The 72,089-nt window shown below is 44.9% G+C and overlaps 1 protein-coding gene across 1 annotated transcript; it reads left to right on the top strand.

Moving 5' to 3' along the window:
• Window positions 1-27,192: 27,192 nt before the first annotated feature.
• ONECUT2 (one cut homeobox 2) lies at window positions 27,193-68,762 on the top strand. The gene is made up of 2 exons (XM_028168979.2): window positions 27,193-28,429; window positions 66,134-68,762. Exons 1-2 carry the CDS (start codon window positions 27,193-27,195, stop codon window positions 66,418-66,420), a joined length of 1,524 nt encoding a protein of 507 aa, XP_028024780.2. The 3' UTR covers window positions 66,421-68,762.
• Window positions 68,763-72,089: the final 3,327 nt, after the last annotated feature.

The following is a 72,089-nucleotide window of genomic DNA, read 5'->3' as shown; positions in this document are numbered from 1 at the left end:
TTTCTGTACTATCTTGATCCTGTCATTTTTGTACTATCTTGAGATGGATATTTAATTTTTTAATTAAAGTATAGTTGATTTACAATATTATATTAGTTTCAGGTGTACAACATAGTGATTTGATATTTTTATAGATTATACTCCATTTAAAGTTATTATCAAATATTGGCCATATTCCCTATGCTGTACAATATACAGTATAATAGTTTGTATCTCTGAATCCTCTACCCCTGTCTTGCCCCTCCCCCATCCCTCTTCCCACTGGTAAGCACTAGTTTGTTCTCTATATCTGTGAGTCTGTTTCTGTTTTTGCTATTTGCTGTTTTTGCTATATTTACTGGTTTTATTTTTTAGATTCCACATATAAGTGATAACATACACTATTTGTCTTTCTCTGACTTATTTCACTAAACATAATACCCTCCAGCTCCATCCATGTTGTTGCAAATGGCAAAATGCATTCTTTTTTATAGCTGAGTAATATTTCAGTATATATATATATATATATATATATATATATATATTATATATATATATATACACACATACAATTTCTTCTTTATCCATTCTTCTTCTGATGGACACTTAGGTTGCTTCCATACCTTGGCTATTTTACATAATGCTGCTATGACGATAAGAGTGCATATATCTTTTTGAATTAGTGTTTTTCTTCATATACATATACAGGAGTGGAATTGCTGGATCATATGGTAGTTCTATGTTTAGTTTTTTGAGGAACCTCCATACTACTTTACATAATGGCTGCACCAATTTACATTCCCACCAGCAGTGTACTAGGGTTCCCTTTTCTCCACATCCTCACCAACATTTGTTATTTGTAGACTATTTGATGATAGCCATTCTGACAGGTGTGAGGTGATATCTCATTGTAGTCATTGTGATTCTGATTTGTATTTCCTTGGTGATCAGCAACAATGTTGAGCATCTTTTCATGTGCCTATTGGCCACTTGTATGTCTTCTTTGGAAAAAAATGTCTATTCAGGTCTTCTGTCCGGTTTTTAATCAGGTTGCTTGGGGTTTTTTTGATATTGAGTGTATGAGCTATTTATATATTGATAGTTTGGATATTAACCCCTTATTGGTCATATTATTTGCAAACATTTCCTCCCACTCAGTAGGTTGTCTTTTTGTTTTGTCAATGGTTTCTTTGCTATGCAAAGCTTTTAAGTTTAATTAGGTCCCATTTGTTTACTTTTGCTTTTGTTTCCTTTGCCTGAGGGGACCGATCCAAAAAATTATTGCTAAACTATGTCAAAGAGTGTTCTGCCTATGTTTTCTCCTAGGAGTTTTATGGTTTCTGGACTTACATCTAGGTCTTTAATCCATTTGGAGTTTATTTTTGTATGTGTTATGAGAAAATGTTCTTATTTCATTCTCTCATATCTAGCTGTCCAGTTTTCCCAGCACCACTTATTGAATAGGCTTGCCTTTTCCCCACTGTATATTTTTGCCTCTTTGGTCATATATTAATTGAACATAGTTCATTTCTGGTCTCTCTATTCTGGGTTCATTTCTGGTCTCTCTATTCTGTTCCATTGATCTATGTGTCTGTTTTTGTACCAGTACCATACTGTTTTGATGACTATAGCTCTGTAGTATAGTCTGAAGTCAGAAAGTGTGGTACCTCCAAACTTTGTCCTTTTTTCTCAAGATTGCTTTTGCTATTCAGGGTCATTTGTGGTTCCATATAAATTTTAGGATTATTTGTTCTAGTTATTTGAAAAATATCATGGGTATTTTGATAGGATTGCATTAAATCTGTAGATTGCTTTGGGAGGTAGGAATTTTTTAACAATATTAATTCTTCCAATCCATGAACACAGGATATCTTTCCATTTCTTTGTATCATCTTCAATTTCCTTCATCAGTGTTTTATAGTTTTCAGAGTACAGGTCTTTCACCTCCTTGGTTAAGTTTATTCTTAGTTGTTCCATTCTTTTTGATACAATTTTGAACAGGATCATTTTCTTGCTTTCTCTTTCTGATAGTTCATTATTAGTGTATAGGAAAGCAACAGATTTCTGTATATTAATCTTTTTTTTCTAAAACTTTACTGAATTCATTTATTACTTCTAATAGTTTTTTGGTGGAGACTTTATGGTTTCCTATATATAGTATCATGTCACCTGAGAATAGTGATGGTCTTACTTCTTCCCTTCTAATCTGAATGCCTTTTATTTCTTTTTCCTGTCTGGTTGCTGTGGCTAGGACTTCCAATAACTGTGTTAAATAGAAGTGGCAAGACTGGGCATCCTTGTCTTGTTCCTGATTTTAGAGAAAAACTTTTCAGCTTTTCACCATAGAGTATGATGTTAGCTGTGGGTGTGTCATAAATGGCTTTTATTATGTTAAGCTACGTTCCCTCTGTACCAACTTTGATAAGAGTTTTTATCATGAATGGATGTTGAATTTTGTCAGAAGCTTTTCCTGCATCTTTTGAGATGATCATGTGATTTTTATCCTTCATTTTGTTAATGTGGTTTTTCATATTGATTTATTTGCAGATACTGAACCATCTTTGCATTCTTAGAATAAACCCCACTTTATCATGGTGTATGATATACATCATAAATGGTGTATATCATATATGGTTGAATTTCATTTGCTAATATTTTGTTGATTATTTTTGCATCTATATTCATCAGAGATATTAGCCTGTAGTTTTGTTTTGTAGTGTCTTTGTCCACTTTTGGCATCAGAGTTATGGTGGCCTCGTAGAATGAATTTGGGAGGGCTCCCTTCTCTTCAAATTTTTGGAATAGCTTGAGAAGGACAGGTATTAGCTCTACTTTATATTTTTGGTAGAATTCCCTTGTGAAACCATCCAGTCCTGGACTTAGGTTTTTTTTTTGTTTTTTTTTTTTTAAATAATTTATTTTATTATTTATTTATTTAGATTGCGTTGGGTCTTTTGTTGCTGCGCACGGGCTTTCTCTAGTTGCGGTGAGTAAGGGCTACTCTTCGTTGCAGTGCACAGGCTTCTCATTGCGATGGCTTCTCTTGTTGCGGAGCACGGGCTCTAGGCACACGGGCTTCAGTAGTTGTGGCACACGGGCTTAGTTGCTCCGCAGCATGTGGGATCTTCCCGGACCAGGGCTCGAACCCATGTCCCCTGCATTGGCAGGCGGATTCTTAACTACTGCGCCACCAGGGAAGCCCTGGACTTAGGTTTGCTGGGAATTTTTTGATTGCTGATTCAATTTAACTACTAGTGATCAGTCTATTCAGATTACCTATTTCTTCCTGATTCAGTCTTAGAAGACTGTATGTTTTTAGAAATATATCCAAGTCTTCTAAGTTGTCCAATTTGTTGGCATATAACTATTCACAGAGTTCTCTTATGATTTTTTGTATCCCTGTGATATTGGTTGTAATTTCTCCTCTTTCATTTCTTATTTTGTATATTTAGGTCCTCCCTCTCTCTTTCTTAATGAACCTGGCTAAAGGCTTATCAATTTTGTTTGTCCTTTCAAAAAAACAGCTCTTCAGTTCACTGATATTTTCTTTTCTGTGGGGGGGAGGAATCGATTTTATTTATTCCCTTTTTTTTTATAAATTTATTTATTTATTTATTTAGTTTTGGCTGCGTTGGGTCTTTGTTGCTGAGCGCAGACTTTCTCTAGTTGCAGTGAGCAGGGGCTACTCTTCATTGCGTTGCATGGGCTTCTCATTGAGGTGGCTTCTCTTTGCTGCGGAGCACAGGCTCTAGGTGTGTGTGCTTCAGTAGTTGTGGCATGCGGGCTCTAGAGCACAGGCTCAGTAGTTGTGGTGCACAGGCTTAGTTGCTCCATGGCATGTGGGATCTTCCCAGACCAGGGATCGAACCCGTGTCCCCTGCATTGGCAGGTGGATTCTTAACCACTGCACCACCAGGGAAGTCCCTATTTCCTTTCTGATCTTCATTATTTTCTTCCTTCTGCTGACTTTGGGCTTTGTTGTTCTTCTTTTTCTAATTCCTTTGGATGGTATGTTATGTTGTTTGAGATTTTTCTTGTTTCTTGAAGTAGTCCTGTATCTCTATAAACTTCCTTCTTAGAACTGCTTTTGCTGCACTTTACAGATTTTGGAAAGTTGTGTTTTTATGTTTACTTGTCTAGCGGTGTTTTCTGATTTCTTCCTTGAACCACTGATTTTTTTTTTAGTAGCATATTATTTAGTCTCCATGTGTTTTTTTTTCTCCCATTTTTCTTCCTGTAATTGATTTCTAGTTTCATACCATTGTGTTTGGAACAAATGTTTGGTATAATTTCTATCCTCTTAAATTTGTTGAGACTTTTGTGGACTAGCATGTGACCTATCTTGGAGAATGTTCCATGTGCACTTGAAAAGAATGTGTATTCTGCTATTTGGGGATGGAATATAGATATCTTTATTAAGTCTAACTGGTCTAATGTGTCACTTAAGGTCACTGTTTCCTTATTGACTTTCTGTCAGGATGATCTGTCCATTGACTTAAGTGGTGTATTAAAGTCCCCTACTATTATTGTATTGTTGTCAATTTCTCCCTTTATGTCTGTTAATATTTTCTTTTTTAAATTAAAAAAAATTTTTTTACAGTAAATCTTTCTTAGTTATCTATTTTATTTATTTATTTTTGGCTGTGTTGGGTCTGCATTGCTGCACATCGGCTTTCTCTAGTTGCGGCGAGTGAGGGCTACTCTTCATTGTGGTGTGTGGGCTTCTCATTACATTGGCTTCTCTTGTTGCGCAGCACGGGCTCTAGGCACACGGGCTTCAATAGTTGTGGTATGCAGGCTCAGTAGTTGTGGTGCACGGGCTTAGTTGCTTTGCAGCATGTGAGATCTTCCCAGACCAGAGCTCAAACCCGTGTCCCCTGCATTGGCAGGCAGATTCCCAGCCACTGCGCCACCAGGGAAGTCCTGGTTATCTATTTTAAATATAGCAGTGTGTATATGTCAATCCCAAACTCCCAATCTATTTTCTTTATATATTTAGGTGCTCCCATATTAGGTGAATATGTGTTAATGTTATATCCTCTTCTTGTATTGATCCCTTTATCACTGTAAAATGCCCTTCTTTGTCTTTTGTCACAGACTTGTTTTAAAGTCTACTTTGTCTGATGTGTTATTGCTACTCCAGCTTTCTTTTCATTTCCCTTTGCATGAAATATCTTTTTTCCATCCCCTCATTTTCAGTCTGTGTCTTTTGCTCTGAAGTGAGTCTCTTGTAGGCAGCAAATAGATGGGTCTTTTTTAAATCCAATCCCTATGTCTTTGATTTGAGCATTTAGTCCATTGACATTTAAAGTGATTATTGATAGGTATGTACTTATTCCCATTTTGTTATTTGCTTTCTGATTGCTTTTGTAGTTCTCTGTTCTTTTCTTCTTCATTTAGTTTCTTCCCTTGTGGTTTGATGATTTTCTTTAGTGGTACGCTTGTGTTCTTTTCTCTATCGTTTTTGTGTATATTGTAGGGTTTTGATTTGTGGTTACCATGGAGTTTACATATGTTGATCTACAACTACTCTACTTATTTTAAACTGATAGTCATTTAACAAACACACTCTAAAAGATCTAAATTCTTTGCTCCTCTCCCCCACGTTTTGTGCTTTTGATGTCATATTTTATATCTTCATGTCTATCCCTTAACTATTTACTGTAATTATAGTTGTTTTTACAATTTTTGTCTTTTAGTCTTTGTACTCACTTATGTAAGTGGTTGATCCACAGCTTTTCTTACACATTTGCCTTTACTAGAGGAATTTTTCCTTTCCTATAGATTCTTACTTCTTATTGTTGCTTTTAATTCCACTTAGAGAAGACCCTTTAACAGTTCTTGTCTGGTCAGTTTAGTATTGATGAACTCTTAGTTTTTGTTTGTCTAAGAAGTTCTTTATCTCTCCTTCAATTCTGAATGATAATGCTGCTGAGTTGAATATCCTAGGTGTAGGTTTTTCCCTTTCAGAACTTTAAATATATCATGCAACTCACTTCTGGCCTGCAAAGTCTGCTGAAAAATTAGCTGATAGCCTTATGGGGGTTCCATAATATGCAACACCTTTTTTCTTGCTGCCTTTAACATTCTCTCTTTAAACTCTGGCCATTTTAATTATGATATGTCTTGGCTTGGGCCTCTTGGGTTCATCTCGTCTGGGACTCTCTTTGATTCCTGTACCTGGAAGTCTGTTCCCTTCTTCAGCTTTGGGAAGTTTTCAGCCATAACTTCATCAAATTCATTTTCTACCCCCCTTTTCTCTCTCTCTTCTCCTTCTGGGACCCCTATAAGGCAAATGTTCATATGCTTGATGTTGTCCAAGAGCCCCTTAAACGGTCCTCATTTTTTTTAATTTGTTTTTCTTTTTGCTGTTCTGATTGGGTGATTGCCATTATTCTACCTTGCAGATTGCTTATACATTCTTCTGTATCACATAGCTCCTTCTAGTGCATTTTTCATTTCAGTTACTGTATTCTTCAGCGCTAATGGGTTCTTTTTATATTTTCTAGTTCCTTGTTAAATATATACCAACATAAACCATATCCTGAGCCATAAAGCAAATCTCAATGAATTTAAAACAATTGAAATTATAGAATGTGTTGTTTGTCCACAATGGAATCAAACTAGAAATCAATAACAGAATGATAACCGAAAATCTCAAAAATCTTGGAAACTAAACAACATACTTAAAAATACTCCATCAGAAAGTTTCAAAGGAAATTTTTTAATACATAGAACTGAATGAAAATGAAAACCCAGCATATCAAAACATGTAGGATGCAGCTAAAGCAGTGCTGAAAGGGAAATGCATAGCATTAAATACACTAAAAAAGAGGAAAAGTTTCAAATCAATAATCTAAGCTCCTACCTCAAGAACCCAGAAAAAGATCAAAAATAAACTCAGAACAAGGAGAAGGAAGGAAATAAAGAGCAGAAATCAATGAAATTGAAAACAGAAATGCAACAGAGAAAATCACTGAAACAAAAGCTAGTTCTTCAAAAACAGATCAATAGGGACTTCCCTGGTGGCACAGTGGTTAAGAATCCGCCTGCCAATGCAGGGGACATGGGTTCGATCCCTGGTCCGGGAAGATCCCACATGCTGCAGAGCAACTAAGCCCGTGCGCCACGACTACTGAGCCTGCACTCTAGAGTCCATGAGCCACAACTACTGAGCCTGTGCACCTAGAGCCCATGCTCCACAACAAGAGAAGCCACCACAATGAGAAGCCCGTGCACCACAATGAAGAGTAGCCCCTGCTCGCCGCAACTAGAGAAAGCCTGCGCACAGCAACGAAGACCCAACGCAGCCAAAAATAAAATGAAATAAATAAATTTAAAAAAAAAAGATCAGTAAAATTGACAAGTGCCTAACAGACTGAAGAGAGAGAGAGAAGACACAAATTACTGATATCAGGAATAAAATAAGGGACCCTGCAGATATCAAAAGGATAATAAGTGAATACTATGAAAAATTCTACATATATAAATTTGACAACTTAGATGAAATGTACCAATTCCCCAAAAAGCAGAAACTAACACCCAACATGAAATAGATAGAGCAGTGTTATAACTATTAAGGAGATTGAATTTGCAATTTAAAAACTCCCAAAAGAGAACTCCCCAGGTCCAGATGGATTAACTAGAGAATTCTACCACAATTAACACCAAGTCTATACAATCTCTTCCAGAATGAGGGAAAGCTTCCCAATTCATTATATGAGGCAAGTATTATCCTGATACCAAAACCAGACAAAGACAATATGAAGAAAGAACTATGAACCAATATTCCTCCTGAATATAGATGCAAAATTCCCTAGCAAAATATTAGTAAATAAAATTCAACAGTCTATGCAAAGAATTATACACATGACTGTACTAGTCAGAGTTCTCCAGAGTAAAAGAACCAATAGGATATATATATGGAGATGTATTATAGGAACTGGCTCACGTGGTTATGATGGTTGAAATGTCCCACAATCTACTATCTGTAAGCTGGAGAAACAGGAAAGCTGTAATTCAGTCTGAATTCAAAGGCCTGAGAATTACAATGCGGAGGCTGATGGTGTAAGTCCCAATATGAGTCTGAAAGCCCAAGAACCAGGAGCACCAACGTCTGAAAGCAGGAGAAGATGGATATCTCAGCTCAAACACAGAGAGACAGCACATTTACTATTCCTCTGCCTTTTTGTTCTATATGGGCCCTCAGTGGATTGGATGATACCTACTGACATTGGGGAGAACTATCTACTTTATTCAGTTCATCAATTCAAATGCAAATCTCTTCCAGAAACACTCTTACAGACACACCCAGAAATAGTGTTTTATCAGCTGTCTGGACAGCCCTTAGCCCAGTCAAGTTGACACATAAAACTAATCACCACAATGACTAAATGATGTTTATTCCAGGGACTCACAGTAAGTCCAGTATTAGAAAATCAATCAAAATAACCCACCACATTAACAAAAGAAGAAAAATTATATGATCATATATATCAATCAAAGCATAAAAATTATTTGACAAAATTCAACACCCATTCATGATAAAACTCATAAAATTAGGAAGATAGGAAACTTCCTCAACTTTATAAAGAGCATCTATGACTAACATTATACTAAATGGTGAAAGACTGAATGTGTCCCCCATTAAGGTCGGGAACAAGGCAAGGATATCTACTCTCACCACTCTTATTCAACACAGTACTAGAAGTTTTCTAGGCAGTGCCATAAGGCAAGAAGAGAAATAAAATTTATACAGATAATAAAGGAAGACATAAAACTGTTCCTATTTGCAGATGACAATGAATGTCTATATAGAAGAATCCCAAGAAGCTCACCAAAAAAAAAAAAAAAAAACTAATAAGTGAGTTAAGCAAGGTTGCAAGAGATAAGATAAACATAAAAATTAACTGTATTTCTATATATAGCAATGAACACATGGATACCAATATTTTTAATAAAATATCATTTGAAATCAAAATGAAACTCTTAGGGAAAGCATAACAAAATTTGTATAGGATTTGTATGCTGAAAACTACACATCAGGATAAAATAAATTAAAGAAGACGTAAATGAATTGAGTGACATACCATGTTCATGGACTGGAAGACAAAATATAGTAAAGATGTCAATTATTCCCAAATGTATATTCAAGTTTAACACAATTCTTATCGAAATCCAATCAAGATTTTTTGTAGATATAGATAAAATTATCCTAAAATGTATATGGAAAAGCAAAAGAACTAAAATATCTAAAATATTGTTTAAAAGAAAGACAAAGGAGAAGGAATTAGTCTGATTTCCAGACTTATTATATAGTTACAGTAACCAAGACTATGTGATATTAGTGGAAAGACAGACACACAACTCAATGGAATAGAATAGAGAACTCAGAAGTAGACCCACATGTGTATGCCCAACTGATTTTTGACAAAGGCACAAACATAATTCAATGGAGGAAAAATAGCATTTCAATGAATGAAGCTGAACTGATTGGATATACACAGGCAAATAAAAAAATAAATAAAAATAAAAAGAACTTTGTTCTAAACCTCACCCTTTTACAAAAATTAACACAAAATGGATCTTGGATTTAAATGTTAAATGTAAAACTATAAAACTTTAGAAAAAATAAGTATGTGAAACAATAGATCTAGGGCTAGGCAAAGCATTCTTAGCCTTGAAATCAAAAGCATGGTCCACAAAAAGAAAAATTTACAAATTGGACTTCACCAAAATTAATATTTGCTCTGTGAAAGGTCCTACTTAAGAGAGGGAAAAGGTAAGGTCCAGACTGGGAGAAACTATTTGCAGAACACCTATCTGACAAAGGACTACTATCTAGAATATAAAAGGAACTCTCAAAACTCAACAGTAAAAGACAAACAATCCAATTAAAAAATGGGCAAAACATATGAAAAGACATTTCATTGAAGTGTATATACAGATGGCAAATAATCATATGAAAAGATCTTCTACATCACTAGCCGCTAAGGAAACGCAAACTAAAACTGTAATGAAACATTACTACACAAATATTGACAATACTTAAGCTGCTGAAGAGGTAAAGAAGTTCAATCACTCACACATTGTTAGTAGGAAAGCAAAATGGTACAGTCACTATGGGAAAAAGTTTGCAGTTTCTTAAAAAAAAAAAAAAGGAAACATGCAACTACCAGACAACCCAGTAACTGCACTATTGGACATCTATTTCAGAAAAATGAAGACATATGTTCACACAAAACCTGTGCATTAATGTTCATGACAGTTTTATTCATAAAATAACCAAAAACTGGAAAAAAAAAACCCTTCAACAGCTGCATAGTTAAATAAACTGGGGTACAACCACACCATGGAATACTACTCAGCAATAAAAAGGAGTAAATTATTAATATACACAACAACCTAGATGGATCTCCAGAGAATTAAGCTGAGCGAACAGCCAATTCTCAAAAGGTTGCCTACCATATGATTCCACTTACATAACATTCTTGAGATGACAAAATTAGAGAAATAGAGACTAGATTAGTGGTTTCCAGGGGTTAAGAAGGGGACTGGGACTTTTTTTTAAATGGAGGGCAGCAAGATGGCAGAATAGGACATCTCCAGCCCTCATTCTTCCACAGAAACACATTGTCCAGAATAGATCACATGCTAGGTCACAAAATAAACCTAAACAAATTTAAGAATACTGAGATAATTCCATGTATCTTTTCCAATCACAATGGAATGAAACTAGATATCAATCATAGAAAAAATGGAAAAATTAACAAATACATGTAAATTAAACAACACACTCTTTAAAAAAAACTATTGGGTCTAAAAAGAAATCAAAAGAAAATGAGAAAATATCTCAAAGCAAATGAAAATAAAAATACAACAATACAACATAACAAAATTAATGAGATGCCGAAGAAAACAGTACAGAAAGGGAAGTTTATAGCAATGAATACCTACATTGAAAAAAAGAAAGATCTCAAATAAACCACCTAAATTTATACCTCAAGGAACTAGAAAAAGAGAAGAAACTAAGCCCAAAATTAGCAGAAAGAAGGAACTAATAAATATTAGAGCATAAATAAATGAAATGGAGAATAGCAAAACATTTTCTAAACTCATGAAACTAGAAGCTGCTTTTTGAAAAGTAAAACAAAATCAACAAACCCTTAGCTAGACAAGGGAATAAAAGAGAGAAGACTCAATAAATAAAATCAGAAATGAAAGAGGAGACATTACAACTAATCTCACAGAAATAAAGAGGATCATATGAGACTATTATGAACAAGCATATGCCAACAAATTGGAGAAGGTAGAGGAATTTTTTAGACACATACAACCTACCAAGACTGAATCAAGAAGAAACAGAAACTCTGCACATACCAAATAAAAAGACTGAAGGGGTAATTTTAAAACTTCCAACATAGAAAAGCCCAGGACCAGATGGCTTCATGGGTGAATTTTACCAAACATTTAAAAAGAATACCAATCCTTCTTAAACTCTTCCAAAAATTAGAAGAAGAAACACTTTCAAACTAATTCTATGAGGCCAGTCTGAAACCAAAGCAGACAAAGATATCACAAGAAAAAAAACTACAGGTCAATATCCTGCTGAACAGAGATGCAAAAATCCTAAAAAAAAAATACCAGCAAACCAAATACAACAGCATATTCTAAAAATCATATACTATGACTAAGTAGAATTTATCCCTGTGATACAAGGATGGTTCAACACACATAAATCAATTAACATGATACACCACATTAACAGGATGAAGGATTAAAATCACATGATCATCACAATGGATGCATAAAAAGCATTTCACAATATTCAATATCTTTTCATGATTAAAAACTCTCAACAAATTAGGTATAGCAGGAACTTACTTCAATACAATAAAAGCCATTTATGAAAAGCCCACAGCAAACATCATGCTCAACAATGAAAAGCCAAAAGCTTTCCTTCTAAGATCCAGAACAAGGCAAGGATGCCCACTCTTACCTCTCCTATTCAACATAGCACTGGGAGTCCTAGCCAGAAAAATTAGGCAAGAAAAAGAAATAAAAGCCATTCAAATCAGAAAGGAAGAAGCAGAACTACCTCTGTTTGAAGATGACATGATCTTCATATGTAGAAAGCTCTAAAGACTCTACAAAAACTGTGGAACTAATAACCAAATTCAGTAAAGCCACAAGATGCAAAATCAACATACAAAAGTCAATTGTGTTTCTATACACTAACAACAACCTACCTGAAAAGGAAATTAAAATAATTCCACTTACAATAGCATCAAAAATAAGAAAAAACTTAGGAATAAGCTTAACAAAAGAAGTGAAAGACTTGTAGACTGAAAACTTCAAAACAATGACAAAAGAAAATTTAAAGGACACAAATAAATGGAAGGACATCTCATGTTCATGCATTGGAAGAATTAACATTGTCAAATTGTCCACATTTTCCAAAGTGATCTGAGGATTCAGCACAGTTTCTATCAAAACCTCAATGGCACTTTTTACCAAAATAGAAAAACAATCCTAAAGTTCATTTAGAACCACAAAAGACCCCAAATGGCCAAAGCAATTTTGAGCAAGAATGACAAAGCTGGAGGTATCACACTCCCTGACTTCAAAATATATTATAAGGCTACATCTCTAGATGATCTATCTCAACCAGTCCCATGGCTTTACACACCAGGTACACACATACAACTCTTAAATTTATATCTTTAGGGACTTCCCTGGTGGTCCAGTGGTTAAGACTCCATGCTTCCACTGCAGGGGGCATGGGTTCGATCCCTGGTCAGGGAACTAAGATCCCACATGCCGAACAGTGTGTCCAATAAAATAAATAAACAAAACTATAGAAAAAAATACAAGAATATTTTTTAAAATTTATATCTTTAGCCTCAACTTCTCACCTGAACACCTGACTCATAACCCAATTGCCTACCCACTATCTCTTCTTGATTGCCTAACAGACATCTACACTTAACAAGTCCAAACACACGATATCCCCCCTCAACTTGTTCCTCTCCCAGTCTTCCCCACCTTTCTTAGAGTTCCCTAATAAATGTTGCAAAACATAGGTCCAAATTCTTTGTTGTTCCAGAGTCCCCTCCTCTTTGAATCTGGATGAGCCTGTGAATAATTCTAGCCATAGAATACGGGGGGAAGTGACACAATGTGAGTTCTGAGACTAGGTCATAAAAGACCATGCAGCTTCTTCCAGGTTCTCTTGGAATGTCCATCCTCAGGGACTGCTCCCTCTCAAAACTCAGCCATTATGCTGTGAGAGGCCCAAGTCAACGGAGAGAAAATAAAAATGGTTGCTGTTTTAGTCCACTATTTTGGGGGCGATTTGCGGTAACAGAGAACTGGAACTGATGGTAACTTTATTCTTTCATTATTCAGAACAAAAATTTTGAAGACATCCTTGACTTCTTTCTTTCTCTCACATTCCATATCCAATGCCTCAACACATGCTGTCAGGTCTCTCTTCAAAATTTGTCCACAATCTGACCAATTCTCACTACCTAGTCTATAAAATGGTTCTCTAAAGTTCCTGCTTGAAAACAACAGAAACTGACTCAGGCTGACTTTTGCAAACAAATTTAGTGAAAGGAAATCAGATGGCTCACAGAATAGCCCAAAAGGGATGAGAACCAAGTACAGCAAATGGTCTGAAACCAATTAAGTTTAGGCATAAGGAATCATAGCCAAAGAATCAGCTGACACTGCTGGACACAGAATACACCAGCTTCACCAGCATGAATTCCAGGCTGTTCCCACTCCTTTGTTCTTTGGTGTTCGACCTTGAGGGAGGCATATCTTATTGACTGAGCTTGGTTGATGTTCCTGAGTCCCAACTGCCAGGGGATGGAAAAGGGAGAGTTTGGGCATTTGGGCTTTCATAGTAAGAAGTTGGAAGCCAATCTCCCATAAAAACTCATTTCACAATGCTTTCTCCAAACATAAAAAGTGGCTACAAATTCTGAGCAGCCAAGTAAAACTAAAGTTGATGATAAGTTTTGGGTGAGGAGAAGATACATTTTGTATGGTGAACAACAGGTCCTTAATATATGTTAATACGATGGAAAATTAAGTAGATTCTGAACTAAAGCCTTGGATTCAAGTCCTGTTCTACCACTTACTGGATGTGTGACCCTAAGAAAGTCACTTAATTTCCCTGAGACTCCATTTTTTCATCTTTAATGGGAACAATAATGTCTGCCTTGCTTACCTTACAGGTTGTTTTGAGGATCAAATTAGTATGTGGGCATATTAAGGATACTATTTTCATCTCATTCATCTTGTCTGTTGCCTAGTTGAGGGCCAGCCTGGAGTAGGTGTTCCATATATGTCTACAGAATGAGTAATAGTTACAGCAATGATTGGTAAAATGAAAGCCATTAATTAAGTGATCCTACTAAATCTTCCACCTAGGCCAGAAAAGTGTGATATTGTCACCCAGAGCCAGCCTTAAGGAATATCAGATATGCTTGGGAGAAGACCTTTGACATTGATCATTTTTGCCACTAACCTCTTCATAAAATAAATATGGAAACAGCAGAGCAACTTATCGTTTCATTATCTAGTATAAATTTGGCTTATAAAGCAAATTCCTTCTGTGACAAGGTTTAGGGACTCAGTAATAGTTCTTGAGAATCATTCTAGCATAGGTTAGTAATGTAGCTTATTGTCTAGACTTCTGGCCAATGGATTCAAGTTACTCTGAAAAAACAAGAACTATCTAATTATTATTTAAGTATGGATAATAATAACAATCCTTTAACCAAATCCTTTGGAGATAGATGGTTTAGAATTGAGAATTTTTCAGATATTTGAAACGTGTTAGCAGCAAAAAATCACATACTACATACCCCCAACAGGGTCTGGGAAAGCACCTTGTAATTAAACACAATTATATTTCTGCAGAGGTATGTACAAATGTTCATTCTAAGTGGGATAAAGACTGAAATAGTCTCACATCAGTTCAGTTAAGGCTATTTCAACATGAGATTAGAAAAACTTTTGATTTTCAGAGCTTTTTTGGATTTTAAAAACGCAGACAAGAAATAATGAAGTTGTGTTTTTCATAAATAAGGGATTGGTTTTACAGCACTTTGAGACAGAAAATGCTCTACCATGTACATTTAAAGTTCCTACAAGCATATTAATATTAATCTATCTCTTAAAATCATCTATATAAAATCACTTGCACAATATTTTTAAATAATTAATTCAGAAAATTCTGGAATTCAGCCAGAAAGATCACTTATTTCAACCTGCTGCCTAATTCAGCGGATCCCTATTAACAGCATCCTAGCCAGATGTTCACTCAGCCTGTGCAGAATACTCCTGTGGATGAAGAATTCACTTTTCATGTGGTAACTTGCTGTACTCTTGGACAACCTTAATTATTAGAATCAAAGTCAACTCCCCTGTCACTTTTACCCTTTGGTCCTAACTCTGCCCTGAGGATCAGGAAAAAATACTCTACCCCCTCTGCCACATGACAGCTAGGCAAATATTTGAAGTGGCAATCATGTACCACACCATTTGCCTCTTCTCCAGCCTAAACATGTGCTCTAACTCTTCCACGTAAAGCATGGTTTCCTCTTCCCTCACACCCTGAGAGCCCACGGTAATCTTTAACTTATCAATAGCTATATTAAAATGAGGTAGCTAGAGCTAGATAAGCCTCCAGCCCAGAATACAGGGAACCTGTTACCTTCTTTGTAAGCTATATGCCGTATTTCTATTAGTTTAGCCTAAAATTACATTAGCTTTTTATGCAGCATAATATTTTTGTATCATTTTGCATTTAGAGTAAACTAATACCTCCATTTTTGCACATGCATTGTTGTGACAATCCAGGAACCTCCTTTGATTTATATTTTCAGCCTCAATAAAGGGCTTTCATACTGGTCTTTGTTCGATTAAATCATGTTGGTTTTCATTCCAACATTCATTTTGAATCTTGATTTTGTCTTTCAATATATTAGCTATGAGTGCTAGCTCTGTGTCACCTACAAATTTGATGAGTAGACCTTCTAACCTTCAGTAAAGACTTCAAAAAAAATATTGAACAAGATAGGGTCAAGAGCCCTGTGGCATACCACTAGAGACTTACCTCCAGGAAGGCATCCTCAAGTGCTCACTATCTAAAACAGCCAATGAACCTCATACACAAATAACAATACCAAGCTTTAGATGATATGTACTGAACGAGCAGCAAGAAAAACACACGGTATACAGAGAAGAAAATGACACCTCTCAGAAGAATCAGACAAGGTTCTAAAATTTAGTAATTAATTTCAAATACAAGTTTGGCTACAAAAGGGCACTTTAAAAGATGTCTCTCCTTCCTGAAATGTGCATATATATGTACTAGGGTTGTAATGTAAAATCCATTTCCTAGTGTGGATATCACCCAGAAAGTTTACAAACACAGTATTAAAGGTTGGTAGGATTTGAAGTGTCATAAAGGGGAGAATAAACCAAGGGAAAAATTTTACCCCGTTATGGATAAACTACTATAGATGTAACTTCTTCCACTGCCTGCTTCACCCCACCCACCCCACCCTAACTACTCACTACTGTAAGCAACCCCAACTTACAGAAATCTATATTTTAAGCATATATATATATATATATATGATTAATTGGTTTTCCAAGGGATTATTCACTTTTAAAATGGGTACATACAGAGGTTCATTTACAAGGTAAGTGACCCTGGTTTAATATATGTTCATTTGATTGACACCCCATTTTTTTTTCAGAATATCAAGAATACAAAATATCCAGGGTTGCTACTGTTTGCTTATATTGTGTAACAAACCTGATGTTAAACATGACCCTTGAAACTTCCCACATCTCTCCAGCCAGGACACTTTGATGATATAGTAAATATTGCTATGGTTCCCCTTTGAAAAAACAGGACTTAAACAAGCAATTTTTCCACATATAACTTAAAATTCCCTTCAGAAGAAATCCCTTAATCAAAAATTTGTAACAGTTTCCAAAAAATGACGTAACTCTGAAGCAATTGTGGTCTCATGAATCATTTTAAACCATGACAGTTTCTGTTCTCTCATTCTGTTTTCTGTTCCTTCTGTCTTTCTTGGTCTGTAAATTAGTTACAGATAGGAACCAAAAAACCCAGAACCCACTCACTGAATTACGTCACTTGGAATTAGAACTAAAAGAAAATTCATTTTTGAAAAGGAGAAGCCTGAAAGCTTTTGGAATATGAAGCTAATCATTACAAAGTTACCCCCATTTATGTCCCAATATTTAAATTACAATATTTAACAAAGGCAAGTTCTTCTTGATGAAAGAGTCAAGTAAAAAAAAAAATTTAACTAAACTAAGGTTAGTCATCATTTCCCCAAGTATGCCACGATATCTCATAGCATTAGTTACCACTATGAGTGGTATCACTCAAGTAATGAGTAATTAAGTAATAACTCTAAAAAGAGAAGTGTAGAATAAGAGGAGAAAAACTAAAGTATGAGAAAAAAAGAAAGTAAAAAAAATTCCAAAGAAAATCAGATATGCAAATAGCTTCAAAAAAGAAGTATAAAAATGGCAACTGAAGCTTCAGATATGAGTTGATATTAGCCAAGTTCACTGGGGATGAACATAGTTCGTCACTGGGAACAGCATCTGCAAAGGCAAAAACTCTGTCCTCCCAAAACACAAAATCCTTGCCTTAATCATATGAATCTAGGTAACCTTAGCTGGTTTGTGAATTCCTAAAAATATTTCCACTCACCCCACCTCTGTTTTACTGGAGGTTGAAATTCACCCTAATTCACTCCCTCCCGGACAAAGTCTCCTACTTAAAAAAAAAAAAAAAGTGGGAAGGGAGAGACCTACTAAAAACTGCAACCAGATCAAACATCATAGTTTTGTAGCAGATGTATATTGAATATTATTGAAAGGATTCCCAGAACTTTCACCAAGCCCAGGATCAACTTAATGGAAAATTTTAAGGATTTTCCACATTTAAAATTACAAAGCATGTTTGAAACCTGGTGTTTCAAAACGTGATGTTTCAAAATTATCCCAGGAAATTCCATTATCTTGTCACCGATTTATATTGATAAGGTAAAGAATTTGACATAATGCACTGCATTTGGTTGATGTGAAAACAATGCCCCCAAACCAGGTTTCCCCAGTCTGATAGTTGGAAAACCATTACAAAATCCATTAAACCATCTCAGTAAGCAAGAGAGGAAAGGCCATTTTGTGTTCAGTGACCTATACTCAGCCCACGGCTTATGAAGCAGGCAATGCAGTGAGAGGGCCCTTTTTGACTCTATATCTGATCTCCAGGGAGCCAGTGCTCAACTCTTTCCAGGATAAAGTCTGAAGCACACATTCCTCCAACAAAAGGAAGACAGTAAAATACTTAAGAGCAGTTTTAGAAGGAAATAGAAAAGTGAAACATCGGGAATGAGGAGCTTTATACCTGTAATACTTTTGCTCTACATAGCCTACATATTTCTTGTATAATTTGATTCCTATAAAATGTCGTATAAGAAAATAATTTCAAATTGTAATGGAAAACCACATGGTTTTAAGACGCCCAACGAAGCGGGCATAAAATGTATACGTCAAAGGACTACTCTCCGGTTGCCAGTGTTTTTCCGGTACAGATACAAGGGCGAGGCGGGGAGAGGGGGGGATTCTCACACGCTATGTATATACACCAAATCTTTCTACCTTTTTGGGTCAGTGAGAACCGGAACGGCTTCTTTAGCATGTATTCTCCACACAGTTGTGTCAACTCCTTGTTCTGAGGACACACAGACACTCCTCCTCAGGACACACGTTTCTGACTCAGTTTGGTACAAAGGAGAGGGAAATGGCATCCACTGCCTGCCCTCGGGGTGCCGCCGCCTCGAGCCCGCCTGGACTTGTTGCTCTGGCGGCGGCGGCGCGAAGTCCCCACTCTCGGCCGAACGTGGCCCGCCCTGCCCACGACGAGGGCGGCCTCCGCGGGGAACCGGCGTTACGGGGCATCCTGGAGCCGGGCGGCGGCGGCCGCCGCACGAGGCCCCCCAGCCGGGCGTGCGGGGACCGGAAGCGCCGCGGGTGCGCCCTTCCGCCTCCAGGACGCGGGGGCCGGCCCGGGAGCCGCGGCGAGCCTGAGGCCCCCGCCGCCCCCCGCGAGCCCTGAGGGAGCGTCCCTCCCCCGGTCCTGCCCTTTGTCTTCAGTTCTCCTCCTTCTCCTCCGCAGGAGGCCAGCGCAGGCTCGAGGCGGGTGGACCAGGCCTGTCGGCCCCACGCGCACACAGGCGGGCCGCGGCGGGCCTCGCGCGAGGAGGGGAGCCTGAGGCTTGGAGGCCCTGCGAAGCCGCGTGCTCGGCGGGGGGCCGGGGTGCCCGGTGAGGCCGCCCGGTCGAGGGCACCCGAGGGCCGGAGCCGACTCCCCGCCCTCCCCCTGCGCCCCGCGGCCTCCCCACCCCCTACTCGTTCCGGGAATCAGTAGTGGCCGCTGATTTTTCACAATTGCAGCTGTCTAATTCATCAGTGAATAATTAAATCAGAAGCAGCCAGGCCGGCCTGAGCAGGGCCGGGTTTGGCGTCGGAGACTAGGAGTCTCCCCTTCCGGATCCCGTCAAATTGGGGGTCCAGTTGGGAGATAGAAGGGCGGTCGGGGGCAGGCCTCGCCAAGTGCCACCGCTGGGAGAGCGGCCCGAGCCGGGGCGCCATTCAGAGTGGGCGAGGGAAGCAGGAGCTCAGGTGTAGGGAACAATGGGAGAGGGGGGGCAGCCTGAGGAAGAAAGGAGGATGAGGAGGGACGAGCGGCTCCCAGGCCCGCAGTTTCCCTCCATGTGGGTGCTTATGCCGGATCCCCCCCACCTCTCAGGGACCTCGCGTGGCGCTGAGGTTTCAGTTAAGTGCGGACGCTCTCCTCTCCCCGACTTCGCGAAGGGAGAAGAAATCCACCCTCGGGAGGCGATATGCCTTTGAGAAAGATGGAGAGAAGTAGAGAGAAGCGCCTAGAAACGGCATTGATTTAGACATCAATCCTGGCCGGCTCCCTCCGCCTCCCGAGCCGCGGGGCCGCGCAGCCCCCTCCCCGAGAAGCTGCTGGGCGCGGGCCCCGGGGCCTCCGAGCTCCGCGGGGCCGGGAGGGCAGGACCCGGGCAGCTGGAGGGCACGGTCCGACAGGGGAGCCGCTCGCAGCCTCCCGCGCGGCCACCCCGCGCCCGCGGCCTCGACGCCGGTCTCCGCGCCGAGCCGGCCGGTCGGCGCAAACACCGCTTCCTCGAGGCCAACAGGTCTCCCCGGAGTCAGGAGCGCCGCGGGCATCGCTCTCCCAACCCCGGCGGCAGGACGCTCTCGGAGCCCGGCATCTTTAGAAGCAGCCAAACCACCTGTGCCCGGCCCGGCCAGGCCCGGCCCGGCGCTGGATGGAGTGGCCCGCGGGGACCGTGGCCCGCTCCTCGAACGACCACGGCCGACCCTGAACCCTACGGTTGGCCAGAGTTGCTTTTTTTTTTACACATGTGGAAGCGAAACAATTAAGAATTTCTCAAAAGTGGCATCGAAGCGATTTTCCAAAGATTAAATGCTCCTAAAACAATCCGAGTGTGTTTTCTATTATACTTTTGATTGTATCACCTTGAAAAATCAGCTCGGACTCCTTGGTTATTTAATATCCTTGGAAGCTGATATCCCAGGAATCTAAAAAGTATATATCATGCGATTTTTTTAAAAAAAAAGAAATGGTCTGATTCGCATAAATGTTTTATACCCCTGGGTTGGTTTTCAGTTTTCCAACAGAAATATTATCTTTGAAATCGGAAATAATATTTTTCAAGTTTAAAATCTGACCAACTCTTTTTTTTAACTCTTTTTTTTAATACTCTGTACTTTAAAAAAAATCAACTGTAGTTAGACGATTGAAATTATACGAAAAAAATTTTAAACCCTCCCATTTTCATAGAGAGGGGAAGTGCTAGGTATCTGTATTAATGTCTAAACAATATTGAATCCTCAATCAAAAATTATGTCCAGAGCAAATAAATGATCGTTTTAAGACGGTAATAAATAAAAGCGACGCCCGTGCTTAGTGTCTCAGAGCAACTTGAAAACAGCTCCACTTTCAAAGAGTTAAATTCGTCCTTTTTAAAATCAACTGCAACTTTTGCCTTCCCTTTGAAAGGACAACAAAAAGATTTCACGCACAAGTTGACCTGAACAAAAGGACCTCAAGCCAGTTATTCTTTTGTGGGGTGACAACTGGAGGAAAGGAAAACTTCAAGTATACTTGGATGGTACTTTTGGAAACCCACTGTAAAAAGAAAATGCGACCGCAGCTCCACACGGTTTAAAACCGAGACTTCGGGGCTGTGGGGGAGAGAGAAATCATGGGACAGGACCTGAAGGTCGGTAGGAGAAAATTCGTCATGGTTTTCAGATTAACAAGTTGCTTTCTTAAAGCTCAACGTTCTTTTAGGGGGAAAAAAAGCCTACGTAGTTGTGAGTCAGGTTTCCGGCTCCCCGCCCCCCCCTCCTCCCACTAAATATATAAATAAGTAAATCAGCCTTTTGATCTTCGCAGCTTTGAATCCTCAAATTCCCCTTCACTTTTTAAATTTCCCCCAAGAGTCAAATTATTTCTCCCACCAGCTTCCAGAGCGGTAGCAGCCTCTAAAACAGAACCGGAAGGGGGGCCCCCAGAGGACAGTCTGTTGTGAGCCCCGAATTCGAAGGAAGGAAAGTGCCCTGGCAGGGACTGCAGTCCCGGCACCCAGCCCTGGCGACAGTCATCTCGGGTCCAGATCAGAGGCCCGGGCACCCACCCCGCGCAAACTCCTCCCGCGAGGGGGCCGGGGAACCCAGAGAGGGCAGGGAGGAAGGAGGACAGAAACGTGTGTGTGTGTGTGTGTGTGTGTGTGTGTGTGTGTGTGTGTGTCCTCGAGGACACAAAACTCCAGCAGTCCCCTCTCTGAGGGAGTGGAGGGTGGCGATCAAGGTCGGCCGACCTAGTCCCAAGCCTTCTTTAAAACTAGGCCGGCGGACGCGCAAGAAGCTTTGCTCTGCGGAGGCCGGGATTCCGGCTGCCGCTGCCAGTCCGGAGTCGCCGCCCCGAGCAGGTGCCAAAGCTCCTTGGGGTGGGGTCTCCTCCACCCCTCCCCTCCCCCAAGCTCGCCCACTCCCCGCGCCTGGACTACTGAGGCTAGGTGGGTTAAGCCCAGGCCCCGACACCCCGCTGGGTTCGCCCCGCGACCCTACTCCCCACCTTCGAATCCAGGCACCGGGGCTTAGGGCTCCGAGAGAACGCTCCCCCGGCAGGGAGGGCTCCGGGAGCTTCGTTTTTCTTTTCCTAAGAGGCTAGCTGAGGGTGGGAAGAACACTAACAAACACCAACTCTCCCCCGACCCTGGCGCAAAGTGTCTGTCCGTCCACCCAAAAGTCCAGGGCAGTCCCCCGCCAGCTCTTCTAACTAACTTGGCCTTTTCGATTTTAACAATATCCACGCAGAGCCAGAAGCAGACGAAAAAAGACCGGTTCGGCCTCAACACCTAGAAAACTTTTTTTCAGACTTTCCTAGATTCACCTGGAAACTGAGAAGTATCAGTGAATTTCTGAGCTCAGAGGCCGAAGGGAGTTAGTGGGGCTAGGCTTCGGTTTTGGTTTTCTTCTCCCTGTGCTCAACCAGCCCGAGCTTTCAGGCAGAAGAAAACTGCAGCTAATGGAGATATCAAACACAGCCACAATTCCGAAGACGCCTTTTCCGCCACTAGCACCCACCGTCCATCTGCAAGTGTAATCACAGAATTGCGGCGTCTTCATCACCAGGGGCTGCGAGAAAAGGGGAGAAAATCCTCCGTCATTAAAAGGAACCCTCTATTATCACTATTATTGTTTGTGTACAGTAACATAAGAATGTCCCCCTCCTCTTAAAATTCCCCCACAATATTAAAACAGTATTTGTCGTTAGATTCCTACAAACGCTTGAGGCCTTTCTGGAAAACCATTACCATTCAATGGCTAGAAAATTGCTCTCCTTCCTTTAAAAAAAAAAAAAAAGGCACAGCAGCAGATACAACAGACAACAAAAACTTTCTCCTGCATAATCCCTGCTCGTGGAATGACAAAGAAATGATATTGACTTACCCCTGAACGGATGATGTGTTTGATAAGTGGGGGACTTTTTCGAAGGTTTCTGTTCGGGAGCTGCACAGACAGCTGCAATTCATGGGCGACGCTGATTGCCAGAAACGCTATGGATTGGCATGGGGTCTGCAGCTCACAGATCCTGATCAATACCCCTACACTCACACGCCAGATGGTTTGGGGAAGGACAAAAATAAAATAGTCCAAGTCAGCCCACCATTATGTCTTTTTGTATTGCTCTGATAAACCTAGTTGTAGCGCAAATGCGTTCCGCCCAACACAAAACCTTCTTCAGGATTTTGAACATTTGGGTGGAAATAAGCAGCCCCCGTTCTACCCAGGGTTTGGACTGTGGTTACAGTTGTTTAGTAAAAACAGAGCTGTTAGACCCCTTATCCAGATTGGGTTTACTTGTGGTGTGTTTATTTTTTTTTTCGTGAATAATTTATAGGGTCTCTGTATTAATTGAATGTTCACGTCTCTCTCCCTCTCAGACCCTTAATATTTTTTAATGTGAAAAAACATATGAAAAGTCCAGTAAAATTTTCCAGTCTTTTTCTGCACTTGCTCAAATTCAATTTTTTTTTCTTTTACGGTACAATAGCTTATCTTTGTTGTCAAAGCTGCATTTTATTTACAGGCTTCTTTTGAATCATTTAAGTGTTTGGTCTTGAAGAAAATCGGCCCTGCGAATGGGGTATTCTAAGTAATGGATATCCTGCTCCTGATATAATGGCTGGTGCAACTGTTTTTCCAGATTCTAACAGTCGTGAAGTAGCACTTCTGCTGCCACATTTCTATACGGTCAGGGGGAACAGGAGTGTAACTTCAAATTAAAAGAAAAAATTTTGAGTCGTAGAACTTCCGAAGGTTAGAGCATGTGTGCTTAACAAGGGGTGGTTAGAAAGCAACTCTTCCTTTTTATTTTCTCGAAGAACTATAGAGAAAAAAATCAAAGATATTTCAAAACATATTTGAAAATTGTATTAGTACTGATATTCTTAAAATTATCTTCAAGTAGATACTATTTTTCCGGTTTAAAAAGAAAGGGAGAAAACATGCAAACTTAATTCAGTAAAAATTAGGATGCTGAGTAAACAAGCACATTAATTTTTCTTTTAAATGGGTTTTGGGTTGAAATATAAAACCTCAAACGACTATCAGAAAAACAACGTGAAAAGTCTGCTTTAATCTAGTCCAATGAAATTATACACAAAGAAGCCAATACGATTTCATGATTTCCCTGAGATCGCCAATATTGATCGAGGGAAGGGGAGGGGAGGAGGGAGGGAGGAAGGAGCGAGGCAGCGAGAATATGCAACTCACCTTTCAACTCCCCAGCACGTGACTGCTCCCAGGCACACCGAGGTGGAATACCCAGCAGCAGATTTATCCTGGTAGCCTGGTAAATGAGTTTATAATTTTGAAATTTTATTTAAATGGCAATTTATATGCCTTGGTTTCTGAACGGAGGCAGTGCCTACCAGATGTCCCAGCCTGGGGTCACTGGCCACTGCTTGAGCCTGAAGCCAGGGCAGAGGAGGCTGCCTTCGGCACTGGGGCACATCAGACAGATTTTTCCCCTGTCTTGCTCCTCTCCTGCCTTATTTCAGTGTCTGAGCACTCCTGGACCAACGGGATTGCATTCTTATGAACTTTTGTTCAACTCGGTGTGTATTTCAAACATTAACTTTCAAATTATCCCAAATGTCCAGCTGCCATATATAAGGTGGGGAGGGGGAAGAGAGATGGTAGGAGAGGTGAGGGAGAGAGGAAAGTCAGAGAAACAGAAAACTGAGTGATTTTACCTGTCTAGTACTGTGACATTAAAAGATGTGAGCATCTAGAAAAGTATGCCTAGCAAAGCAGGGGATCATCCACTTTCTTACCCAGGCTTTGATATCACAAGAAGAGGCTATTTGAAAGAATAATTGGCACGGTATTGGCCAGAACTCAATAAAGTTGATCTAGAAATAGTGTCACTGTACGTTCATGTGACAGCATGATGTGGGATGGGGTGGATTTTTTTTGCTCTGTAGCTAGAAGAGAGAGGAGGGCAGCCGTAAAAGGTCACCAAGACTAAGAACTGTTTTCCAAATGAATAAAACCTTTCTCTAGCGCCAGGGAGGCATATACAGTATTCCAGACTGTGTCCTTGTTTTCTTATCAAGTTTTCTCTAACAGCTGGAAGTTGTTGGAGGGGGCTGTCTTAAGGAGACCCCCTGCTCTTCTTTTGACAGCTGATCAAAAGAAAATAGGTCACGCTTCTCCAACTTATGTCCACCCTGTCCTTAATTACTGTCTCTTTAAACAAAGGCAACATCTGCGCAACCTCAGCTAGCTTGAATCTTCGCAGGCAAACAGAACGCAACCTGCTTCGGAAGAATCTGTTTCTTGTAAGGTTTTCAATGCCGAGTGGCTCTCTGCCTTCAACTACCCCCTCCACCCCAACCCGGGCCGCAGAAACCTCCACCTTCTCTCTACACCCCCGCTCCACTCCCAGTCGCCGACCAGGGGTTACTAAACAACGGCAATCCTGGGTAGATGAAGGTACACTTTTCAAAGCTGCGGCTTGCGAGCGTTCTAGAACTCACCAGGGCTCTGGTCTTTTCAGAAACAAGGTTTGGATATACAGATATGGGCTCCATGTCATCTATCCACAGCCGTAACCCAGGGCGTTCCTCTCCCGGGATTCGAGAGACGTGTGTGTGTCTGTGTGTGTGTGTGTGTGTGTGTGTGTGTGTGTGTGTGTGTGTGTGTTAGGGGAAAGATCCGCGAGTAACGTCCCGGACGTTTACATACTCCCTACCCCCAGGAGAAGTTTGCTAACTAAGGCATCGGCAACAACCCTGCTGTACACTACCCCCCTCCAGCCCCCGCCCCCTCCCACCACTCCTTTCCAACTCGCTCGCGCAGCAAGCATTTGGTCACCTTGAAACCGTAGCTCCTGGTGTTCTAGTTTTGTTCTGCAATCTAGCAGGGGCCCTTCTGAAGGCTCATAACTGAGAGATTTATGGGCTCGCCGGGTAATTAAATGATGTTATTGTGTTAACTTTGCAGGCATTACTGCGGCCCGCGCCGCGGGTGGGCTTGCGTCCGCCGGCCGCAGCTCGCAGGCAGCGAGGGCGCTGGAGTTCCTTCGCCCCGCAGATTCCGCACTCCCCAGTCTCGGGAATTTACCCTACATTCGAATACATTAGCGACCGCATTTTAAAAGGCTAAACTACTGGCTCCCAGCTAGGGACGCTTAGGAAGTGGCTTGTTAGGAGACGTGGGATTGTTTTTACACCAGCACGTAGCTGGAGTCTTTCCCTCCTGGCTTGCCTCGATAAAAGCTTTGGGGTGAAGCAAGGGGAACTGAAGCAAAGCCCTTTAGCCCAGGTCGCAGCAGCTCCGGAGAGACACAGAGCGGCATCTTTAACGTAATTTCTCTCCCTCACTCGCTCTCTCGCCTCTCTCTCCCCACTACCCTCTCTTCCCCTCCCTCTCTCCCTCTCCTTGACGTTTGATTCCAGTGGCAAAGGAGGAAAAAAAAAAAGGCACAGAGCCGTCAGCCAAACATGAAACGCGCGGCCCCGCCCCCTCCTCAGCCATTGGCAGCTGTGCGCAGAAGGCCCGCCCCCCGGGGCAGTCGCGGCCACGCAGTGGCTGCTCGCGGCGCCCATCGGGCACTGCCCCGCCCCGGGTCCGGGAAGGTAGGTTGGCTGCCCCGGCGAGCGGCAGAGCCCTTCTGGACAGCTCCCGCTCACCCAAACAGAAGACGTCGGCGCCGGAGCGGGCTCGGACATGGCGAGGCAGCGCGCCGCCCCGAGCGGCGGGACTCGGTGATCCCTCCCTCCTTCCCCGCCCCCTCCCGTCTCCCGCACACACGCCCCGTCCGCCCCCACCCCACCCCCACCCCGGACGCGCCCGCCCGCCCGCAGCCCGGGGCGCACACCCGCACGCACGCTCCCCCTCCACACGCTCACGCACTCCCGCGCCCTCCCTTGCTCCCGCGGCAGAGCTCCGCCACGCGCGCCTTGCCAGCCCGCCGGCCGCCCCCGCCGCCCCCGCCGCCCCCGGGCCCCGATGGACTGAATGAAGGCTGCCTACACCGCCTATCGATGCCTCACCAAAGACCTAGAAGGCTGCGCCATGAACCCGGAGCTGACAATGGAAAGTCTGGGCACTTTGCACGGGCCGGCCGGCGGCGGCAGCGGCGGGGGCGGCGGCGGGGGCGGCGGGGGCGGCGGCGGGGGCCCGGGCCATGAGCAGGAGCTGCTGGCCAGCACCAGCCCTCACCACGCGGGCCGCGGCGCCGCTGGCTCGCTGCGGGGCCCGCCGCCGCCGCCGCCGCCGCCAACGGCGCACCAGGAGCTGGGCACGGCGGCAGCGGCTGCAGCGGCGGCGTCGCGCTCGGCCATGGTCACTAGCATGGCCTCGATCCTGGACGGCGGCGACTACCGGCCCGAGCTCTCCATCCCGCTCCATCATGCCATGAGCATGTCCTGCGACTCGTCCCCGCCCGGCATGGGCATGAGCAACACCTACACCACACTGACGCCGCTCCAGCCGCTGCCGCCCATCTCCACCGTGTCGGACAAGTTCCACCACCCGCACCCGCACCCCCACCACCACCACCACCACCACCACCACCACCAGCGCCTGTCGGGCAACGTCAGCGGCAGCTTCACCCTCATGCGCGACGAGCGCGGGCTCCCGACCATGAACAACCTCTACAGCCCCTACAAGGAGATGCCCGGCATGAGCCAGAGCCTGTCCCCGCTGGCGGCCACACCGCTGGGCAACGGGCTGGGCGGCCTCCACAACGCGCAGCAGAGCCTGCCCAGCTACGGGCCCCCGGGCCACGACAAAATGCTCAGCCCCAACTTCGACGCGCACCACACTGCCATGCTGACCCGCGGTGAGCAACACCTATCCCGCGGTCTGGGCACCCCGCCCGCGGCCATGATGTCGCACCTCAACGGCCTACACCACCCGGGCCACGCTCAGTCCCATGGGCCGGTGCTGGCGCCTAGCCGTGAGAGGCCACCCTCGTCCTCTTCGGGATCGCAGGTGGCCACATCAGGCCAGCTGGAGGAGATCAACACCAAAGAGGTGGCCCAGCGCATCACCGCCGAGCTGAAGCGCTACAGCATCCCACAGGCGATCTTCGCGCAGAGGGTGTTGTGCCGGTCTCAGGGGACTCTCTCCGACCTGCTCCGGAACCCCAAACCGTGGAGTAAACTCAAATCTGGCAGGGAGACCTTCCGCAGGATGTGGAAGTGGCTGCAGGAGCCCGAGTTCCAGCGCATGTCTGCCTTACGCCTGGCAGGTAAGCCCAGAGGGTCTCCTGGAGCCAGGGTGCTGGGAGAGGGCAACGGGGTGCCTGTGGCCCCGGGTGAGGGCGCTTAGCCACATCTCTGGGTTCTCGGCTCCTCTCCTCTCCACACTTCCTATTTCTTCGCTATTTCTTATTCTGTTTCTTCTTTCTCCTCTCCTCTTCTTTCTGTTCTCCCTTTCTCTTCTCTTCCTTCCTTCCTCCTTGTCTCCCGGGCTTCCTGACCGACCCCCACCCGCATTTTATTCGCACTTTGCTCAATGTGCCAACTCTGCCCTCTTCTTCCGACCTTACCCAGCTGTGGGAGTCGCGATGGGGGTGCGCCGTGTCCGCTAGGAGCCCTCTCTTTCCAGGACTCACAGGGAAGGGGGATTGCCTTTATTGGAAACCCTGTGCACTTGAACTCTTGCTTAGACAATACATTTCCGAGCTTGCTTAGGCAATACATTTCAGTTTTCCAAGCTGCCTGGTCTCCCTATATGGAGGCAGTTGGTGGTCGGGGGAGGGAGGGGGGAACGGGAGGCAAACTTGTTTGGTCACTGACAAGAGTCACAGCCTTGCCCACGCGGAGAACGGGTGACCAGGATACAACAGCGCTTCCCGAGCCCGTTTCCGGCCTTGACATTGGCACGGGGACTTTATGATCGAAAGAGCGGGCTGGGGCCAGCTCCCTTGTCTCTGCCCACAGTGAGGGGAGGGTGCAAGGACGAAGGTTGGGACTGCCACATCCACCTCTCTGGGAGGACGGGAGAGGAGCAACTAAGAGTAGAGAGTGTCCTGCCTCACTCGCCGGCCGCCCTTGCCCGGCTCCCAGCGTCTGCCAGGATTTGCCGAGGTTTGGGGCCTCCGGGAGAGGCTGGGAGCTCGCGGGAAGAGGTGCAGAAAAATTAAGATGCAGGTTAGTTAACGCATCTTGGCCGCGGGCTACAGGCTCCACCTTTGCATTAAGCGGACGCTGATTGTGCGCGTAGCTCGGCGACGGGGAGGGCTGGCGTCCGGCGGGAGAGGACGGGTCGACGCACTGGTTACATTGTTCTGTAGCCGGCTTAGCTCTTTGTGCCTCCTCTAGCGGCAGAGCCGCGAGGTACAGCCCTCTATTGTTCTAGGAGCGCAGAAACCTCCTGTGTGGGCGGCGGGAACCAGAGAGAAAGGCGCAGCCGTGGCTGCGACTAGCACACAGTTGCGCGCACAGTTGCGCGCTTTAGTGCGCACAGACACAGCGCGGTGCACGTGGCAATTGCGCTGCCCCCAGGACCCTGCCACGGGCCAAGAGGGGCAAAGTGTCCAGGCGGCCCACTGGGGAGGACGCACGGTACCCGACTGCAGGCCGAGATGGGCAGCTTCTTTTGGACTGAGACTGTCCCTCCCGATCTTCGGATTATCTGGGGGACAATTCGTGGTGGCAGTGATTTACATAGGTGCGGGTAGTGGGTAGCGCGCGGTTCCGAGCCGCACACAACGCGCTTCCGGAGCTGTGAGCTCAGGCTTCCTCTCCGGCTCCCCGGGGCTTTCCTCGCACCGCTGAGCCTGGCTTATAGGGTGCACTCTACCTACGCCGGACAGGGCTGGGGGATGTGACAGGCAGCGTGTTCGCCCAGGCTTGGGGAGGGGGCGTTTCCACTCTGAGAGCCTCCGTCTTTGCCCGCTGTTGGAGGATTCGGATCTCCAGTCAGTAATCTCCCCGCCGTGTTGATCTGAAAAGGTAAAGAAACTAGCCCCCCGCCCAAGGGCTTCCCCACATCGGTGGACTCCAAATAGTTCTGCATGGATTTAGAAACCTACTTTATCTTTCTCCTCATTTAGCTTACTCTTCATCCTCTCCTACAATTTTCTCTGATTGCTCTTGGTTCCTCGCAAAGAGTAAGCAGTGAATAGAGAATATCAGTGAAAAACTGGAAGCTTACTGACAATTCCAAACAGTGTGGTACCCCTTTGTCTTAGGCCCCTGAAAATGCCTTTAGTCCCTCACGGGTGAGTTTTAGCAAGGGCTGGCTTCTTGGGCACAGGCAGCCAGAAGAAACTTGGCAGCTGGTCTTGGGGAGGGGGGACCAGGGTAAGGTAAAGGCAGGATGACAGCTATTCTACTCCGGCTGATCTCAGAGCGCTGCCGCCCCCTCACGCCTGTCCCGAAAAAGACAGAGATTTTAAAAACACGTGCCTTCTGCCAATGTATGTCTGAAAGTGATTTGGAAAGTAATGCTTTGCTTGTTAGCCGGTCTCAAGCATTTTTGCAACAGCACTGCTGGGATGAGGGAGAGTGTGGCATCCCTGGGGGACCCCAGTCCCACCACCCACCACGGGAGAGTCCCGGGGCCACTCCTCAGGGGCTGGCCTCGGGCAGCATCGGGGATTTTCAGAGTAGGAGCAAGAAAGCCCCTTCAGTGGGAGTCTGAAAGCCTCCTTCAGCGACTGGGAATTTCCTGCGAGGGACCCCGCTTTGCTCAAGCATTCAAATGTGTGTGTGTTTTATTACCCAGAGTTGAAAAGGGACAAGAGCTTTAGCCTTTTTATCTGGCCATTTGATCAGCAACTACAAGTGTGTTGAGTGGTTATTATTACATAGGAGGCTTTTCAGTTTGGGGTCAGTAGATCAGTCTCTTCAGACACTGATGCAGAAGCTGGGACTGGTATTATGTGCTTGGAGCACTAGGGGACGGGAGCAAATGGAGAAGAAAAGCTGAGGCCTTCTCCTCCAGGAGTATGGATCGGAATCTCGCCAGGACGCTGCCGAGGGCCCACACCATTGAGCTCTGGGGGTTAAACAATCCCAGTGACTCTACAGGGCAGCTCTGCCTGACTCCCAGGCCCGAACCTCTCCAGCCCCCCATCTCATCAAGACCAGTTCTCTCTCTCAGTCTCTCTCTCTCTCTCTCTCTCTCCCTCCTTTTAATTTCCCTTTCTCTTTCTCATTTTGGGTCTTGCCAGAGGTAAGCAGATAGGGGTTTGAGGGACCACAGAGTTAAGATGTCTGATTTCGGCCAGTGTCGGCAACCTCACCCTTAGGTGAAGTACACCCCCGTCACAACAGAAGCGCCGGCCGCCTCGGTGTATCCACAGCCCGGGATAGCATTTCAAAAGGGAAGGGAGAAGATGAGGGAACTCAGATTGCCTCAACAGTAGATTTCAGAGAAATGGGCTCCAAGTGCACGACTTCCGTTCATAAAGGGTGGCGAGGGCCGAAACTGCAACCATGCGGCCTTGGGTCTCTTCCGCGGTCCCCGGGGCTGGCTTCCGAAGAGCAGTTTTTATTAACCCGGCAAGAGGCGGCGAGGACAAACTCCAGCGTGTTCAAGCACAAACCCTCACTGGCTTTGAGCCCAGGAGGCCTCTGAACTAAGCACACACGAACCAGGAGGGACGGAGAGAACCCAGGCAAGAAAGTGGATGGGCGCCTCGCGGAGGACGATCGAGTCCCCGGTGGCGGGAGTGGTTTCCTCCAACAACTGGAAGACAGAGCAGAGACCCTCCGACGACACACCCTGCCGAGGTTTCCGCCTTCTGTGAGCCGGGCTCCCGGGGCGGCCCGCCCCGAGCCTGCCTCGCGTCCCCGCGGCGAGCGGACGCCCGGCCCTCCCCAGGCAGCAGCTCCCAGCGGCCACTCTGGAGCCAACTCTGTTGAGGCAGAGGAGGGCCCTTAACCAACCCAACGGGATGTCGCCTGGGCCACCTGACGCCCGCGGCAGCGGAGCGTGGCCAGGGCAGAACGCTGCGGCGCCTGCCAGGGGCACCACGTGCGTGCGCGGCTCATTTTGGCGCCAGGGGACGTCCTCAGGCCACCCTAAGCCTAGGGACGGGGGCGGGGACTTCATCCGCAGAGACCCGCATCCCGACTCCCACCCCTCCCTTTGGTCAGCCTCTCGGCCGGGCTCAGCCGGTCTCTCCCGAAGGTTTAGTTCGGGGTCCGAGCCGGAGAGGCCGAATGTAGCCCACGTCGGTACGGAACACAAGATGTTTTCTCCTGCTGGCTGGTCGGATGAATAATTGAAAAGCTCGCTACCATCCTTGCTTGGTCGAGTCCCCGGTGCCTCGAGAACACCTTCCCAACTCGCATTAAGGTGGGCGGGAGCTGGGCCGAGCCGGCGGGACGCGAGGGAGGGTAGTGAACCCGCGGGCGAGAAGTAGCCCGGGTCGCCGGGCACCCTCGATGCGAGAGGCTGCGCATTTATTTTTATTCCAGGCTTTCCACCATGTGGTTATGTCACTTTCTCAAACAAATGTGTATATGGAGGGAGATCGATGCTGATAATGTTTAGAAGATTAAAAGAGCATTAATGCTGGCAACAGTAACGTAAACGTGTGGACCCAGATTTCATTGATCTGGAACTTGATCCGGCGCGTTTCCAGTAAGCCCGACGGCGCCCTCTTCCCAGCAGAGCGTTCGCCAGCGGACTGGCTCCCCGGCGCTCCCGCCGCGCTGCTTCCCCAGCTCCAGGCGGGTTCTCGGGTCTGGCGGCTGCTTCACCCCGCGCGGCCCCAGCCCGCCGCTTCCTACTCGAGGTTTCCTGCTGTCGCCCGGCTGCCTGCCCTCTCCCCCAGTCCCCGCGCGCGCAACGCCGCTTTCTGCGCTCCCTGCCGCGGGCTCTGCGGGTGGTTGGTATACCGAAGGCGTCGCACGGGACGGCGCCCGAGTCCTCCCAGTCCTCTCGTGTAAGCAGGTTGCCTTCGCCTCTGCCCCGCGCGGCCCGCATCTGGTCCAGCAGGGCCGGGGGCAACTTCTTTCCTCCATGGAAAGCATCCGGGAAATTTGGTCTCCTCTCCATATGCGGGAACGTCCAAGCCGAACTTTAGAAACGACGTCTCTAAAGAGAAAAACAAATATCCTATATTAACGCATATATGTGGGAACCTAGAAAAAATGGTACAGATGAACTTAACTTGCAAAGCAGAGATAGAGACACAGACGTATAGAAACGACGTCTCTAAAGCTGCCTGCTAACCTCGCAGCTTCCTGATCCGCGGATCCGCTCCATCCTTGTTTTCATTAAGAAAGAACATTCTCATTAAATGTTCCCTTTCGCAGACTTTCTACACTGGTGCATTAGTTGGACAGTTAAACGAGGCCCCAGTGACAATGGCCTGGGCTTCATCCCTCAGAATGGTCTGCTCTGGGCTAATTGGGTCAACCAGAGAAGAATCTTGTTTCTTGCCCCGGCTGGTAAGAAACACCAGACAGGGGAACCGCCCCGCCCCAGCTCCCCTTCCCACCAGCTGGAGAGATCTTCCCCTCTGAGGCTCGGGACTCAGGCCTGGCCCTGGTAGAGAGGTTTTCTCTGAGACACCTGCCTTGACGGGAAAAGAAGGAACTTCAAAGCTGTCCCTTCCCTCTGGCAGGAAGACCTCCACATCCTGCCAACCGTTCCTTTTGCCAAATGGCTTATTCTTCCAGAAGGAACACTAAGGTGAATGAAGGAAAGAAAGAGCTGGGACGGTAGTGGGGGTGAGATAAGAACTAAATTGTTCGGGTTTTTTGAAATTATAAATTCTCCAGTTTTAGAAATACTAAGCTTTTCCTTCAAGAGAAGGTTTCAACCTGGACGAAAAGGAGTGGTTTCCTTCCTTCTCCAAGAACAAAATGAGAAAAAGGAGGAAGGAAAGGAGAGAGAAAAAACCAAATCTTGCGTTATTCTGCTTTGCCGTGTGGCAAAGGGGAAGCAGTCATTTCTTTCTGTCCTCCCCAGAGATAGGGGGCATCTTCCTTCCAGTGGGTTTCCTTAGAGAAGGGAGCTTTGATACAGCTCCTTGATTCCTAGTCAGAATGAGCCCTACCCTCTTCTGAAAACCTACAGTGAACTAGGTCAGGTGATCAGATACAGAAACCAAAAAGGGTGCGCTGTTTCCTTTTGGTGCAGAAGACAGCGGGCCCCTCCCCTCAAGCTCCTGGTGAAGGGCTCTTAGGTTCTGGGAGGGGCGAGTGGGCTTTTGGAGGGTGGAATCTTAGACTCTTCCCCCAACCCCATCTTAGAACCCCAAAACAGGGCTGGATTCCTGGTGAATGGTGAGGGTGGGGCAGAGGGGAAACAGCCCGCCCAGATTCTCTGTGTCTCTGAGAGCAGCCCCACTTCTCTCTAGAGACACATATCTGCCCAGAAGTAATAGGGGACCCTGGGCAGGGTTTACCTTCTTGAGCTCCAGGCCTGACCCCTGAGGGGGAAAGAGGCTGCCTCTGCAGCTTTCTTCAATCCAAAATTTCACTTCAGGGTCGCCTCTTGGTTTTCTGGGCTTTAGAACCTGTTTCTAAAGGAAGATCGGAGGAAGGGGGTTGAAGAGTTCTCAGGAAGAAAGCACTGGACACCACCACACTATTGCTGGTGACTGGTGTTGGTAGAAACTGTCTTGAGGGAACGTGGTATCATGTCGGGGTATCCCTGGAGGAATGGAAACCTCAGAGGAGAAGCAGAGGGATTTCGTTTCTGGGCTCTTGCCAAAGGAAGGAAAATGAGGAGGGAATAAATAGAAATAATTGTCTGGATAAAGGGCCCTGGGGAAAAGGGTGAATATTGAGGAACCCTGGGCCTTAAACTTCATCTACAGCTTCTGCGTTATCCTCGTCCCCAGCCCTCTCAGAGACTTGTTTTACCTGACCTGGGGAAAATTGCTTCCTCTGAGGGGATACTTTTCTTGGTGGGGGGAGACCATTATGAGGGAACCCAACAGGGATATTTATACTGTCAGGTACAGAGCCTGCTCAGGGTGGGCTGGGGGCCCCTCAGCACCCCCTTTCATCACCCAGTCTGTCCCCCTAATGCACTTCAGTGCCTTTGGGTAAAGCTTGATTTTTGATTTCCAAGTCTCACTCCAGGTGAAGACTCTGAGAAATGTACACAGGTTCTTGTAGGGGCAGGGAGGAGGAGCTGGGGAGGTTGACTGGGTAACTCAGCCCCTCTGATGCGTGGCAGGGTACAGATGGGCAAGGCGTGGAGGCGGGCTGTGGGCTGTGCGGACAGAGCTAGTCTCACTGGGGGAGAAGTGGACATTGTGGACATTGTTGTGAAAAACCGTCCTACACAAATTGTCCCAGAGGGAAGGGAGGCTCTGCGTTCCACCTTGGCGCCTCTCTCGCCATTTGAAGATCCATTACTCTTCTGTAGAAAGCAGACTTTGTTTGGGTTGGAAGCACACCTCCAACGTAATTTAATCAGCATTGGACTTTGGCTCATGTAATCAAATATACATATACTTTCTCCTGCAGGAAGAAAAATAATTTCTCTGTAACTGGTATTGACTTGAAGTCATGTAATCTCTGGAAAGCATCACGTTTTTAAAGGGCAAGGTAAAATTAAGGGGGAAAGAACACACAGTTTCAGTGGTTTGCCTTGTAATAGCTAAGAGAGCCAGTTACCGCCTAAGAAAGGACAGAAGGAGAATTCTAGAGCTGAAATACATGGGCTGCTCCAATTGTAGGTATCCCACTCCAGCTTCCTCTGTGTAGTCAACCTCCCAGATCTATACTGGTAGGAAACAAGGTTGACTGGCTCACCAGATCCTAGGAATTTGGGCTTTATGTTTATGTTGGGTTGAGGCATCTTCGGAAGAGTCTGGAACTCCGTTGCTCCATTTTTTTCTGTCCTCTTTGGAGAGACCACAGGCGGCAGCAGCAGGGTCCCAGTGGGCAGCAAGCCCACTCCACCCCCAGGGCCTTGAGCCTTAAGCTCTGCCCTAGAGCATCCCCCTAGAGCAAGCTTGGACTCCCCACCCCCAGGGCGAGGCTCTGGGCTTTACCCAGGTTGGGTCTGTTAGGGAATCTGTTGTAAACACAGATCCATTGATTTGCATTTGTCAGAGAGTAAAGTTAAACCAGTGAAAAGAGAAGCCCTTACCCTTTTATGCAGGGCCAGGGAAACCTTTCATATTGATCCTATTGATCCAACCTTTCCCTTTAAGGAAACCACATAGTTAAAGACCCTCATTCAATAGATTTACCCTTTGTGCTTGTGATATTCCTTTAAGTGTTCTCATCTAGGATAGCTGGGCATTAAGCCCACACTCCAAACCAAACAAAAATGAAAAGGAGGTAGGAGGGGAGGAGTCAAGAGGCAGAATTGTGGGAAGTGAAACTGAATCAAACTGAAATGTGTAATGACTTGATTGGGGAATGTTTTCTCATTCTTCTAAGATGACATGCAGGGATAAGGACAAAATAGATGGCATTTAGCGATCTCCTCTTGTCTCTTCTCTTCTCTCTCTTTCCCTCCCCCCAAAACAAAATCTGTTTAGAGTAACAACATCACAGGAACATCATTTTCTACTGTAAAATTATTTCAGTCAAGCCACTAGCTTGGTTCGTTTACACTGGTTCACTTAATGGCAGTGATACTTCCACAAAAATTATTTTGGTTCATTTGTAGCAAATTGGGAATAAAATTGTCCCCAGAAATGCAATATTTTGGACTCTGTATATGAGCATGAACACTGAAGTCACTTTCGAAGAGAAGGGCTTGGAGTCGTGTGTTCTGATGGAAGTAAGTAGAAATCAGACCAGGAGTAGGGTACAACTTTTTCTTATTGAGCAGCGTAGATGGAACAGGAATTGCTAAATATTGCTCAGTACCCTTTGTGTTTGCGGAAATGAAAATGAAAGTCCCCTTTGTTTCCAGAACTGTTGGCATGATCCGTTTTTATTTCTTCCTTGACCCTTTTTGTTCTGTAAATAACATCCTTTTGTGATTTTTTTTCAATATGTTCCATGTGCTGTTCCTAATTGGCTATCTCTTGGGTTGTGTTCAGACATTCATGTTTGTTTTATGTGATTAAAAAATATTAATGATTCCTTAGGTGAGCTAATGTATTTATCTGCTGAGTGAGTTCAAAGGGCAGAGTTCAGCTGTGGTTCAGGTTAATTGAACAGGAAGCAGTGAGCTTTCCAGTCTGTGTTGAACAAGGGACCAGTTCCTTAAAATATCACACTCAGCAAACACACAATTTCAGTGTCTTCATCCTGGAGTCTGATGTAAGAGGCTCAGATCAACTTGGATTGCTTGTTTAAAAACCCAAAGCAAAGCACAGCAACTGCAACAAAGCCCCCGAGTCCCCCTCAGGGAAGAAGAGTTTTCTCATTGGCTAATTGCTTTATTGGTAGCACTGACCTGCAGAGCAGCTGCAGGGGCCTGGATGAAGGCTTAGGCCTCAGAATAATGTGCTCCATTAGAACAGGGCAAGGCATTTTTTGTTTACTCAATTGGAGCTCCCTGCAAAGTGCCATTAACGCCGGCCCAAGCGCATGTGTGTTGCAAAAGGCAAAGGTCACGCTAGTCAGGCTGTAGGCACAGCCAGCTCTGCCCTGGTGGGAGGGAGGGCATCCTGTTGGCATTGCCCTCTTCAAGCTTGGCCCAGCCCCATGAGCCCCTCCAGGGCTTTGACCAAAGCAAGCACTTGCACAACTTGTTTACATTTCCCAATTGCTGAATCATGTTATTGATGATTACACAGTTTTGATCTGAGCTCCATCAATCATACATGAGAAAAAAATCCTCCCACTGACCCTCTCTTTCTTATTTATGTTCCCTTCATCATTGTCTATTACAGTAAATAGAATTGTGCGAACGGTGCTTTTTAGCAAAGTGCTTGGATCAAGAGGAAGACAGACCTCCAAACCTGGCTAGCGGGTTGTTTAGCAGAAAGGAAGTTTGAGGTGGAACCAGGAGCACAGTCAAGGCTTCTACCAAAAGCACCTTGAGCTAGAGTGCCACCTGCCGGAAGTCTTCTAACTGCAACAAGCCTTGCACCTCTAAGGCCCAGGCTCTTTTCTTCACTTTGTTCCTAGTGTCTGTCTCTCCATTCCCCACCCTACTGACCACTACCCGTATTTTCCTAGAAATTTCTTAGGGGACTTTCTCCTGGTCCTTTGGAACTCTAACCTCTGCCTCTCCGAATTCGTTGCCAAGGAGAAATCAGAGGTTTTGCTGTGATGGGTAAAGGTGTTTCGCCCACCCTGCATACTGAGATAATAGTCTCCTGCTTGAGAGATGAGGGGCAGAGAAGGCAAAAAATATCTGTGGGAGAGAAGAGGAATGGTTATGTGTGTAAGAGAAATGGCTCAGTTGATGGTGCCAGTGAGGGCTGTACCAACTGTAAGGTGCTCTGCAAAGGCAAAGTATTGTACGAAGGAGAGGGGGTGAGGGAATTAGTATGGGCAGGGAGGACATCAGGAAAGAGATATGCCAGATCGGTGAGCCAGAGGTGGGCTCTGTGAAACCCCCTGGGAAGAGAAAAAGTGAACCAGCCATTTTGCAGTTGCAAAGAAGTAAGCCAGTGAGCTACACTTGGAGCCAAACTGTGGCGCTGGCTGTAGCTCTGTGGGCGGCAGCTGTTTCCAGACTTGCCTCACGTGGATCTGGGCCCGGAGCCCCTGACAGCCGGTCGCCTGTGCGTGGGTTGCTGCCTCCACGCCTTGATGCAGGCTTCAGCACCACGAACAGCGCCACGGAGAGCCCTGGCAGCGAGCGCGCCCAGGCCGGGGTCTGAGCAAGTTTGCATCTCACCCCAGAGAAGGGAGATGGGTCCTCTACCGGGTTAAATCCGGGCAGGACCCCGATCAGTAGCTCCAGCTCTCTAGATCTCGGAGCCCCAGACAGAACAGGGCCTCAGATTTTCCTCCCTGGGCCCGTGGCTTCGTTTCTCTGTGGGAGGTCAGCGATAATAAAGGGAGAGGAGGCGATGGCGGTGAGAGGACAAAAGATGCTAAAGGACCCTTTCCTTTCCAAGAGGAAGAACATTACCTCTGTCGGGGGCGGAGGGATTGAACTGTTTTTCTCCATGTTCCTGGCTTCTGCAGGTGCTGACTGCTACTCTCAGCACGGTATTTCAGATTGAGGGTTTCCTTTCAAGGTTTACGGTCTGGCTGCCCTACACACAAATATGCAAAAATGGATTTCCCCTCCCCCCCCCCCACCCCTGCCTCCGCGTGAGTTTTGCAAACATGGTTTTCATTATATGAAGCAAGATTCTCACATTATATCAGCAGTAATGTTGCCAGGCTACCTCCAATAAATCTAGAAAGTGGGTTTGATTTCTTGAGAGTTTTCCTTGATGGGGCTCTCTTTAAGAGGAACCTCTCCACCGCTTCTGTGGGCCAAGGGTTGTGTCACTTCCTCGAGGCCACACAACAGAGTCACATGGCCCTGGCCACGGTGAGAGCTGACATTAGGCACTGACCCCTTACTCTGGCTGTTTTCAATCAGTAGCTCTGCTTTATTTGTGTTTTTATTACAGAGAAAGGAGGCAGGTGGGTCCTTTTGGTCTGTGATTATGCACAACTCCCATCTCTTTAGGTTTCTAGTGAAATGGCCCTTGACTTCCCAAAGCTAATTAAAATGTAAAACTTTTGCTTGATATCAAGAAACTTTAGTTCAAGCCTAATTTATTGTTAAAGTGGTTCTCGGGGAGGTGGAGCATAGGAACAGACAAGTGTATCCCCTTTAAACAGAAAGTCAAGGGCATGATAAATGAGATTTTCTTCCCTGTGACAATTCATCTTTAAATTCCAAGTGGCTCTTGGATGAAAGGAAGAAAATCCAGCCCCAAACAAAACAAATCTGGTAGAGCATTCACTCTCAATGTTGAAAAAAATCATTTTCTGTGTCTAAATACCTAAACTCTTGCTCTATAAATGAGCAGGAACATATTTGAATTAGATCTAAGAACTGGTTTTAAATCTATTTGATAAACACTGATTAAAGCAGTTTCTTCAAGTCATATGATCTTTGAATTTGCAGGCATGCATTTCCTAGTAGTTGTTGGGTTACACTATCAAAACCTTTTCCGGTAAAACATGGATTTGACAGTAAGCAAAGCCTTTTTATTTTAAGTCTATTTTATATGCATCACTGCATCTTATTAAAATAAGGCCGTGCACTCTGCCAGGCCTTATACTAAATGCATTTCCTTTCTAGTGAACTCAATGTGGTTTTTAAAAGATATTTTGACAAGACTGCAATGTAAACAGTACCTCCCCAATAGTCTTCTTTGACTCCAAATACTAAAAAAAAAAAAAAGTGTGGATTAAAAGAACTTTTTGTGTTTCTGAAACAGAGCGACAGATTTCCAAATCTAAAGGTTTTTTTTTTTTTTTAAGTCTTGGATTCAGATGCCTCCTAACATATACCAGAGTTTATATCAGTTCATGTTCAAGGCATGAGAGTGAATTCTTTAGTCACTCTCGATGTTTAACCCTTCTCATCCTTTTTTTTTTTATTATTGTTCTGAAAAGAAAGAGACACTCTTCCTGTTGAAAACCAATTCTTTGACGGCATTCTGGGCCCCTGCCTCTCCTACCTTCTCAGGACCCAATCCCTTCCTGTGTTTATAACCTCTTCTTAGCATTTTCCCATCCGAATTTTTGTGCTCCAGACTCTCCTATATGTTTTTAATGCTCCCCCCAACACCTGTTCCAACTTTAGCTCTTCCCTCCCTTCACTTCTAGAAAGAGTTGCTATAACTCAGTATCTGTTTTTCACCTCCCCTTTCAGTCCCAGCCCTTTGCTGTCTCGTTCTGGCCACTCCTGTTTGCTAAATCTGCTCTTACCAATGTCACTGTTGAGGTCTTTGTAGCTAAATCCAATGGATGCTTCTCAGTTCTTACCTTAACTTGGCCTCTCCAGGGCATGTGACACACTCCTGACCACGCTTTCTGAAATACTGTACTCTCTTATTTTCCTTTTTGGAATTCTGGCTATTGCTTCTCGGTCTCCCTTCTGGGCTCTCTCCATCTAGCTCAGCATTCAGGCCTAGGCTATTCTATTTATTCGTTCATCATACTCACACCGGAAGATTGCATTTGTTTGGTTGTCATCTTGCTATGCTGAGGACTTCTAGGTCTCTCTCCAGCCCTGATATCTCTCCTGAGTTCCAGGTCCCTATTTCCTTCTGCATCTGGACATCTTTGCCTGGGTGTCCTCAAACTCAGTCCATCTCAAAGTGAACTCATTTTTCTTAACCCCCAGCCCCCATCACCACCACTACCAAATATGAGTCTCTTCTTTTATTCTCTCTCTCTTTCAGTAATATCATCTTGTACACAGAATCTCAAGCCAAAAACCAGGAAGTCAACTCAAACTCTTTCCTTTTCCCCCAAGTCAGCCATCCTAGCCATGTGGATTATACCTCCTAAATATCTGTCTCCATCCCCTCCACTGCTGCCCTCGCTGGAGGCATCACCAATCTCAACAGCCTCCTGACTGGTCTCCCTATCTCCAGCCTTGCCTTTTCCCATCCATTTTCCAGCCTTAAGCCACAGCGATTTTTCTGGAATCCAAATCTGACCACAGTACACTGTTGTTTAAAACTCTTTGTTAGCTCCCTTTGACCATTGGTGAAGGTACAGATCCCTGAGCAGGATAGACTAACCCCTGCTCACCTCCAGCCTCATCTCCCATCACTCCACCCATTTACTCTGCGCGCAAGACATGCTGCACTCCTAGCTCCTCAAACACACCAAGCCATTCCTTTAGCCTAGAACACTTTTCCCCTCACTCAACTAACCTCACCTCAAAATCTTGGCTTAAAGTTCCTTGTCTTTAAGCGAAATCTTGGCTTAAAAGTCTAGGAAGTTTTCTCTGGTCTCCTAAATTGGGATCTCCCTGGACTACCTATCCCATTTCACATAGAACACAGATAGGACTACCTATCCCATTTCACACAGAACACAGATAGGACTACCTATCCCATTTCACATAGAACACAGATAGGTATCACCTGCTTACTTGTCAGTGTCCTCTCCCCGCCCCAGATTGTAGGTTCTATGAGACCAAAGATTGGATAGAGCATGTGATAGGCAGCCAGTAAATATCCATGAATAAATTAATGAAGACCTTCACATGACATTGTTTCTGCCCATTTTTACTCCCCCAAGTTAGTGGATGGCATTCGAAAAAGAATCATCAGTGTTGGTGCATCATTTGGAGATAGTATTTCATATTTGATGATATCGAGTTCTCATTGATGTCATTTTCCTTCTAAGCTAAGGTACTACAGGTACGTATGAGTTTTAAAGGGAATCTTGAAGTGGGGTTAAACCTCCTATCCAAAGTTTCAGACTGGTATCTCCAGTAAGGTGAGGGATGTGAAACGATCACTAAACACTAGACTAGGGTGTTACCAGTTGACTCCAGTCTGCCAAGGTAACCTGCTCGAACGGGTGGTTCTTGCTATCCTGCTCATACACTGCCCTCTTCACCACATCGGCGTCCCTGCACACTCTCTTCCTGCTGCCCGAAGTGCCTTATCTCGTCTGTCCCTCTCCAGATCCTCCCCGGCCACCACCTCAGGTCCTCCATCTCTGAACGTTCCCAGCAAACTCTAGCCCATTCTTTTTCCTCCCTTTGCTCAACTCTGGTTGCAGTCATCTGTTCCAAACTGCATAGCAGCTTCTTAGCTGGGGTCTTACACCCCTCTCCAGATCTCTCCTGTATCCCTTCCCTGTGGCTCTGGAGGGGAGATGCCGTAGCCCTGTGCCTCCCACAGCTGCTGTCCATGGCTGAGCACAGAATAGGCATTTTTTTTCAACTGAGTCATTTGGTGCATTCCTGCCTATTTTTATGGACTCCCCTAATTTCAGTCACTCGGTTGGGGAGGTGGGGGAGTTAGGTTTTGTATGTCTCCTTATAGCTGGCATTCTTTTCTAGCCTCTACTCTTTTTTTTTTTTTTTACATCTTTAGCCTCTGCTCTTCAAATAGGAGTATTCTTTTTTGTAAATATTTTGATCGTTGACAGAAATACTTGCTTACACAGTCAAAAATAGATTCCTGAGTTAACCTGAAATGACACTTAAGCTTAATATGGGGAAAACAGTGCTCATGATGGCTTGGTAAATACCAAAGGTGGTTCTGCTTCCACACACAGCTGAAAATGTTACCCATTTTAGAATATTTGAGGCTGCAAACACATCAGCAAATCATAGGGACTATTTTCCTCTTTTAAGTCATTTTAATTATCAACAAACCAAATTTGTATTTAAATGGCAGTAACTTGATACGCTACAAATTCCTAGATTTTTATTGACTTAAATTTACCTGTAAGGAAAAAAGCCAGAGGTCAACATTTTTGTAAGTTTACCCTTTTTCTTTCTTATTTCCTTTTATTTTGGCAAATGAGTACGTAAAGTTATTTGAGGTCTTTGAAACCCAGTAGTTCAAAGGTTTTCAGGGATATACACAGTTCTGCCTACATAGTACTGAACTAAGTAATTACACATGGACAAAAATTAACTAGCTTTTTTCACCTTTGATTTTATTGGAATTTTAAGATTTGAGTGGATAAATCTCACTTATCTTTATAATATCCATACAGGATTGAGTGAAAAGAGGTTTTACCATTATCTCAACTTTAGTGGGAAACTGAAACTAAGATAATTTGCTGTACTTCTTAGGTGGAAATTATACATTGCCTGGAGATTTTTTTTTTACAGTTACGTTTTGACATTCCTATTACATGAGTAACAAACTATGAAGACCAGGCATATATGAACAGAATGTTTAAATTAAAATATTCCAGACCTTTTTTTTTTTAAATGCCTTTAATTGAGTGCTTTGCTGTGCTGCATGATAATTAGGTATGCTTGGTAAGCAGTTGGCTTCAGTGACTGTCATCTGTGTGCCTTGCGTAGCCAAACCAAGTTTCCACTGACACAGAGGCAGAGACAGGCAGGGGTGGGCAGAGCAGGAGGCAGCTCTGAGGCCTCTCTGAAGAGCCTTGAGCCCTTATTCAGAGGCTGCCCTCTTCTCTGGCTAGGGTACCATGGCCTGGACATGCCTGGCACCAAAGAAAGACCACACACTCCTTTTTTCCCTTCTTCCTGGTGCCTCATCTTCTTCCTCTGCCATCCTCCCAAGGAATTAGTTGGGACCTGGAAGAGAACTGCTGAGTTCACCCTCCCTGACCAGTTCTCCACCTAGAGCCTCGGACTTGGGCTTCCATAGACAGATTTTGGAAAGTCAATTAAAAGGGCAGAGTTGGGGGTAGGTAGGGATTGGATTGGAGGGGAGAGGGAGGAAAATCTACAGTAGAGATAGGTGGGCTTTTCTACTGGAAGCCACACCATCTCAGGAGCCCAAGTGTTCTGCCTCCTTAGAGCTCCAGAAGCCCCTGGGGTATGAGCATCCCTATCTGAGACGGGGAAGGAGCCCCAAGCTAAGAAGAGAGGGAGTCTATGACAGGTCCTGGGGATAGTGTCTGTAGGACCCAGATCCTTCTATCCTAGGCTGTTGGGAAGGGATTGGAGGCACCAAGCATTCCTTTCTCCCTGCCTCTTTCAGAGCTGATCTTATAGAAGTAGCAGCAGGGTAGCACAGCAGAACAAATGATCTTTGGCTTTGGAGTCAGACAGGCTTGGGTATTAATTATAACTCTTCCATTTACTAGCTCTGATTTAACCTCTCTGAGTCTCAGTTTCCTCCTTTGTAAAATGGGAATATTATGTCCATCTCGGAGAACGATGTAGGTATGAGAGATGATCTGTATAAAGTCATTGTTAGGTAACAGGCTGATCAGCTCTCTTCAGGACTTTCCCACAGAATTCCTTGCCTAGAGTGATGACCTGAGGGATAAGACGGCCTTGGATGTTGGGGAGGAGGAGAGAAAGGAAATAAGGTACAGATTTTATTGAACATCTATTATGTGCTATGTATCAATTGCCTATTGCCATAATAATACTAAGTAGCAAACCACCCCAAAACTCATGGCGTTTAACAATAAACATTTTCCCTACCCCCCTTCCCCCTTGGTAACCATAAGTTTGTTTTCTACATCTGTGACTCTATTTCTGTTTTGTAAATAAGTTCATTTGTACCATTTTTTAAGATTCCTTATATAAGCGATATCATATGATATTTGGGGGGAGAGGAATAAATTGGGAGATTGGGATTGACATATACACACCACTATATATAAAACAGATAACTAACAAGAACCTACTGTATAGCACAGGGAACTCTACTCAATACTGTGTAATGACCTATATGGGAAAAGAATCTAAAAAAGAGTGGCTATTTGTATATGTATAACTGATTCACTTTGCTATACAGCAGAAACTACCACAACATTGTAAATCAACTATACTCCAATAAAAATTAATTTTAAAAAAAATAAACATTTTTTTCTCACATATCTGCAGGATTCAGCTGATCTAGGCTGATCCCAGCTGGGTTTCCCTTTGTGGTTTGGCTGGCTTGATCATGTGTCTGTGGGTGACTTTGTTCCATGTTTCCTATCCTGGGACCACTGGGGTAGCCTAGGTATGTCCTCACGACGATGGCAAAGGGGAAAGCACAAGCAATAACATACTCCGTAACATTCCATTGGTGAAAGCAAGTCACATAGCTGAGCCTAGAGACAGAGTGGGGGGCACTTCCAGATTCCATGGCAAGGAGCCTTGTACAGGAAAGGGTGAATTGGAGTTTGAGGGGTTTTGTTTTTTTGTTTGGTTTTTTTGCCATCTACCTCTTACCACATATTTTAGCTCACTTCCATTCTTGCAGGAAGCCATTCCTATGGTTGGGATAGGATAAGGACAGCAGATTTGGCAACAAATAGGAAATAAGTGTGGAAGTATTTCACAACCCTTTATTACTTTATACAAGTAACAAACTATGCCCAGCTTGTTAGAAGCCATGTTTCTTTGTACTAGGCTGATCTGTGGCCATGCCTGACCTGCCCTCTAGATGGTAGCAGGCAGGGAGCCCGGCTTTGCTCTCCTTCATCTTCCCTCTAATGCTGGCCATAGTTGGCACTCAGTAAGTGCAGGTGATCCCCAGGGTCATACAGCTTTGGTGTCCTAACAGGAGGTCCCTTCTAGCCCCACCAGATGACCACATGTACCTCTACGTGTATTTTAAAATAAGACTTGATTTTAAACTTTTCTGTATTTTTTCACTGAAATAACCACCAACCATCTGAGGAACAAAAGTCTAAATCTGTTGCCTATAGAAGTTAAGCCATCCAATCCAGATCTCCATTATTCTGTGCAGACAAAATCCAAACAATGCCAGCACTTTATTCATTTTACCAGTGAATACAGAAGCAATTTGGAGGTGATATCAAAAAGATCAAGAGATTTACTCATTTGTGACTCTGACAATGACTAAGCCTTGTTGAGGGTTGTTTTTGTTTTTTGTTTTTTTAACCTTAGGTTCTATTTCTGGCATGCTTTTATTTTTTTAACTCATAAGCAGTGTTAAAAATACTTGACGGGTTTTGTCTTGGTTCTTCATGCGGGTGTTAAGAGATGCCTTCCATTAGTGAGTATGCCTCAGATAATGTGTTTATTTGCGTCTTCCTCCTTCTCTGCCTGTCCCCTAATGGTCTGGTACACAGAGGGCTACTTGAGCCGATTTATATAGATCTCAGTTGCTCTCATTTGCGCATACTTAATTCAGAGAGGTGATCATATTGATTTCCCAGGCCCACTTTTAAAGACATTGTACTAACACAGATATCTTAGCAGCTCTAACTACATTGTCTGAAAAGGAAAACATTTTAAACCTTTGGAAGCAATTTTGATGGACATTTCATTGTGTTCTATATTACTTACCTAATTAAATTTCCTTCACATCGAGGTCTGTTTAAAATTCAATTGAGAAATATTTTCGAGTTCCATTGGGCAGATAACTTTGTTTATTAGCTGGATTTGTTCTGCATGCATATGAAATGGCATCCTATGAATCAATAGCCAGTGCTTATACTTCCCATGGATGTGAAGAAATGACACCGTTGTAGGCAAAGGTAGTCTCCTGTTATTCATAACAAGCTGTCCCTGGTTACTGAACTTGTTCACCCTGTAATTCCAAAAAGTCCTTGTGTTTTTGTGCCTGTGGTTTGGCAGGCTGATTTGTTCGAATTCTGAGCATTGTGAACGAAATCTGTAACTTCTTTCATGGATTAGCTGGAGTCCCGGAATTCCTGTTTACAAGTTCAGAGTCCAGCTCAGGGCCACTTGCCCCCTTTAGGGCACACAGAAGTCTTATTTGCATAGCGGAGGCGGGTAGAATTCCAGATTGAGTTTGAAAGCAAATAAGGTAAGCCGTCTGAGGAGTCACCCCCAGTGGAAGAGGTGTGATTCCTGATGTTTTGTATCTTTGGAAGCAAAACCCAGGAGAAAGGCCTTATCTCTCAGTTCCACCCACCCTGCCACTGAAGACAAGAAAAACAGACCCTCCTCATCTTTTATCCTGGCTAGCCACCCCATTCAGTTCTGTGGCAAAGGACCCTGCGGTAACAGAGCTGTAATTGGAGAGTTGGCATTCCATAAGCACTTCTTTAATATTTAAAAAAAAAAAAAAAATTCCAAAGATGTACTTTTTGTTGCATTGTTAATTAGCCTTTAAACATTTCAGAATTAATTAGAATCTTCAAAGTCTTCAAGGTTTATCTTGTTTATCTCTGTCTTAGTCTACTGTACCAAAATACCACAGACAGCTTATCAACAACAGAAATCTATTGCTCATGGTTCTGGAGTCTGGAAGAGCAAGATCAGGATGCCAGCCTGGTTGGGTGAAGGCCCTCTTCAAGGCTGCAGACTTCTCATTGTATCTTCACATGGTGGAAGGGGTTAGGGAGCTCTTTGGAACCTCTTTTATAAGGGCACTAATCATATTCAAAAGGGTTTTCTACCCTCATGACTTAAGCACCTCCCGAAGGCCCCACCTACTACTGTCATCATCTTTGGAAGTTAGAATTTCAACATATGAATTTGGACGTGGCACACATATTCAGTCTATAGCAATCTCTGTGCCTCAGATAATAGTGGGTATATCATAAGGTTACTGTGAGCCTTAGATAAGCTAATGCATATAGATGCTCAGAACAACTGGTCGATTGTGAATGCTTGCTAATTTAGTCGAATCATTATTATTACTATTAATTGATTAATATTACCTTTGTAATTTCTCTGTACATAAGCAGGAGACTTGGCCTGAGTCACCAACTCTTCCATATTTTTTACATATCAAGAGTATTGCTTGGGACTTCCCTGGTGGCGCAGTGGTTAAGACTCCAAGCTCCCAATGCAGGGGGCCCAGGTTCAATACCTGGTCGGGGAACTAGATCCCACATGCATGCCGCAACTAAGTTAACATGCTGCAACTAAGGAGCCCGCCTGCTGCAACTAAGACCCGGCACAACCAAATACATAAATTAAAAAAATATTTAAAAAAAAAAAAAGAGTATTGCTTGGCGTTGTCATCAAGAGCGTGAGCTTCGGGGTTAGACAGATCCAGTTTAGGTCCCAGCTATGCCACTTACTAGCTCTGTGACCTCATGCAAGTCATTAACCTCAGAGAGCCTCAGTTGCTTCCTCTGTAGAATGGGGATAAGGTTGGTGCCGACTAGATAGTTGGTGTGCGGGTTACATGAGATACCATAGTGTTTAGCACTGCACCTGGCACTTTTACATCTTATCTCCTTCATACCCAGGATAATCCCCTATTTCACATGGACAGGTCTATCCTTCAGCATAATTTTTGTCACTTTCCCCAGTGGCATTTGTGACGAGAGAGATTGCCAGACACAACATTGGTCTTTGGATGCTCTCCTTGCAAACTGGTCAAACATGCAGCAGTGTTATTCACTCCTGCCACCACTTCCTCTCTCCCCCACCCCCATGTCCTTTTTTTTTTTTTTTTTTTTCAGCTTACCCTTCCCCCTCCCCACATCCTCAAGTCCATTCTCTAGTAGGTCTGTGTCTTTTTTTTTTTTTAATTTATTTTATTTATTTACTTATTTATTTATTTATTCTTGGCTGTACTGGGTCTTCGGTTCGTGCGAGGGCTTTCTCCAGTTGTGGCAAGTGGGGGCCACTCTTCATCGCGGTGCGGGGACCGCTCTTCATCGCGGTGCGCGGGCCTTTCACTATCGCGGCCCCTCCCGCTGCGGGGCACAGGCTCCAGACGCGCAGGCTCAGCAGCCGTGGCTCACGGGCCCAGCTGCTCCGTGGCATGCGGGATCTTCCCAGACCAGGGCTCGAACCCGTGTCTCCTGCATTAGCAGGCAGATTCTCAACCACTGCGCCACCAGGGAACCCCCCCCGCCCCTCCATGTCCTTTTAAGACTCTTAACAGTTACAGGCATTTTGCTAAGCTCGTGCTTAGAACGCGGAAGTCTGCTGTGCTCACGGTAGGTTCTGACTGCATCCTAACTGACTTATGTTGGGATAACGTCCATTTGGAGAGTGTGGTATGTGTTGAGCACAAACTCTACATTTGCTAGAATTGTACAGCTGTACATAGAAAAATTACAGCTCCGCCAGCAAGGCTCAGCTTATCTTATATCTGCATCATGATCGCGGGTTTGGGAGTCATTTCAGAAAGCTGTTTTCTCCCACATCCAGGTAGCGATGAGGCGAAAAGTGCTGAGTACTGTTCCCTCTTTTCTGGTTTCAGTATGGCTGGACCCTGCCTCTTTCTCCTGTTCCCCAGATCCACCACTCACTGTGCATTCACTTGGTTCTCATCTCACTCCCTGAAGGCTCCTGTTTTGGTTCATGCTATCATCTTTATTCCCAAAACCAGGAGACTTAACATGGAAAGGAAGGAAGGAAAGAAGGGAGGGAGGGAGGGAGGAAAGAAAACCCACAGACACCTCGCTGTTGCTTTTCCTGAAGTAGCAACTTACCTGCTAAGAGAAGATTTTGAAGCCGTGGGCTTCCTCTGAATTCTCAACACACGATTGTTGAGACTATTTAAACAGTCTCTAGAATCCTTTTCTGACCCCAAATTACTCCGAAGCATTAATTGTCTTAGTGGTTTCATGGCCACATTATTTCATATTCATTAGTGTTTTCATGAAAAATGATAACGCTAATTAGAGCGGCTACCGGTTAATTCACTTGGTGATTCATTACTCTCTCCCCTCTTGGTGTTCTGCATGTGGTCATCTTGGAGAAGGCATCCAAGGAGTAATTGCAGCTCTATTCCCTGAGTGATCGCCTAATGCCATTAGTTCTGATCCACAGGCACATCTTCAGCGGCTCTGATGGGGTCTGGTTACAGCTGCACCCTCGCCCCTGCCCTTTGGATGCAGGGAGAGAGGGGAGCCTGCACTCAGGTCTGGTCCTCTGGAGGGGGTCCAGGGCAGCAGAGGGGGCCGAGTTCCCGGTGGGAGGTGAGCACCACTTTAGCCTCTTCTGGACCCTGAGGTCAGGACAGGATAGTACTCAGAGAAATCTGCCCTGAGAACTTGTACTTGGGAAGGAATAAGGAAAACAAATTTTCTTCAGTTTTAGCAGACGTGTGGCTAGGCACGGGCTAGACTCTGGAAGTCTGGTTCTCTCTCAGACCTCTGCCGGCCAGTTCTCTTCTTAAAACGTTTCTTTGTCCTCACATCCATTGGGATGGCAGCTATCAAAAAGCCCAGGGAGTGTGCCAGCCTATGATAGCATCTGCAGCGAGGCAGTCTATCCAGGAGCAGAATTTCTGGGTCATAGCGCATGCATATATTCAACTATATCAGATACTGCCAAACCGTTTTCTAACCTGTTATGCGAATTTACACTCCCACTGGCAGCCGGGGAGAGTTCCCATATCTTTGCCAGCAGTTGGTATTGAGAGATTTTTACATTTAAGCCACTTAGGTGGAGGTATAATGTTGTTGTTTTAAGTTTATAATTCCTGGATTACTAGTAACTTTGAGGGTCTTTTTATATAATTGTTGGAAATTTGGATTTCTTCTCCTGTAAAGTGCCTGTTCAAGTCTTTGCCTGTTTTCCTATTGGGATGTCTTGACATCTTGTTGATTTCCAAAAGATTATATATATTCTGAGTTCAGGCCCTTTATCAAACATATGTGCTGCAAATATCCATGGCTCTCCTCTCTCTCTCTCTCCCTCTCTCCACTCTCTTATTTGTGTCCTTTGATATACAGAAATTCTTAATTGTAATGTGCTCTAATATTTCAGTCTTTTTCGAGTTAGTATTTTTTTTAGTCTTGTTTAAAAAATCTTTCTTGAGATTATGAAGATATTACCCTATATTATTTTCTAAAAGCTTAATTGTTTTGCCATTTACCCTAAGGTCTGTGATCCATACAGAACTTATTTTTTGTGTATGACATGAAGTAATGGGCCAAGAATTAAGCCCTGCCCCAATGCCTATCTAATTACCCTAGCTCCATTATTAGAAAGAATACCTTTCCTCATGTTCTGACGTGCGAATCTTCTCATTAAATCCCATATCCATAGGTGTATGGATCTGTTTGTAGGCTTTCTGTTCTGTTACACTGGTCTAGTTGTATATCCTTGTCCCAATACTACACAATTAGAGTCTTATTAGAGGTCTTGATAGTTAATACAGCAAGTCCTTCCATCTGCTCTTCTTCATCAAGAATAGCTTGACTAGGGAATTCCCTGGCGGTCCAGGGGTCAGGACTCTGCACTTCCACTGCAGGAAACCCAGGTTCCATCCCTCGTTGGGGAACTAGAATCCCACAAGCCATGCGGTGTGGCCAAAACAAACAAAACCCCAAAAAGAATAGCTTGACTGTTCTTTGATTTTTTGCATCCTCACATGGATTTTTTTTTTTTTTTTTAATTTACTTATGGCTGCTTTGAGTCTCTGTTGCTGCACTCTGGCTTTCTCTAGTTGTGGCGAGCGGGGGTTACTCTTCATTGCGGTGCGTGGGCTTCTCACTGTGGTGGCTTCTCTTGTTGTGGAGCACGGGCTCTTGGCGCACAGGCTTCAGTAGTTGTGGCACACGGGCTCAGTAGTTGTGGCTTGCAGGCTCTAGAGCGCAGGCTCAGTAGTTGTGGCGCACGGGCTTAGTTGCTCTGTGGCATGTGGAGTCTTCCCGGACCAGGGCTCGAACCTGTTTCCCCTGCATTGGCAGGCAGATTCTTAACCACTGTGCCACCAGGGAAGTCCTCACATAGATTTTAGAAGCAGCTTGTCAAATCCCAAAAACTGAAAGGAAAGAAAGAAGAAAGAAAGGGAAGGAGAGAAATCTGCTGAGATTTTTATTAAAGATTTGGTTGGATCTATAGATCAACGTGGAGAGAATTAAACTTTTTACAATATTGAGTCTTCCAATCCATTTATTTAGTACTTTTTAATTTCTCTAACAAAGTTTATAGGTTTCTTTGTCAAAGTTTTACATACCTATTGTTAGATTTATTTCTATGTACTTGATGTTTTAATCCTATTATAAATGGTATCGTCTTCGTTTTCTGTTTGTTGTGTTATATAGAAATACAGTTGATTTTTGTCTGTGGATTTGAGTCTAGGAACCTTGCTAAATTCTCATATTCATTCTAATAGTTTATCTGTGTATAATCTTGGATTTTCTATGGATGTTAATCAATATTGATGTTTGTATGTTCATCTTAAAACTGACCACCTTATTGAGCTTTCTTATTCTAATAATTTGAGTATTGAAGCTTTTGGGTTTTCTAGGTTAAAAAATCATATTAACTTATTTTTATGAGGGTTCTGTTTCTGCCTAGAGAAGCAAGATAGGGTAGCTGTTAGGTACAAGGAGTTTGGAATCTGACTACCTGAGTTTGAAACCCAACTCTATTACTTTCTATGTAATCTTAAGTAATTTGCTTAATCCTCTGTGACTCAGGATAATTAATTGTAAACCACCCTATAGGTTGATTTTAAAAATTAAATGAGTTAGTACAACTTCAAAAATGCCCATCAAATCATGAGCACTCAGTTTATGTTGAATTTTGTCATTTTATCAATTAGTTTCATTCCTTTTAAAATTCCCACTTCTTATTGTTTTTTCTTATTTTATTGCATTGGATACTTTTCCAGCATAATACTGAATGATACTGGTGCTTTCAGGCCTCACCTGAAACTTAACACATTGAAATGTTCCTTCTAGGTTTTTTTTTTTAGTTGTTTTGTTTATCATAATTTGACATATATGTAATCATCTTTAACTGCACTTATGAATCTGGTATTAAATTCTACAAGGGGGAGATAATTTTCCAGTAGAAATTCGTTTTTTCAAACTATGCTGTTTACATAATGATGAAAATCATTAATAATGGAATTATTTCTTTTTAAACATCATTGAAATCCTGTTGCAAAAGGAGGCACCGACCCTTCTACCTTCCTGAAGATTCATTGGTGTAGCCTTTCCAAAAAGGTGCTGATTGTTAATGTAATGATACCCCTTTGGATGTTTGGGATATGTTCAGGGGTGTTCATAGCCACACGGAGCTGTTGGCCAGTCCTTTTTTAGGACAGTATCACATTCTTGAGCTTTTAATTTTGCTATATTCCAAGGAAGCTGGAGAATGTCTTCAGTTTTCTTTTCATAAAGAGTATACAGATACAGGTTTTGAGTCATTATATAACTAAGAGTGCTTCCCTGCAGGAAAGACCACCTGAACTGCATAAATTCTAACATTACAACTATGGTATCAATTTTGCTCTTCATTTCCTCCAATGCTATGTATTTCTCATTTTCCTGCAAGAATTTTTTTTGTCTTTCCCATCTCTTATCTTAATTGTGTTTTTTTTTATTACCTACTATTATTTATAGAGTTCTGTCTTGTTTTCTTCTGAATCATTTTCTGTTCCTGTTTCATAGACGCCATCTCTTTTTGCATTATCTTGAGAGACCAAATGATTCTCTAAAATGTTCTTTAAGTTTCTATAAGATATTTTCAGATGAATTTTCTCTGATTTCAGATGGTGGTCTGTTTTTCTGTTTTCCAGTATTTTCCATCTCTTTCCTTCTGTCTATGTATTCATACTCAAATGAGAAAAACCCAGTCAGGCCTGATACAGTTAATAGGAAGGCTGTGTGTTGTCCTCACAGCCTCCTTTCTGGATGTTGGTGCACTCACCCTTGTAGACCGACACTGAATTGCCAATTGATATACCTAACCCAGCTCCTACAGTCTAACCAGTTTTCTTGTAATTTGGCCCTGCTGGACTGACATGGATTCATCTCCTGCGTCCATTCCTCAGCTGCTGACAAGCTGGTCAAATGGTGTATGTGCATCAGTCCCCAAAATAGCAAGCGCCAAATCTTCCTCTTGTCCGTACGCTCACCTGGAGCACTCTTTGGAAACAAACCTCCCAGGGTTTGATCTACCACTGGAGTCCTTCTTCTACCCACCCCACCCTCAATTTTTTTGCCCAATTGTTTATTGAGAGTTGCAGTTCTCAATTAGTAGGTAGAAGGGAGTGGACAGCACTCTGGCTGTTTCTAAAGGCATCACCTATCAAGTTGAGTGATGGCTGCTTAATTTGAATTTCTGAACAGCTGGAGGACTCAGGTGTTATTTTTTCAATTCAATTCCATTGGCCTTGTGTTTAGGTGTGAATTCCTCAGAAATGCCCCCCGTGCAGGTTGACGGCAGTCCTAGTGTTCAGTTCGGTGAGTTTTACCTTTTATTCTAGGTCTTCGAGATCATTTTAGTGGGAAGTTAGGAGAGGCTGTACTGGGTTCTCCTAACCACTTTTAGTGAGATGTTCTATCCAGAATTAAATATTTGTTTTAGCAACTCACAGCTTCCTGGATAGCTTGCCGAGTACAGATATGCAGCAGATCTAAAGGTCTGTCTTTGCCAGGCTTCTTCCTAGGCAGAATAGATGACCAGGAATCGTGATTTCAAAGGCTGAGTGCCCCCTAAAGATTTATTCTAATAGCCAAGGGGGAAATAAAAACACCACTGAACTGGTAATAAGGGAATGTGGGTTCTCAGGGCTCGGTCACTGACTCCCTGTGGTCAGCGCTGGGCAAATCATGACACCTCTAAGAGCCCCAGACTCCTTATATCTAAAATAAAGGATAGGACCAAATGGTCTCTAACGTCCTGCCATTCTAGGACTCGGTGGTTTTACCAGCTGGCCTGGAACATCTGCTGTTAGAAACCTGTTCCTTGGGGCTCCCCTTTTACTCCCAGAGTTTCTGCTGAAAGGGAAGCCGAGGAGGAGAAGGCACATCCACGCTGGGTGAGCGAGCCCCAGCTACAGGCAGAACCTGCTGGGAGGGACGGTAGGAGGAGCGGGCAACTCGGGTGCAGAGGCCTGGCGACCCTCCTCTGGAGATCCGCCCTCTGGGGCCACACTGGGCCTCTATATAAGCAAGTCTCAGGCATCAAAGGACCCCATTTGCTGAGTCCCCTTCAGGGACTTTGTATTGAAGGGAAAATAGGGATAGGAAATTAAACTTGTTTTCTTCAGAGGATGTCTTTGAGGCAAGGGAACTGCGAATGCTGACCGGATGGCTGCCTCTCATGTGACAATAAATAGACCTGGGAGGCGCTGGTTTGTCACAACCAACCTGTTTATAACCCAACCCAAGTGAAGTCTCGGGCGGCGGGGTTTTGAGGGAGCGCAGAGAGTTAGCACTTATCACCCATGATTTCCAAATGGGAGGAAGAGGGCACCACAGGGATACCCAGATGGGCAGAGACGTGCCCCAGGTCAGAAGTGAAGCTTAAGGTGGGGCTCAAGCGTTCCGGGCAATGCCAGGCTTCCTGGGGTTGCTGTCTTTTCTGCACTTGGATGCGACCCCTTCCAGGGCCTCCAGAATGAGGGTTGTGTGCTTACGCATGCGTGGTCCCCTGCGCTCTTGTTTTTTCTCCCTCCTCTCTCCTTTCCCTCTCTCCCTTTTCCCTCCTGCTCTGGCGTCTCCCGACCATAATATTTGCTCTCACAAGCCAGGCAGCAGCTACCTCACTGGTACATGGGTTGTTCAGCCCAGAGTGCCTTGGCTGTCCAGGATAATTTGCTAAATGGTTTAGAGGTTTTTCTCGCCAGGGAAGGCCAGTTAGAAGGGAGTGAAAGGAGGGATAAAACCCCAGGGACCGGGAATGACTCCAAATCCATTCACGCAGTGCAACTTGCCTGTTTCTGCTCTTGGCCACCCAAATGGACGCTGGTCTGGATGTCACCGGCTCTGCTGCCTGAGCGATGGGCATCTGGTCTGTGAGAAAAGCCAGCTCCAACCTGGAGACAAAGCCATTAAGTTTCCCGTTTGACTCAGGCCAGGGATGTTTGGAGAAACAAGAGGGAAGTTGGAGTTTAGCTCTCAGGGGCCAAGTTCACCCTACCGGCTCTGTGACCATCTGGACCAAGGTGGCGTTCAATAATAAGGTCAGGAATCAAAGAGAAGCAGGGAAAACTGTAAAGCATCTAACTGCAAACTACTTATAGTTTCCAAATTTTAAAGAGCACAAGATAATCAAATGATGATGAAAAGATCTTGTCCTTTGCAGCCCCTCCCCCTTCATCAAGCCCTCCCGCCTCCCCGGTGAGTGATTGGTGCGCCACCCTCTGGCCTTAGTGGCCAGTGCTCAGAGCCTGAGCCCCAAGTCCTGTGTGTCACACCCCTCCTCTCCAGGTCCCTGTAGCCGTGTGCCAGCACCTCTCCCTTTGCTGGCCCGAGAAGCCTGCATTGATGGCATTGTTCAGCACTGATGGCTTCCCGAACATTAAATATGTACTATCAGAGTATGTAACTCTTCTATTCTTGCTTCCCTATTTGAACGCAAGGGATGCTGTTATTATTTTAAAAGCTCTTGAATATGCAAATTAGTTCCAGAGGACGGGAGCTTCCTGGACGCCATCACTCCTCCCATCCTAACAGTAACAAAGGGAAGTAAAAGGAGTTGATTTCCCTCTTCTTACCTCAAAACCCCACAGGAGTCTCCAAACAAGGCTGGAGGTACAAATACGACCTTACTTTTGTAATTGATTTTTCCAGCATAACCCAGTTGGTTGCCTCAGTTGATCTTTCCAACCCGACTCCAGCCCCTGTGGGTGTGCCCTTGTTGCTGGAGCGGGTTACTCTCCCGCTCTGCACAGCCCTTGGAAGACGGCAGCTTCAGGCTTTCCAGCTGAAAGCTGGAAACGATTCTCCTTCGGCATTGTTTTCAAACCCATATACTCGGAGGTTAAGTGACCACGCTGAAAAATGCACACCCCGATGACTTCCTTCCCCACCCCACCCGGTGCCCTGGCAAGATCACATTGAACAATTCAGGGAAAGTATTCACTGAATGCAAGGAGAGTAGAGCATGTCTGCATTATTTATTAGGGGCTAACAATACCCATCATATGTAGAATGTATTTGGACATAAATTAGTGATGTTAGGAAACACCAGGGGTCCAAAACCTATTAGGATCTCTGACACGTATGTAAAAGCACATCACAGTCTTACCTTTTCTACGAGGCTGGGAATTGGCTCTGAGACAGCTTCACAAGGAAAACAAAAATCTTTAACCTTTTGTTTGCTATAAGCCCTCTGGACAGTTCATCTACCGTTGAGTAAGTCTTGGCAAATCATTTCAGACTATGAATTCTTAACCTCACTTTCTCACCCCCCTTCCTCTTTCTTCTTTCTCTATGATGGAAGGAAGGATATTTACATTTACTGAGCACCTACTGTGCACACCAACATTACAGCTAGCCCCTTGATGTCCAGAGGGGTTTGCATTAATATCCCCACTTTATAGATGAGAAAACTGAGGCTCAAGGTCATGCAGCTGATAAGTGGCCAACGTGGAATTTGAAACCAGGTCATGACTTCAAGCTGAGATTTCTTACCCTACATTCGACTCCCTGCCTGGGCAGGAAGGCAACAGCTGTTCTTTGCTTCTTTGTCAGCTGTATATCACCACAGGAATGCCACATAACACAGAACCACAAAACCGGTGGCATAAAGCCATGAATGTTTATTTTTGCTCAGGAGTCTACGGGTCAGCTGGGCAGTTCTGCTGGTCCAGGCCACGCTTGAGGGGTCTCAGCTGGGCTCGCTGCAGTCAGCTGCTGGGGCAGCTGGGGTGGGCTGACCCAGGCTGGCCCGGGCTTGTCGTGTGGTGGCCAGAGCTCCAAGAGCGTGAACAAAGCACTCGGCTTCTCGAGGCCTGGGCTGTCCCTTCTGCCACATTCAGTGGGCCAAAGCAAATCGCCAGACCAGCCCAGATCCAGGAAAGACAGACAAACTCCTTCGCGTGCTGGAGGGGAGCTGCAGAGTGACATTGCAGGAGATAGGGATGGTGGGAGGAGAAGAATTGGGGCCAATTTTGCAATTAGTCAGCCTCAGTTCCCACTGTGGGGCTGCCTTGCTTCCTTGGGGGCACCTGCTTCCTGGAAGACTCAGCTCCCCCATCTCCAAGCCTGCGCTCAGAGCCGTTTCTCATTTGTACTGAGGACGTTGTACAGAATGACTGCGGAGGGGGATTTAAACGGCCCTCTTCCAAAGGGGAAGGGGTGCAGTCTGTCTGGCAGGGGTTAAGCCTTCCACTGACCGGATGAAGCTGAAGCAGGAGGCTTTGAGCATCAGCCAGCACAGGAGGGGAGCCTGGGGGCGGGGCAGCCAGCCTGGGGGCAGAAACCACACTGAGAAAGATTCTTCTAGGCCTACACCTGAGACTTGGGCGCTTCTTCCAGATACCTCTTGGAGGGTGGCTTTCCGTTGCCCATCCTCGAGCGTCTCCGGACATGGTATCATGTTCGTGGAGCCAGACTTCCCCTCCTCTGCGGGGGCTCGGCCCCTCACCTCCCCACGGGCCTCTGCAAGCACCTCTCTTTGGCCTGTATGTTTGTGGTTTCCAGGGAGGAGGGTTGGAAGGAAAGGTCCATTTCCGCAGGACACCAGGGCTAACTGGTCGACACGGGAGGTGATGCTGGGCTGTGAGGGAGGAGGAGCGTGGAGCTGGGGGGCAGGAGCGGGGAGGAAGGGGAGCACGGGGGCAGAAGAGGGAAGGGCCGCTGGATTCCTGGAGGACTGGGACAGGCCAGAAAGCTCATGAGAAAGAGACAACCAGTGGAGAGCAAACAAATCGGCAAGATCAGAGATGAGAGGACAAGCCAAAGGGGGCCGACGTTTCCAGACCTCGACACCACATTGTACCACGACTGCCCTGCTGCTAACTCACGCTCGGCACCTACTCAGACCACCTTCACCAGCAGATCATTCACGACCCCTGCAAGGCGGTCCTGGAGGTTAAAGATACAGAAGCTTCAAGTCCAGAAGGAAAGAAAAGCCCTGATTCCATTTCCCACTAAGGCAGGTGGGGTAAGTATCCCCCAAAGAGGCACCTGCCCAACATGGGACTTGAGAGGCAGAGTGGATTGTGTATAACAGCTCGCAGGTTAACAGCCAACGATGGCCTTAATTCGTCTGACCCCTCGAGGAGATGTCGCTGAGGAAGATAGCATTTGTACAGTACCAGGCAGAGGGAGAGGACCATGGAGGGCAAATCCATCCGAAGGATGGAATGGACCTGGCAATCATTTCTGGTCCAGTCACCACAAGGGAGAGGGAGGCCCAGTGATCATACCCAGGTCACACGGCTAGTGAATGGCAGAGCTGAATTTGAACTTGGGTTGGATGGAAACTGCCCTGACCTCATCCATTTTAGTCTTCTCCCTGCGTCAGTTACCTCAAGAAAAATAAAACTACAAAGGCTTTTGTTTCAAGTCTGTAATTCATTTCCATGAGACATTTTCCTTTCCTGTCAGTTTGTTGACAGGAGCCCGAGGGACCCTTCTGGTACTTGTAACTCTGTAGCAAATCATGAGATGGGGCCGGATTCTCCAAAAACAAATGGGAGCGTTTCAGCCCAATACAGCAAAAGTTGTTCAACAGGGACCTGAATTCTTGGGGCAAAATCCCAGTAGCATGGGTAGTTTCAGCTCCAGAGCAGGGAGGACCGGGGAGTCGGGCCGGTGTTGGGTGCCTCTTGCTTCCCCGGCCCCTCAGGACCGAGGGAGGCTGGGAAGGGGTTTCCAGGCCAACGTCTCAGCCCCGGCGCTAGTCGTGTCACCCTAAACAAGTCACTGAACCTTCACCAACTGCAAAATGGGAATCCACACCTCTGCCCCACGTTCCCCTCAGAGAGCTTGTGGAAAGTGCTGGGACTTCCCCGGCACTCCGGTGGTTAAGACGCGCCGATGCAGGGGGTACGGGTTCGATCCCTGGTCGGGGAACCAAGATCCCGCATGCCACGGGGTACGGCCAAAAATAAAAAAATAAAATAAAAATAAAGAGAGAAAGTGCTCATGGGGGTCCAGACCTTGCCTGCCTCTCAGGCTCACCTCGCTGACCTCTAGCTCCCCACGTGAAACCGACAGCCCCAGACCCGACAGGAGCGCCGACGTTCTGTGACTCAGGTGTGAGGATGGAGTTATGGGCGGAAGGAGACGCGCACGGGCCTTGAAGAGCTGAAGCCCCTGCAGCTGTGGAACCAGGCGTTAAGGCGAAGCGTGGGTCCAGGATGACCCCCAGCCTGGATCAGCCTCGCAGAGCCAGCTCGTTCCCATCCACCCTGACCCTGCAGACACTCACAGCCGAGGTCGCTCCGCCCGGCCGGGTCTAGGCACGGGCCCTCCCAGAGGAGACCAAGGCGAAAACCAGGCAGGCGGCGTAGAGGTGGCGGCCCTCCCCAGCTTTGCTTCTCCCTCCCAGCCTGCCTCCCTTCCCCTCCCCACGGCTCGGGCCCTGGCTTCCCATGGCTCTCCACCCCTAGCAGGCAAATACCAAAGACCTTCGTCCCAAGAAGGAAAATTAGGGGTGGGTGAAAATGAGGCTTTTCCATCAGAGAAACGACACAGCCACTGCCCTCTGTGGTCGGCGCCAGGGCCCTCCCCGGGGTGACGCACTGCTTTTCGTGGCCTTCTTAATATTATTTTTTGAGTCTCTGGTACCGCCCCTCACCCTGTCTCACCTCCCTTTGAGCCCCCTCCTGATGGGAACGACTTCTGGCTTTACAACCTTGCCACGTGCCTGACGGGGCGCGCCTTCGTGCTGCCCGTGTGCGGGCGCTGGACAGCGCTGTGGCCAGTTCCCCTGGGCGCCCGAGGACAGCTGGGCTCCTGAGAATACCCAGGAGCAGCCTGACCGTGTGCGGAGCAGAGAGAACGGGCCAGTGGTAGAGAGAAGTTCTTCCTTCTCTCCTGGTTTAGGAAGATCAGCTCAAGGGAAGTGGCGCATGCTTGGAGATGCACTTTCGTCTCTGACCCGCTGAGGATGGCCACCTGGGAAAAGGTGAATTGGCATCTCACGATCTCGGGGAGGGCTTGTGCCTTGAACCAGGGCTTCCCTTCTTATTATTTCACCCTGGGAAACCAGTGGTTTGAAAAATTTGTCTACCCAGGACCCTACTTAGGCAGCAGCTGTCACCTCTGTTACTAATCACAGATGCCTCTATCTGTATATACCTGCCAGTCCCAGGTCCTGGTCCACGGGAGACAGGCAGCCTTCTCCATCTGAGCTGATATTGTTCTTGCCCCCAAAAGGAGGGAAAAGGCACTGTAGCCCCAGTAGGTAGCCTCATTGTGGGCAAAAGCAAATGATTTCTCCCTGTTTTTGAAATAGAAATGAGCCCTCAAACCTCCATGACCCACACAGGGACCACTTCCCCAGGAGAGGAAGGAAGATGGAGAATGAGGGATTTCTCTCTCTTCCCGTCAGGCAGCACACACACATCGCCCCGTGGTACACCCTCCCTGCTTCCTTTCTAGAAGAGGGAGGAGAAGCAGATCCCAGTGCCTGCAGGAGTCTGGGCTAACCTCTCACCCTCCTGGAGCAGAGTTTATCGTGAGTGGCAGGAACTCACTCCATCCACACCACTGATGAACACCGTCTGTTGGGTTTCTAACACACATTCCTGGGCCGTAGGGAGCTACTTGGCATTTCCCTAGCTGTTTTGAAATGGGCATTTGTAGCGTGTAATGTTCTAACACCAAAACCATTTACACTCTGACTGTGCCTCTGGGCAAAGCTAGCTTCACACTTTGAGAAATTCTGAGGTTCCCACCTTCCTGCCAGCTTCCAGACATCATTCAATCTGTCTACTTTTTCTTAGACTTTCAAAGCAGGTGTTTGCCCTCTTGTCTGTATTTTCCTTCAGCTCCTGACTAACTGCTTTTGTAAGAATCATGAGGTGGCAACTGCCAGCTCAAGTGAGGACTTGGGGCAGGTTATGTACCTGCAGCCTCATTATTTTGGGCTTTTGGACTTGCCGTACATTGGCAGACCACAGGCTGCAGCTTTGTATTTGTTGGCGTAGAGTCTGTTGGCTTTGGAGAGCTGTTGGGAAGGCATACACAGGATCTGATGATCTGTTCTCTCTCTGCAGGTTGCTGAACGTTAAACTTTTAACATTTGTTTCTTAAATCATATGTAGATATATCTTCAAGTATAACCTGACAGGCCAACATGGACCTGCATCAATACTGTCTAAACTCCCTATTAAAAGTGCAAATACACCACCACACCAGTCAGAAGGACCATCATTAAAGAGTCTACAAATAATAAATGCTGGAGAGGGTGTGGAGAAAAGGGAACCCTCCTACTCTTTTGCCGGGAATGTAAAGTGGTGGAGCCAGTATGGAGAACAGTATGGAGGTTCCTTAAAAAACTAAAAATAGGACTTCCTGGCAGTCCAGTGGTTAAGACTCCACACTTCCGATGCAGGGGGTGTGGGTTCGATCCCTGGTCGGGGACCTAGGATCCCCCATGCCAAAAATTAAAAAAAAAAACAAAACTAAAAACAGAGCTACCATATGACCCTGAAACCCCACTCTTGGGCATATATCCAGAGAAAACTCTTAATTTGAAAAGATATATGCACCCCAATGTTCATAGCAGCACTATTTACCATAGCCAAGACGTGGAAGCAACATAAATATCCATTGACAGATTAATGGATAAAGAAGGTGTGGTACATACACACACACACACGCACAGACACACACACACACACAAACACAATGGAATACTACTCAGCCATAAAAAGAATGAAATAATGCCATCTGCAGCAACATGGATGGACCTAGAGATTATCATATTAAGTGAAGTAAGTCAGACAGAGAAAGACAAATATATGATATCACTTATATGTGGAATCTAAAAAATGATACAGATGAACTTATTTACCAACAAAAAATAGACTCACAGATGTAGAAAACAAATTTATGGTTACCAAAGGGGATAGCAGGGGATGGGGAGGGAGAGATAAATTAGGAGTTTGGGATTAACAGATGCACACTACTGTATATAAAATAAAGAACAAGGACCTACTGTACAGCACAGGGAACTATATTCAATATCTCCCCAGATTCCAGAACACTGCCCCTCCAGGTGAAAGTCAGAATCTCTGGGGGGGTAGAACCTCCGAGGCTGCCGTGCAGATAGAGTCCCTCTAAGGTGCCAATGGCGTGGGTGCCATTTCTGTAGGGGAGAAAGATGGACAGACCCAAGGGCTGGATTCTTGCCCTGGGTCTGCAGCCAACCTGGAATGTGACCTCAGGTCAATCGCTGACACCCTCAGGTCTCCATTTATTTCATTTTAAAATGAGAATAATTGTGCTGCTTATCTTCCTCAGGATTCCTGGGGGTATGCAGCCAGAGGGACAGTGGGGAGGGAGCATTCACACGCTTTGCCTCACGTAAGCCTCTGCAGAGGTGAGCACCTTATTTCCATTATGCAGATGAGGAAGTCGGGGCACTGAAAGGTTAAGTCATTCACCGAGGTCCCAAGTCTTGTAGGTGAAGGAGCACAGGTGAGAGAATCCAGGCGTCTGGTTCCAGAACATTCCATTCCATCAGGGTGCTCCTCTGAGATTTTAGAAATCAGGTAGATGTTTGCGAGTCAAACCGAGGCATATGGGCCAGCAGCAGCTGCATCACCTGGGAGCTCATTAGAAATGCAGGTTCTCGGGCCGCGCCTGGGTTGACTGCCTCAGAATCTGCATTTGAGCAAGCTTTCCAGATGATCCCTGTGCACCTTGAACTCTAGAAGCGCTGTTGTAGAGGATTGCACTAGAGAGAGGAAGTCTACAGATGAGGTTATGGTAAATATCCAAAACTCCAACAAAAGTGTAAGATCCTCCCAGGGATAATCAAAGAAGAAATCATTACCGGGAAATTCCTGTGGGAGAAGGGTGACTGTAAGCCGTTTCAGCCCTTTCTCTCTGAGTTCCCATTTCGGGGGAAGCGCCCCTTATCTGAAAACGTCCAAACCTCCCAAGAGAATGGGGTTTTGGATGGAAACATATTGTTTTTATAGGTGTGTATGTGTGTGTTGTGTTTAATTGTCAAAGGTAATATGTTTACTTTTAGAAATGAGAGAAGGAAAAATCAGGAAGAGAGGGTTTAGCAAAGCTGACATAGCCCAACAGTGTTCCTTTTTGAGGGTTCTCCGGCTCCTGCCCTTTTTATCATGGCTTTTCACTTATTTCAGGAGTGATCCTTTATGGCAGATAGCATCCACCAGGGAGGATGGCCAGTTGGGTAGGGGGAAGTTCAGCTTCCAGAATATCTTTTCTATGAGTGTGGGTCCTTAGGTTAAATCCAAAGACCCATCAGTTTGAAGGATGTTCCCCTGATACTCAAACTGCAGCCAGCGGCCCCACTATACCGAATGCTCCCTGCAGAATGCAAAGAGTAGAAAATGGCCTGACCCAAAGCTCAGAAGCAAAACTCACAAATCAGGGCTTTGAGAAGTATGAAAAGGCTTCCAGACAACACTCCAGACTGCTAGCCTTAGGGGAATGTCAGTTGAGTACAAAGAAATTCTCAACCTGGGGCCGGAATGTCCAGTAGGATTTGATCCAGGGAAGGATGCTCAAAGCCGGCCCTCTGCTCCCTCCTCGCCTTTCCTGGATTAGCTCTGTTGAGGCGGCACAAAACCCCTGGATGAGCTGCGGTTTCTGTCCAGTGATTTTAGCACATGTTCTCATGTTTAAATTTGTGATTTGTATGCACAATATTATTTAGCCCTTAAAAGTGACTTTTCTGAGACCCAATCTGTCTGTGAAGTGTGCAAATTGCTGAAAGAGTCAAGACACCACTTGTCATCAACATCCCAAGCATTCATTTATGTCCGTGGCTCCAAAAAGAGCCAGTGGGAAATATCACACAGACCTGATCCCTGCCTTCTAGAAACTTGTAGGGTAAGGCAGAGGTAGTGACACATAAATTAATGTCCTGGCTGCATATGGCAACCCAGATGTGGATACCCATCTACTGAATCAGAGACTCTGCATCTACTGATTGACACATCTAGGGCCATAAAATAATCCACTGTAAATTTGAGTTCTTTTGCCAACCTCAGCCCTGGTCTTCTTATATTGGCTTCACTTCAGACCAGCCAAATTAAAACTGGTTAAACCAATTTTTTTCACAGTCTTTCCCTCCCTGTTTGATTTTTTTTTTTTTTCTCTGAAGTCTAGAAGAAGGGGATTTGGGGTCGGGATGATACCATCACTCTGTCACTTCTAATTTCATTCTGTTAACGATTTTTTGAGTCGCGAGGGTGGAAGCTTTGATTCTGAGAAATTACGCACTTTTAAGTTTTGACTCCAGAAAGTCATTGTGGCTCATCTGTAAACAATTCTAGCGGGTGACTATAAAAGAGGAACTTAGTAGCCAGGCTTCCCCCTGGGGAAGTCATTGATCCCTTCAGAGCACCTAATTTCACAGATAAAGGAGGTGGGGGTGGGAGTGGGGGCTAGGGAGTGAAAGAGAAAGCAAGGGCGTTTGCTTCAAAACCAGACTGTGTAAACAGCCCTGCTCTTTCCTCCTTTCTCCCTTCCCCCACTAACCGATGCTTTCCATCACCTGTAGATGAACTGGGAAGGCTGGTTATTGACAGCTGGGCAATTTGCACAATAAAGTTTAACGGTTTACATCCCCTTTGACTTTACATCCCCAATGACTTTGTCAATGTTCTCAATGGATCACGTTCTCGGGTGCCGGTTCTCACGCTCGCACTGACTCTCTCCTTCTTCTCTTCCCCTTCAAGCGTGCAAACGCAAAGAGCAAGAACCAAACAAAGACAGGAACAATTCCCAGAAGAAATCCCGCCTGGTGTTCACCGACCTCCAACGCCGAACGCTCTTCGCCATCTTCAAGGAGAACAAACGCCCATCCAAGGAGATGCAGATCACCATTTCCCAGCAGCTGGGCCTGGAGCTCACGACCGTCAGCAACTTCTTCATGAATGCCCGGCGCCGCAGCCTGGAGAAGTGGCAGGACGATCTGAGCACAGGGGGCTCCTCGTCCACCTCCGGCACCTGTACCAAAGCGTGATGGAAGGACTCTCAGTTGGGCACAAGTCACCTCCAAATGAGGACAACAGATACCAAAAGAGAATGCAAAGGAAAACGACGCTGGATTCTTAGCTGGGGCCCTTCACTGGTGATTTGAAAGCACAATTCTCTTGAAAAGAAAATTCTATTCTAGCTGTAATCATAGGCCAGGTGTTCTTTTTGTTCGTTGGTTTTTAATGGCTATGGAGTCCAAGTGCAAGCTGAAAACTAATCTCTTTGAACCGGACATTGTCCTCTGAGCGAGTGTGCTAAGCACCTCAGAAACCCAAATGGGGCCTTTCTGCAGCAAGTCAGTTTCAGTGTGGTGTCAGTCAAGCTCAGGATTGCTTAGAATGTCAACGGTCCCACTTTGAGTCCTGTCAACCTCTTGCAGTCAAAGTTCCCATGAGTGATAGTGGGACTTTGAATGACCTCATTTGCTTTCCAAGTGCTTAGCCTCATCATACCATAGTTCACCAACGTTCACAGCCATAACATAGAAAAACATCAGAATGACAATTACTGAGCACAAGTTTTAAATATGGAAGTTAAAAAAAAGAATCCAAGGACCTGTTTTTCCAACTCAGGCATCTTTTTCATTGAATGGTTTAGAAAGCTTTAAGTTGATCCAGTTTACAATTTTCTTTTCCTTACCTCCTGGAAATCTCACGTGGTCTTGGATCCATCAAAAAAAACCAGATCAGTTCACTTGAGCTCAAAGTATCAAGCACAACGAAGATAAACAGAGAAGTAAGGAAGGTTCTGGATTCACCGCATCTAGATTTTCAAGACATCAATTAAGAAGTCATGAGGGAATCATTGGGAATACGGCTTCAAGCACATTTTGCAGTTTGTTACAAATTCTGTTTGTACATAATGCAGATGCACACTCAGGAGGCCAATTTAACTGTTACAGTACACGGAGCAAATGCAGCATTTTAAAAGATCTAGATTTTTTTAGATCATAAATGTGTCCTTCTTGGTTATCTGTCACCTGGTTCCTCCTATTGTGCATTATGACCACCACATAATACATTCTTGTTCTTTCAGATTTGGGTTGTTCCCTTGTCCATCCCATCGGTAGGGACGTTTTCAGTGTTTCATAGCAAGGAAAAAATAAATAATTCAAACCACCATACATGTTACTCATAACCGTCATCTAGTCCTGAATCTCTTCCATTGTTGAATCATCTAGCAAAACAGCTGAATAAATCTGGAGAAAACACAGCACACCAAAGAAGCAGAATACTGCAAACCAAAGACATTTATTACTTGCCATTTTCTAGCCTGAAAAATACTGTGATTACTTCTTAGAAGTCAGAAAACCTCTGCAACTCCGAATGGCATTCAGCTCTTGCATTTGGTTCATCATCGGGCTGAGTGGACCGGCTACACCAAGGATGTTAGCCAAGCCACCCAGCAAGTGGCTTTGTGGTTCCTGGCTGTCACCTTCCCACGGCAAATGGAAGAGTGCCCACAGAACCCTGGGAGATTGCAGAGGTCACCATGTGCATATTTACCAGTGAATGGCCCCAGGTGGGCACCACGGGGGTGTTCAAAGCAAGCCAAACACTGCAATGATTCTTTACAGACACTTGAGACTGACTTTTTTATGAATTGCTTAATCGAAACCAAAGAAACTTTTTCTGCACCTACTTCTGCAACAAACAAAACTGTCCCATTAAAATGAATAAATAAATAAAAACGTAAATCACCGAAAATCACCACCAACGAGAAGGAAGCACGCCAGAAAAGAAAAAAAAAAAAAAAAACCAGAAACAGAAAAACAGCGAGACACACTGTGTTCAAACAGACCTCTTGGGACATTTTTTGGAAGCAGATTTTAAAGAAAGGGTTGACACAGGAAGAGAAATAGGAAAAGCCTCCGTTGCTGCTGCTTCATTTGACAACTCATGCGGTAATCTTAAAGTTGAAGATTGTCTTTAATTTGTGCCTATGCAGTTTTTCAAAAGAACACGGAACAGAGCAACAGAAACCTCAACAGCTACAATACCAAAGATGAGGATTTCTCACACCTTTGTTTCAGTTCATTATCTCCTCTTGCCTGGCTTAAATACTAATAGCGCCATTGATCTGTGTAAAGGTAATCAATTTTGTTTCTGAGCAACGAAAGGAAAAGGTCATTTGTTTGATTTTATTGTTTCCCTATCATTTTGTTTTATGGCTTTCTACCCAACATGGAATCTCTCAAAAGGTTCCATGGAATCCAAGTTTAAGATGTTGGGATACTGAACAGTTCTCCTCTCTGCTCGGCAGAGCGTGGGGAATAATATTGTCACTTGAACGTTCTATGCTTAATCCTTAGTCTTGGTTCCTTCTATGTTCAGAGTCTCATCATCAGGGGAGGGAAGGGGAGTGAGGGTCAGGGGTAGGGGTCTTGGTGACACATCCTCTCCCAAGCCACAGAACCAAAGAATTTATAGAGGAATTGACAAGCCTCATCTTCATGTGATTGCTACATCCTAACAGGGCTTCATTGGGGGTGGGGGAAAACGTGTAAAAATAATTGTCAGTTTCTACTTTTCTATTAGCTTTTTAAAAATCAGCTGTAAAGGTTGCATTTCTAAAGAAAGAGATATATATAATATATGAATACATATATAGATTCAACTTGACACTGGTGATAACCCAAAGTTATTGCTGTTCAAATTCACGTCTTGTTTTTGTCAAGTGCTTCATTTCTTAAGTATTCAGTTCAGAACTTTGCTCATTTCTCATGCCATCCCAGAGTATTTTTGCTGCTGTGGATGATCTAGAGTATTCAGATTTCTGTGAAAATTCCTGGGAAAGGTTGAAAGTCAAGTTCAAGCATTTCAACAGTTAACCTGTTGCTAAGTGGATCCATGGGACGAATGAGTTTTATTTGTATTTTGAGTCTTCTCTATTCTATGTCTCAGCCATGATCAGGGTGGTGAGTGAGGTCCATCCGCCCGTTCTGGGCCGTGGCCAGGGAGTGTTCATCTTCTCTAACTGCTGGGAAAGCTCAGTGGTCCATTCCCACCAGTTACAGAGATGAGGCCAGCCCAGAGGTCTGTTCTCCAGGAACGACCCTGTCCCATCAGGGTGTTCCAGATGCCCCTCAGTAAGTAGATCCACCAAAGGGACTTCTCACAGGGGAAGTCCAACTCCTGCTGCAATGGGTTGACCAGGCTTCCTCAGGGTGGTAATGACCTATTTGTTTAGACAAGCCCGTGTGCAGCCACGGCTGGCACTGGGGTGAGGCAGCAGTGTTGGGGGGTGTGGGTGTCTCAGTCCTAGAGAGAAAACACAAGGCAGGGTTTGGGGAGAACCCCGGAGTCCTGCCCTTGGGAACCCCATTGTCTATTATGCCACCTCCTTCCTCCCACTGTGTGGGTCTCCCTTTGCAGGGCAGCAGCCATGTAGCCTCGAAAGAAGGCGACTTTCCATGGCTTCTGTAATTCATCCTACCTGGGGATGTTCCTTGACTTTGCCCTGTGTCACTTTGTCTCTTGCTCATTCTCCATGTCTCCTTTGTCGAATGACCAAGAAAAGAGCATATTTCAGCAGGGGAACTCTCCTATGGGTTGATCAAAATGAATTTCAACTTGGGTATCTCTAAATGAATCCTCGTGACTCATGGCCAATGGAAATGCTTGGTCTTCTAGAGATTGGATTGAGGAACCAAGCCTGCTTGCTTTGGTTAGTGATCCTTCGGCATGCTAATGTCAGCATTTGGGTCTCTGGCATCCTCTGAAGATGTCTAAACTGAAAAAGGCTGCCTTTGTGGCCTGAGATTTCAACCCTGGTCAAACCAGGTGTAGTCACATACACCCTCAGTGCTCCTGGTGACCAGAGAAAGATGTCATAATGTAAAAAAAGGCAAGAACTTCCCTCTAGGGACTTTTGATAAATGGCTCATACCAGATAATGCCATACCAGAGAGAAGTGCTTGCTTCTAAAAAATTATTTACGTACATATATAAATACATGCGTGTATCTATATATTTGTGTATTGAAAAATTAAGCCCTACAGAATTTCAATTGTTAAAAAGCTGAAAGAAAAAAAAAAAAAACCCTGCAAACTGGAAGGTAATGGAATTTGACCCAGAAAGTTTCCTCAAACATTTTTAAAACTTATTTTAAGTTAATAATTTCAGAAAAAAATAACTCTTTGGACTTCAACGTTTAACCTGTTGGATAGAGGATCAATTTCCTCAATCCAAGAAAAATTCCAGGCATGCCTCAGCAATGAAAGGGGCAGTGTGAAGGGACAGTTCTGAACCAAAATTCACATTCTGGAAGCAACAGAAATCCAAAGGCTATTGAGTGGAAAATTCTTTATTTCTTTAGGGAAATAGGCTTGCTTACTTTTGTTTTCAATGTGATTTTGGTCCTGGGGATATAATTCTTTCATTCCAAGAAATTTTTATTAAAAAAAAGAGCCAATGTATTTCTTTTTTAAAAGAAAACAGCAACGACAGTAAAAACTCATCCACAATATTTAAAGGCTTTTCTAAAATGTAAAGTAGTGTGTAGGTTGTACCACTTAACAGTACAGGCGGGAATGAGGCATGAAGGAACCAACGTGACACTTTGAAGAAATCAAAGCATCACCTCTGCAGTGTCTCTTTTCCTGCAGGCTCTTGGCAATTATGGGCTTTGGAAATTCAAGCTAATTTTTATTACTAGCTAAAATAAAATCAAAATTAGGAATAAATCTGATACACACACATACATACATTTTTGTAAATCAAACAATGTATTTCAAAGCCAAATATAAATACCTTTTATTTTTTATTTATTTATTTTTTTACATCTTTATTGGAGTATAACTGCTTTACAATGTTGTCATAAATACCTTTTAGATGATCAACCATTTTACTTTATCTGTGCTGGGTGCCCACCTAGTCATGCCAATAAATTAAAGTTGAACAGATTTTTTTAAAATATCATTACTGGGTGCGGGGGGGACACTTTCCCACTTCTAAAAATACTGGTAGAATTATAGAAGCGTCTGTTTGATTACCGTTACCAAAATGTCATGACAATATACCTTTGTGGTGAACTCTGTTTTTCAGGAGGCTGTATAGTAGGAATTTTTAAACATAGAAGAAGAACAGGCTGAGTTCCAGTATTGTTGAAGAATAATGGAGTATATGAAAAAGTAGAGAAAAAGAGGTGATACGTGTGGTCAAGGTTGACCCCAAAGCCCAGACACAAGTACTGTGATAACTGTCACGATTCCTAACAGATCAGAGCTGAATTTTTGTTGCTGTTGCTGCTGATGCCTTGTGATTCAGACTTGTTAGCCTAACCAGGAAGAGAGAGTGAAAGATGGTAGACAGAAGAGGGATAGAGCTGTTATGTCTATAACGTTCGGACGTTTATCTGTAAGACTGGAGAACTTAATACTTTTGTACATTTAGTTAACACCAAGTCACCTCTAAAACAACAGGAGATTCTAGTTTTCAAATAAGGCCACAAAATCCATACTAAAGGAAAAAGGTGCACCCAAGTTTGCTGTATAACTCTCATAAGTTAATGACATTGGCTTTAAATATGGATGTCCCAGTGCCTATTTTCTACCTTTGATTTGTTTCTTTCCAATGGCAGGGGGAAGGGAGGGTTTGTTTGTTTTAGAAAGTCTCAGAATGGGTTATAAAATTATATATATATATATATATATGT

Source organism: Balaenoptera acutorostrata, chromosome 13 (genome assembly GCF_949987535.1).
Source record: "Balaenoptera acutorostrata chromosome 13, mBalAcu1.1, whole genome shotgun sequence".
In the NCBI taxonomy this organism is placed as follows: domain Eukaryota; kingdom Metazoa; phylum Chordata; class Mammalia; order Artiodactyla; family Balaenopteridae; genus Balaenoptera; species Balaenoptera acutorostrata.
Note: the sequence above shows the minus strand (reverse complement) of the source record. Positions and strands in the feature narration are given on the sequence as shown.

Coding starts and splice junctions, on each gene's coding strand:
- ONECUT2 (XM_028168979.2), top strand. CDS start 27,193: ATGAAGGCTGCCTACACCGCCTATCGATGCCTCACCAAAGACCTAGAA. Junction 28,430..66,133: donor GTCTGCCTTACGCCTGGCAG/GTAAGCCCAGAG, acceptor TTCCCCTTCAAG/CGTGCAAACGCAAAGAGCAA.